Genomic DNA, 56088 nt, shown 5'->3' with positions numbered 1-56088 from the left:
TCTTGGAACTAATAAACAATTATAGAAAAGTTGAAGGATTCAAGATTAATGTACAAACCTCAATTGTTTTTCTGTGTACCAGCAATGAACAACAGGAATTTGAAATTAAAAACACAATACCATTTTACATTAATATCAGAGAGAGAGAGAAGAAGAAGAAGAAAGAAAAAGGATAGGGAGAAGAAGAGGTAGAAGGAGAAGAAGAAGGGGAGGAAGGATGGAAGAGAAATACTTAAATATAAATCTACTAAAATATATACTATGTCTATATGAGGAAAATTACAAAACTCTGATAAAAATAAATCAAAACAGGTTTAAGCAAACGCAGAGACATTCCATGTTAATGGGTAGGTATAATCAATATTGTTAAGATGCCAATTCTTATCAGTTTGACCTATCAGTTCAACACAATCCCCACCAAAATCCCAGAAAGTTATCTCATGGATATTGACAAACTGATTTCAAAGTTTATAGGGAAAGACAAGAGGCCAGTATTGAAGAAGAAGAAAGTCAGAAGACTCACAATACATGACACTTATTTGGAAGATATAGTAATCAAGACAGGGTGGTATTAATAAAAGAATAGTTGAATAGATTAATGTCTCAGAATAGAGAGCCCAGAAAGAAACCCATGCAAATATAGTCAACTGATCTTTGACAAAGGAGCAAAGGCAATTTGAGGGAGAAAGGATAGGCTTTCCAAAAAAAATGGGACCAAAACAATTGGACACTGTGTTGGGCATCCTCACAACTATCCTCAGGTTCAGTGATTCACTAGGAGATCTCAAAACACTCAGAAAAAGTGTTATAGTCATGGTTATTACATGACTCCAATTTATTACAGAGAAAGGATACGGATTAACATGGGTAAAGGATAAGAACACACAGATCAGAGTCCTGAGGAGACCAAGATTACGCTTCCAGTGGTCCTCTCCCAGTGGAGTTGGTCGGGCAATATTTCTTTCTCCCAGTAATAACATGTGACAAGATGTTGGAGGTATGGTCAACAAGGGAAGCTCACCTGAGCCTTGGTATCAGTCACATAGACACGGAATATCCATGTGACTGACATTAGAGACTCCGTCTCTAGCCCCTCCAGAGGTCAAATTGATACAGCATTGCACAAGACTTTCACATAAATCACATTGTTAGCATAAGCTATCTGGCATGGCCCAAGGCCTCAGGTATGCAAAGACAGGCAGGATATTCCAATGGTTTAGAGGTTAACCGTCAGAAGCAGGTCAGGAGCCGGTGTCTTCTTGGCAATGTGCAGCCTGCTTAGTTAACCTTTTGCTGCACAGACATCTATATGCCAAGAAAAAAAAAAATCTAGACACAGACCTAGCACATTTATAAAATTTAGCTCAATATGAATAATAAATCTAAATGTCAAACACAAAACTATAAAACTTATAGAAGATAAGAGAGGAGAAAATCTAGGTGACCTTGGCTTTGGAGATGAGTTTTTAGATACAACATCAAAAGCACAATACATGGAAGAAAAAGATGGTACGTTGGAATTTACTAAAATTGAAAACTTCTGCTTTGTGAAAGACACTGTTAAGAGAATAAAAAGACAAGCCACAGATTGGGAGAAAATATTTGTAAAACACATATCTAAAAAAGGATTTGTGTTCAAAATATAAAAAAAAAACTCTTAAATGTACAATTAAAAAAACCCATTAAAAATGGGAAAAATATTTAAACAAACACCTCACCAAGGGAGATATACGGATGACAAATAAATATACGAAAATATATTTAACATCCTATTGATACAGCACAGGCAAGCCCCCAAATTGGGGGTTATCTAGGGAGGGTTCTTGGCTTTGCCTAGGAAAGAATTTAAGGGCAAGCCGGTGGTGTTAAACAGCAACTTTTATTGAAGCAGCAGCGTACAGCAGCAGCAGAGGTACTGCTCCTTGTGGACTGGGGCTATCCCATAGACAATGTGCCCAGAATAGCAGCTCAGAGGCAGGGCTGCACTCATATTTATACCCACTTTTAATTACATGCAAATTAAGGAGAGGTTATGCAGAAATTTCTAGAAAAAATGTGGCAACTTCTGGGTTTTCAGGGCCATTGCCATGTCATTAAGGAATTACAGATTAAAACAATAATGCATACCTGTTAGAATGGCTCAAGAAACAAGCAAACTGGACAATACCAAATGCTGACGAGGATGTGGAGCAACAAGAATTCTTATTCATTGCTGGTGAAAATGTAAAATGGTACAGTCACTTTGGAAGAGAGTTGGGCAGTTTTTTACAAAGTTAGTGTTAACGTATGATCTAGTAATCATGCTCCTGGGTATTTGCCCAATGGAGTTAAAAACATGTATACACAGAAACCTGCACACTAATGTTTATAACAGCTTTATTCACAGTTGGCAAAAACTGGAAGCAATCAAGATGTCTCCAATAGGTGAATGGATAAACAAACTGTGGTACATTCATACAATGGAACATTATTCAGCAATAAAAAAGAAACGTGCTGTCAAGCTACAAAAAGACATGAAGGAAGCTTAAGTGCGTATTCCTAAGTGAAAGAAGCCAGTTTGAAAAGGCTAAATACTGTATGAACTCAACTCTATCACAATCTGAAAAAGGCAAAACTGCAGAGACAGTAAAAAGATCAGTGGCCTGGGTGCAGTGCCTCATGCCTGTAATTCCAGCACTTTAGGAGGCCAAGGCCGGCAGATGGCTTTGAACTGAAGAGTTCGAGACCAGCCTGGGCAACATGGCAAAACCCCATATCTACAAAAAATATAAAAATTAGCTGGGCCTGTAGCCCCAGCTAGCTGAGAGGCTGATGTTAGAGAATTGCTTGAGCCCAGGAAGTGGAGGTTGCAGCAAGCCAAGATCGTGCCACTGCACTCCAGCCTGGGCAACAGTGAGACTCTGTCAAAAATAAATAAATAAATAAATAAAAATCAGCAGTTGGCAGGGGGAAGTGGGGAGAGATGAATAGGTGAAGCAGCACAGGGTATTTTTAGGGGGTAAAAACTAAAGAAGGGTACATGACATTAAGCAAAACCCATGGAAGAGTACATCACAGAGTGAGCCCTTAATACAAACCATGAATTTTAGTTAATAGTAATGTATCAGTATTGGTTTGTAAATTATAACAAATGTATCACACAAATGGGAGATGTGAGAAAACTGGAGTTCGCATGGGAGAGAGGGGATTTGGAAACTCTTTTGGACTACTGGCTCGATTTTTAAATCTAAAATTGTTCTAAAAGTAAAGTCAGCCGGGCACGGTGGCTCACATCTGTAATCTCAGCACCTTGGGAGGCCAAGGCAGGTGGATCATCTGACGTCAGGAGTTCGAGACCAGCCTGGTAAACATGGTGAAACCCCATCTCTACTAAAACTACAAAAATTAGCCAGGTGTGGTGGTGCTTGCCTGTAGTCCCAGCTACTAGGGAGGTTAAGGAGGGAGGATCACTTGAACCCAGGAGGCAGAGGTTGCAGTGAGCTGAGCTCAAGCCACTGCACTCCAGTCTATGTGACAGAGCAAGATTCTGTCTCAAAAATAAAAGAATAAAAAGAACAGAATAGAAGTAAATTCTATTAATTGAAAAGAATTATGTCTTCCATAATGACAGTTTTAAATCTTGCTTTCTAATCTTCATACTTGTATAGTTTTCTCTGGACCTCCATTATGGTAGTGAACAGAAGTAGTCATACAAGACATGCTTGCTGTGTTCACAATCCTAAAAGTTTCAAACTTTTACCATTGACAATAGTGTTCTAGGATACTCTTTCATATCAAAAATGTTGCCTTATTTTCCTAGTTTGTTAAATTTTTTTCAAATGATAGGTAATGAATTTTATCAAATATATTTTCCCATCTAATGAGATTATCATACGTTTTGTTTATCCTATACTCTTTGTGTGTGTGTGTGTGTGTGTTTATTTTTTTTTTCCTTACCCAATCATAAGTAAGCAAGCAATCCTATACTCTGCTAATATGGTGATTTCTACTGATTGATTTTCTATTGTTAAGCCAAGGATATATTACAGCAATACACCAACTTGGTCACGATGTGTCCTTTGCATACACATTGTTGGATCTTTTGCTAATATTTTGTTTAGGACATTTGCTTCTCTGTTCTTCAGTGAGATTAATCTATAATTTCTTTCCTTATAATACACTCTGTCACCCAGGTTGGAGTGCAGCAGTGCGATCTTGGCTCACCGCAACCTCTGCCTTCCAGGTTCAAGTGATTCTCGTGCCTTAGCCTCCCGAGTAGCTGGGATTACAGGCACGTGCCACCACGCCAGGCTAATTTTTGTATTTTTAGGAGAGGTGAGGTTTCACCATGTTAGCCAGGCTGGTCTCCAACTCTTGACCTCAGGTGATCCACCCGCCTTGGCCTCCCAAAGTGCTGGGATTACAGGCGTGAGCCACCGCACCCAGCCTGGGGTGAGATTTTTATTCTTCTATTCTTTAGAAGAATTTGAGAAAGTTTGGCATTTGGTAGAATTTGCCAATGAATCCACTTGGACTTTTGTTGAGGAAATTACAGATTCTTTAGTTAACTTTACTTACAGGACTAGTCATCATTTTTATTTCTTCCTGTGTAAGTTGTATTGTATTAAGGAATTTGTCCATTTCATCTAAATTTACAAATATATTTGTATATAATTAATTTATATAATATCCTTCTGTTATCTTTTTGGTGGCTTTATGATCTATAATGATGTGCCTGTTTATATTGCTAACTTAGATTGTTTGTATCTTTCTTTTATCTAATATATGTTAGCAATACCTCTCTAAGCCCTGTTTAGCTCCACCCCACAGGTTTTGATTTCCAACATTTTTCTAATATTTCACTTCAAAATATTTTCTCATTTCCATTATGTTTTCTTCTCCGATCTAAAAGTTTTTTAGAAGTGTATTTCTTAATTTCCAAACATATGAGGATCTTCTAATCATCTTTTCTGTTGTGATTCCTGGCTTAATTGCCTTGTGGTCAGAGAACTTTCTCCACATAATTTCAGCCCTTTATGTTCATACTTGCTTTATGGCTCAATGAATGTATCGTAAATTTTTGTAAGTGTTTCATGGATGTCTGAAAGAATGTGTCAATTAGGTCATTTGTTAATAGTGGTATTTAATATTTTATATCCTTACTAATTTTTTATGCTTGCTTAAATCATTTATTATTGAAAGAAGGGTGTTTAAAATCTCCCATTATGGGCCCTGCTCATGCCTGTAATCCCAGCACTTTAGGATGGCAAGGCAGGTGGATCACCTGAGGTCAGGAGTTCAAGACTAGCCTGGCCAACATGGTGAAACTCCTCTCTAGTAAAATTACAAAAATTAGCCAGACCTCGTGGCACACACCTATAATCCCAGCTACTGGGGAGGCTGAGGCAGGAGAATCTCTTAAACCCAGGGGGTGGATGTTGCAGTGAGCCAAGATTGCCCCACTTCACTTCAGCCTGGGCGAAAGAGTAAAACTCCATCTCAAAAGCAAAACAAAACAAAACAAACAAAAAACTCCCATTATGATTGTAGATGCATCTATATTTCCTTGCAGTTCAATTCATTTTTTAAATTAAATAAACTCCATGCTTTACTTGTATTTCACTGTTTTTTCCCAAATGTTTTTAAATTCAGGGTCCCATCTAGGATACCACATTACATTTAGTTGTCGTGTCTCCTTTAGCCCCCTCTTGTCTGTGACAGTTTCTCAGACTTTCCTTTTTACCTTTTCCAATACTTTGAAAGTTTCGATGAGTATTAGTCAGGTATTTTATAGAATGTCCTTCAATTTTGGCTTGTCTAGTGTTTTCTTCATGGTTAGACAGGGGTTCTATGTTTTGGGGAGGTAAACCACAGAGGTTTACATCTCATCAGAAATGTAGGTATTATCAGCTGGGCGCAATGACTCACACCTGCAATCCTAGCACTTTAAGAGGCCAAGGTTGGGGGATCACTTGAGGTCAGGAGTTCGAGACCAGCCTGACCAAGTGGATTCATAGGCAAATTCTACCAAATGCCAAACTTTCTCAAATTCTTCTAAAGAATAGAAGAATAAAAATTTCACCCCAGGCTGGGTGCGGTGGCTCACGCCTGTAATCCCAGCACTTTGGGAGGCCAAGGCAGGTGGATCACTTGAGGTCAAGAGTTGGAGACCAGCCTGGCCAACACGGTGAAACCCTGTCTCTACTAAAAATACAAAAATTAGCTGGCACGGTGGCTCACACCTGGGATTCCAGCACTTTGGGAGGCCAAGGCGGGTGGATTACGAGGTCTGGAGTTCAAGACCAGCCTGGCCAAGATGGTGAAACCCCATCTCTACTAAAGATACAAAAAAAATTAGCCGGGCGTGGTGGCACGCGCTTGTAATCCCAGCTACTCCGGAGGCTGAGGCAGAGAATTGCTTAAACCTGGAGTGGCGGAGGTTTCAGTGAGCCGTGATCGCGCCACTGCCCTCCAGCCTAGGCGACAGAGCGAGACTCCGTCTAAAAAAAAAAAAAAAAAAATTAGCCAGGCAGGGTGGCATGTGCCTGTAATCCCAGCTACGCAGGAGGCTGAGGCAGGAGAATCATTTGAACCCAGGAGGCAGAGGTTGCAGTGAACGGAGATCTCACCACTGCACTCCAGCCTGGTGACACAGCAAGACCTTGTCTCAAAAAACTAAAACTAAAACTAAAAGGTAGGTATTCGCCACATAACTGATCTTTTTAGCCTTGATCACCAGGCCAGGATACTATTTGCCAGGTTTCTACTTCTCCACCCGGCTTCCATATTCAACTCTTTGGAAGGTAGTCACTAAGTGCAGCCCACACTCCAGGGGTGAGGAGTTAAGCTCCACTTCCTTGGGGAAGAAGCATTTACATACTATTATTATATAATTCTGTACGGGACATTTGTCCCTTCTCTCTCATTTATTTACTATATCATTTATTTATATCCATATAGACTCATAGATAATGATTTATGTTTTGAGTTACAATCAAATACTATTAATACATTATTTGTTTTGCTGCTCAAATTGTTCCAGCTTTGGCCACCAAGAGCTCTTTAATGTTGGCTTGTTTCAGTCAGCATAACGTTTTTGAGACTCATCCATTTTGTGGTTATCAGTAGTTTGTTTCTTTTTACTGCAAGAAGTATTGTATTTTATGAATATATCCCAGTTTGTTTATCTGTTCATCAACATTGGGTTGTTTCCAGTTTTGGCTATCAGAAATGCAAAGCTTCTATGAACATTTATGTATACGTCTCTTTGTGGACATATGTTTTCATTTACTTTGAATAAATACATAGGTGTAAAATTAGAGTCATCAGCTAGCTTTATGTTTAATTTTATAAGAAGCTACCAAGCAAGCAACTTTTCAAAGTAGTTGTGCCATTTCACACATCCAAGAGCAACGTGAGAGTTTTTGTTATGTCAAATACTTGCCAACATGTGGTGTTGACAGTCTTTATAATTTTAGACATTCTAGTAGGCATGTAGTGATTCATTATGGCTTTAATTTGTCTTTGCCTGCTGAGTAATTATGTCGAGCACTTTTTTATATGTCTTTGTCCATTCATATGTCTTTGTTTGCTTCTGAAAATGTTGCTCAAGTCTGTCATCCACATTTTTATTGCGTTAGAAGTTCTTTATTATTCTGGGTAGAAATCCATATTCAGATATATGTACTGTGAATGTTTTCTACCAGCCATTGGTTTTGCCTGTTCGTTTTCTTAGCTGAGTCTCTTTTTTGTATTGTGGTAAAAACCACACAACATTAAACCATCCTAAATGTTTTTAAATGTACATTTCAGTACTGTTAAGTATATTTACTGGTGCAACAAGTCTCTAGAATTTTTTCTTCTTGCAACACTGAAACTCTATACCTACCAAGCATTAATTCCCCATCCTACCTCCTGCAAGCTCTTGGCGACTGCCTTTTTACTTTATGTTTCGAGGATTCTGACTAATTTACATACTTTATATGAGTGAATCATTCAGTATTTGTCCATTTGTGACTGGCTTATTTCTCTTAGCATAATGTCCTTAAGCTTCATTCATGTTGTAACATGTGACAGGATTTCCTTCTTTTTTAAGGGCACATAAAATTCCATTATGTGCATATACCACATTTTCCTTATCCAGTTATCTGTTGTTTCCTCCTGTTGGCTGTTATGAATAATGCTGCAATGAACATGGGTGTGCAAATATCTCTGAGATCTGCTTTGAATCCTTTTGGATATATACCCAAAAGGGAGATTGCCGGATCATATGATAATTCTATTTTTAATGTTTTGAGAAACTCCATCCTGTTTTTCATAACATCTGTATAATTTACTTTCCCACCACTGGTGCACGAGGACTCCAACTTCTCTGCATCCTTGTCAACACTTGTTATTTTCTGTTATTTTTATAATGGCTATCCTGATGGGTGTGAGGTGATATCTCATTGTGAGTTTTATTTACATTTCCCTAGTGATTAATGATGTTGAGCATCTTTTCATGTACTTAATAACCATTCATATATCTTCTTTAGAGAAATGTTTATCTAAATCCTTTGCCCGTTTTTAAACTGGATTATTTCAGGGTTTTTCTTGTTCAGTTGTACAAGTTCCTTATGTATTCTGGATATTGACCCCTTATCAGATACATGATTTGCAACTCTTTTCTCCCATTCTATAGGTTGCCTTTTCTCTCTGTTCACTGTTACTTTGATGTGTAAAAAAATTTAAGTTTTATGTAGTACTATTTGTCTATTTTTTATTTTGCTGCCAGTGCTTTTGGTATCATATCCAAGGAATTATTGCCAAATCGAATTGCTGGCATTTGTTCATAATGGCATTTACATTTTAAGGAATTGCTGATAGTGAAGGACTTAACTATTGCCATTTTGTTCATTGTGCTCTGTTTCACTTGCAGCTTTTTTTGTCCCCCACTTTTTTCTTTTGATGATTTCTTTTGTGTTTCATTAATTTTTTTTGTGGTCACAGATTTTGATTCCCCTCTCATTTCCTTTTCTTTACAGTCTTTGTCCATTTTCTGTTGCTATAACAGAATACCTGAGACCAGGTAATTTATTTTTAGAAAAGAGGTTTGTTTAGCTCACAGTGCTTGATGCCAGGAAGTTCAAGATCAAACAACTGCATCTGGCGAGGGTCTCATACTGCGCCATAACATGGAGGATGGAGTCCCATGGTGGTAATGCATGTGAGAGCACTGAGTGGGTACACGCACAAGAGAGAAAACATGAGGGGTGACCTCACTTTATAACAACCCACTCTTGTGGTAACTAATCCAGTTGCTGAAGAGCAATAATTCACTCCTGTGAAATGGCATTAATCCCTTCATGAGGACAGATGGCTTATGACCCAAATGCCTCTTAAAGGACCCACCAGTTCTCAACACCATTACATGGGGAACAAGCCTCAAGACGAGTTTCAGTGGGGATAAACCATATTCAAATCATAACACTTACATTCTATAGTTATTGTCTTTGTGGTAACCATTGCAATTGCTTGAAATAAAACCTCTTAATATTTTACCAATGTATTTTTAATGAGTACCATGTGGTGGTTTCCTGATTAAAGCCTCTTAATTCAGAAAACCTGCTTGCTGGCTTACTTATTTGCCTGTTCTCTTATATATGTGTGTCTCCATAGATAAATTAGGAGAAAATCTGTCCTTTGTATTTCAAAAAGGGCAAAGAAAGTTGTAATTAGATTTCTCCATAAACACATTCTTTCCTCCCTGGGGGAACCTAATAAAAAGAGGGTATAACACGTTCCCTAGCTGGAATTCCCCATAGACGTTTGCCTTTGGACTGCAAACAAAACTGCTCTTTCATTCTTAATCATCAAATAAGTAATTCAGTACCATTGGGACAATTGTAGATTCAGATCTTTAGGCAGAAGACTGGAAAAATATGGGTAATATCATAACAATCTGAATTAAGCTGATTTAACAACTTAGCTTCAATTGCATCTAAAACTCTGGTTCTTTACATCTCAACCCACCACACCTTTATGTTACTGATGACTCAAATTACCTTTTTTATATTGCATATCCATTACCATAGACTTATAATTACTTTCTATGCTTTTGTTTTTTGAATTCTATATCAGATTTAGAAGAGATTTACACACATTACAATACTACAAGATTCTATATTTACCTATATATTTACCAGAGAATTTAATATTTTCTTTTTTTTTTTGGAATTGCATTTTATCCCTTTACCTCAACGTCAAGGACTCCCTTCAGCATTTCTTGTAGGTCAGGACTAGTGGTGATAGACTCCCTCAAATTTTATTTATCTGGGAAAGTTGTAATTTCATCTTTGTTTTTGAAGGACAGTTTTGTTGGATCTAGCATTCTTGGTTGGCAGGTTTTTTCTTCCAGCACAGGCATATCTCATTTTATTGCACTTTGTTTTATTGTGCTTCACAGATGTTACATTTTATACAAATTGAAGGTGTGTGGCAACCCTGTGTCAAGCAAATCTTTTGGCACCATTTTTCTAACAGCACATGCTTACTTTGTGTCTCTGCGTCACATTTTGATAATTCTTAAAACATTTCAAACTTTATTATTAGTAGTAGCATATCTGTTATTGTGATCTGTGATCAGTGATCTTTGATGTTACTATTGTAATTGTTTTGGGGTGCCATGAAAAGACAGCAAACTTAATTGATCCATCTTGTGTGTGTTCTAATTCCTCCACCAACTGGCTGTTCCCCATCTCTCTTTTCCTCGGGCCTCCTTATTCCCTGAGACATGAAAACATTGAAATTAGGTCAATTGATAATCTTACAATAGTAGCCTCTAAGTGTTCTAGTGAAAGGAAGAGTCATATGTCTCTTGCTTTAAATAAAATGCTAGAAATGATTAAGTTTAGTGAGGAAGACATGTCAAAGGCTGAGATGGGCTAAAAGCTGGTCCTCTTGCACCAAACAGTCAAGTTTTAAATGCAGAGAAAAATTTCTCGAAGAAAATTAAAAGTGCTACTCCAGTGAACACACAAATATGAAAGCAAAACCACTTTATTGCTGATATGGAGAAAGTTTGAGTGGTCTGAACAGATGCTCAAACCACCCATGACATTCCCAAAGCCAAAGCCTAATTCAGAACAAGGCTAACTCTCTTCTGTACTATGGAGGAAGGCTAAGAGAGGTCAGGAAGCTGCAGAAGAAGAGTTTGAAGCTAGCAGAAGTTGGTTCATGAGGTTTAAGGGAAGAAGCCATCTCCATAACATAAAAGTGCAAGGTGCAACAGCAAGTGTTGATGTAGAAGCTGCAGCAAGTTATCCAGAACATCTAGCTAAGATCATTGATGAAGGTGGCTACACTAAACAACAACTTTTCAATGTAGATAAAACAGGCTTCTATTGAAAGGAGATGCCATCTGGGACTTTCATAGTTAGAGAGGAGAAGTCAATGCCTGGCTTCAAAGCTTCAAAAGACAGGGTGACTCTCTTGTTAAGGGCTAATGCAGCTGGTGGCTTTAAGTTGAAGCCAATGCTCATTTACCATTTTGGAAATTCTAGAGTCTTTAAGAATTACGCTAAATCTGCTCCAGATGTGCTCTATAAATAGAACAACAAAGCCTGAACGACAGGACATCTCTTTACAGCACAGTTTACTGAATATTTTAAGCCCACTCTTGATACATGCTACTCAGAAAAAAAGATGCATTTCAAAATATTATTGCTCATTGACAATAAGCCTGGTCACCCAAGAGTTCCGATGGAGATGTAGAAGGAGATGAATGTTCTTTTCATGCCCACTAGCACAACATCCATTCTGCAGCTCATGGATCAAGAAATAATTTCAATTTTCAAGTCTTATTTTTAAGAAATAAATTTTGTTAGGCTACAGCTGCCATAGATAATGATTCTTCTGATGAACCTGGGCAAAGTAAATGCAAATCTTCTGGAAAGGATTCACCATTCTTGATGCCATTAAGAACATTTGTGATTCATGAGAGCTTAGAATATCAACATTAACAGGAGTTTGGAAAACGTTGTTTTCAACCTCATGAATGACTGTGAGGAACTTAAGACTTCATTGGAGGAAGTGACTTCATATGTGGAAATAGCAAGATAACTGGAATTAGAAGTGGATCCTGAAGATCTAACTGAACTACTGCAAACTCATTTTAAAACCTGAATGTGGACATGAGTCCCCTATGGCTCCAGAGCTATCTTTTTGGTTGTGAAGTGAGGGTCAACCACGATTATCACTTTAAGGTGGATAATGATGAAAATGAGCACCAGCTATCTTTAATAAAGGTCAGTTTAGGGGCTGGTGCAAAGGATGAATTGCACATTTTTGAAGCAGAGGCAATGAATTATGAAGGCAGTCCAGTTAAAGTGACACTGTCACTTTGAAAATGTCTACACAGCCAATAGTTTCCTTTGGGGGCTTTGAAATCACACCAACAGTGGTCTTATGGCTGAAGTGTGATTCAGGGCCAGTGCATATTAGTGGACAACACTTAGGAGTAAGATGCGGAGTCAGAAGATGAAGAGGAGGAGGATGTGAAACTCTTAAGCATAGCTGGAAAGCAGTCTGCCCCTGGAGGTGGTAGCAAGTTTCCACAGAAAAAAGTAAAACTTGCTGCTGATGCAAATGATGATGATGATGAAGATGATGATGATTATTTTGATGATAAGGAAACTGAAGAAAAAGTGCCAGTGAAGAAATCTATATGAGATACTCCAACCAAAACTGCACAGAAGTTAAATCAGAATGGAAAGGACTCAAAACCATCATCAACACCAAGATCAAAAGGAAAAGAATCCTTCAAAAAACAGAAAAAAAACTCCTAAAACACAAAAAGGGCCTAGTTCTGTAGAAGACATTAAAGCAAAAATGTGGGTCCCCATTCCAAGATGGCTGAATAGGAATAGCTCTGGTCTGCAGCTCCCAGCGGGATCAACGCAGAAGATGGTGATTTCTGTGTTTTCAACTGAGGTACCTGGTTCATCTCATTGGGACTGGTTGGACAGTGGGTGCAGCCCACGGAGGGTGAACGAAAGCAGGGCGAGGCATTGCCTCACTCAGGAAGTGCAAGGGGTCAGGGGATTTCCCTTTCCTAGCTGAGGGAAGCCGTGACAGACTGTACCTGGAAAATCGGGACACTCCCGCCCAAATACTGTGCTTTTCCAATGGTCTTAGCAAATGGCACACCAGGAGATTATATCCCATGCCTGGCTCAGTGAGTCCCACACCCATGGAGCCTTGCTTACTGCTAGCACAGCATTCTGAGATTGGCCTGTGAGTCAGCAGCCTGGCAGGGGGAGGGGCATCCACCATTGCTGAGGCTTGGGTAGGTAGACAAAGTGGCCAGGGAAGCTGGTACTGGGCAGAGCCCACCACAGCTCTGCAAGGCCTGCTGCCTCTGTAGAGCCCATCCCTGGGGGCAGGGCATAGCTGAACAAAAGGCAGCAGAAACTTCTGCAGACTTAAATGTCCCTATCTGACAGCTCTGAAGAGAGCAGTGGTTCTCCCAGCATGGTGTTTGAGCTCTGAGAATGGACAGACTGCCTCCTGAAGTGGGTCCCTGACCCCTATGTAGCCTAACTGGGAGACACCTCCCTGTAGGGGCCAACTGACACCTCATACAGGCAGGTGCCCCTCTGGGATGACGCTTCCAGGGGAAGGATCAGGCAGCAATAATTGCTGTTCTGCAATATGCTGTTCCACAGCCTCCACTGGTGATACCCAGGCAAACAGAGTCTGGAATGGACCCCCAGCAAACTCCAACAGACCTGCAGCTGAGGGACCTGACTCTTAGAAGGAAAACTAACAAACAGAAAGGAATAGCATCAACATCAACAGAAAAGACTTCCACATCAAAACCCCATCTGTAGGTCACCAGCATCAAAGACCAAAGGTAGATAAAACCACAAAGATGGGGAGAAACCAGAGCAGAAAAGCTGAAAATTCTACAAACCAGAGCACCTCTTCTCCAAAGGATCACAGCTCCTCACCAGCAACAGAAAAAGGCTGGGTGGAGAATGACTTTGATGAGCTGACAGAAGTAGGTTTCAGAAGGTCGGCAATAACAAACTTCTCTGAGCTAAAGGAGGATATTCAGAGCCATTGGAAGGAAGCTAAAAACATTGAAAAAAGATTAGACAAATGGCTAACTAGAATAAACAGTGTAGAGAAGACCTTAAAAGACCTGATGGAGCTGAAAACCATGGCACGAGAACTACATGATGCATGCAAAAGCTTCAATAGCCGGTTTGATCAAGTGGAAGAAAGGGTATCAGTGATTGAAGATCAAATTAATGAAATTAAGTGAGAGGAGAATTTTAGAGAAAAAAGAGTAAAAAGAAATGAACAAAACCTCCAAGAAACGTGGGACTATGTGAAAAGACCAAATCTATGTTTGATTGGTGTTTCTGAAAGTGATGGGGAGAATGGAACCAAGTTGGAAAACACTCTTCAGGGTATTATCCAGGAGAACTTCCCCAACCTAGCAAGGCAAGCCAACATTCAAATTCAGGAAATACAAAGAATACCACAAAGATACTCCTCGAGAAGAGCAACCCCAAGACACAAAATTGTCAGATTCACCAAGGTTGAAATGAAGGAAAAAGTGTTAAGCACAGCCAGAGAGAAAGGTTGGGTTACCCACAAATGGAAGCCCATCAGACTAACAGTAGATCTCTTGGCAGAAACTCTACAAGCCAGAAGAGAGTGGGGGCCAATATTCAACATTCATAAAGAAAAGAATTTTCAACCCAGAATTTCATATCCAGCCAAACTAAGTTTCATAAATGAAGGAGAAATAAAATCCTTTACGGAAAAGCAAATGCTGAGAGATTTTGTCACCACCAGGCCTGCCTTACAAGAGCTCCTGAAAGAAGCACTAAAGATAGAAAGGAACAACCAGGACCAGCGACTGCAAAAACATGCCAAATTGTAAAGACCATCCTTGTTAGCAAGAAACTGCATCAACTAACAGGCAAAATAACCAGCTAACGTCATAATGACAGGATCAAATTCACACATAAGAGTATTAACCTTAAATGTAAATGGGCTAAATGCTCCCATTAAAAGACACAGACTGGCAAACTGGATAAAGAGTCAAGACCTGTTAGTGTGCAGTATTCAGGAGACCCATCTCATGAGCAGAGACACACATAGGCTCAAAATAAAGGGATGGAGGAAGATCTACCAAGCAAATGGAAAGCAAAAAAAAAAAAAAAAAGCAGGGGTTGCAATCCTAGTCTCTGGTAAAACAGACTTTAAACCAACAAAGGTCAAAAGAGACAAAGAAGGCTGTTATGTAATGGTAAAGGGATCAATTCAACAAGAAGAGCTAACTATCCTAAATACATATGCACTCAATACAGGAGCACAGAGATTCATAAAGCAAGTTCTTAGAGACCTACAAAGAGACTTAGACTCCCACACAATAATAATGGGAGACGTTAACACCCCACTGTCAACATTAGACAGATCAATGAGACAGAAGGTTAACAAGGATATGCAGGACTTGAACTCAGCTCTGCACCAAGCATACCTAATAGACATCTACAGAACTCTCCACCCCAAATCAAGAGAATATACATTCTTCTCAACACCACATTGCACTTATTCCAAAATTGACCACATAGTTGGAAGTAAAGCACTTCTCAGCAAATGTAAAAGAATAGAAATCACAAGAAACTGTCTCTCAAACCACAGTGCAATCAAATTAGAACTTAGGATTAAGAAACTCACTCAAAACTGCACAACTAAATGGGAAATGAACAACCTGCTCCTGAATGACTACTGGGTAAATAACAAAATGAAGGCAGAAATCAAGATATTCTTTGAAACCAATGAGAACAAAGACACAACGTACCATAATCTCTGGGACACATTTAAAGCAGTGTGTAGAGGGAAATTTATAGCACTAAATGCCAACAAGAGAAAGCAGGAAAAATCTAAAATCAATACCCTAACATCACAATTAAAAGAACTAGAGAAACAAGAGCAAACAAATTCAAAAGCTAGCAGAAGGCAAGAAATAACTAAGATCAGAGCAGAAATGAAGGAGATAGAGACACAAAAAATCCTTCAAAAAATCAATGAATCCAGGAGCTGATTTACTGAAAAGATCAACAAAATTGATAGACTGCTAGCAAGACTAATAAAGAAGAAAAGAGAGAAGAATCAAATAGATACAATAAAAAATGATAAAGGGGATACCACCACTGATCCCACAGAAATACAAACTACCATCAGAGAATACTATAAACACCTTTATGCAAATAAACTGGAAAATCTAGAAGAAGTGGATAAATTCCTGGACACATACACCCTCCCAAGACTAAACCAGGAAGAAGTTGAATCTCTGAATAGACCAATAACAGGCTCTGAAATTGAGGCAGTAATTAATAGCCTACCAACCAAAAAAAGTCTAGGACTGGACGGATTCACAGCCGAATTCTACCAGAGGAGCTGATACCATTTCTTCTGAAACTATTCCAATCAATAGAAAAAGAGGGAATCCTCCCTAATTCATTTTATGAGTCCAGCGTCATCCTGATACCAAAGCCTGGCAGAGACACAACAAAAAAAAGAGAGCTTTAGACCAATATCCCTGATCAACATTGGTGCAAAAATCCTCAATAAAACACTGGCAAACCGAATCCAGCAGCACATCAAAAAGCTTATCCACCATGATCAAGTCAGCTTCATCCCTGGGATGCAAGGCTGGTTCGACATACTCAAATCCGTAAACATAATCCACCACATAAAGAGAACCAAGGACAAAAACCACATGATTATCTCAATAGACGCAGAAAAGGCCTTTGACAAAATTCAACAGCTCTTCATGCTAAAAATTCTCAATAAACTAGGTATTGATGTAACATATCTCAAAATAATAAGAGCTATTTATGACAAACCCACAGCCAATATCATACTGAATGGGCAAAAACCGGAAGCACTGCCTTTGAAAACTGGCACAAGACAGGGATGCCCTCTCTCACCACTCCTGTTGAAGATGGTGTTGGACGTTCTGGCCAGGGCAATCAGGCAAGAGAAAGAAATAAAGGGTATTCATTTAGGAAAAGAGGAAGTCAAATTGTCCCTGTTTGCAGATGACATGATTGCATATTTAGAAAACCCCATTATCTCAGCCCAAAATCTCCTTAAGCTGATAAGCAACTTCAGCAATATCTCAGGATACAAAATCAATATGCAAAAATCACAAGCATTCCTATACACCAATAAGAGACAGCAAGCCAAGTCATGAGTGAACTCCCATTCACAATTGCTTCAAAGAGAATAAAATACCTAGGAATCCAACTTACAAGGGATGTGAAGGACCTCTTCAAGGAGAAACACAAACCACTGCTCAACGAAATAAAAGAGGACACAAACAAATGGAAGAACATTCCATGGTCATGGATAGGAAGAATCAATATAGTGAAAATGGCCATACTGCCCAAGGTAATTTATAGATTCAATGACATCCCCATCAAGCTACCAATGACTTTCTTCACAGAATTGGAAAAACCTACTTTAAAGTTCATACGGAACCAAAAAGTACCCACATTGCCAAGACAATTCTAAGCAAAAAGAACAAAGCTGGAGGCATCACACTACCTGACTTCAAACTATGCTACAAGGCTACAGTAACAAAAACAGCATGGTATTGGTACCAAAACAGAGAGATAGACCAATGGAACGGAACGGAGCCCTCAGAAATAACACCACACAGCTACAACCATCTTTGACAAACCTGACAAAAACAAGCAATGGGAAAGGATTCCCCCATTTAATAAATGGTGCTGAGAAAACTGGCTAGCCATAGGTACAAAGCTGAAACTGGATCCCTTCCTTGCTCCTTATACAAAAATTAATTCAAGATTGATTAAAGACTGCCAAGACCAGCTAGGCTGGGGAGACCCTAACCCAGTGGCACTAGAGGAATTAAACACACACACACAGAAATATAGAGGTGTGGAGTGGGAAATCAGGGGTCCCACAGCCTTCAGAGCTGAGAGCCTCCAACAGAGATTTACCCATGTATTTATTAACAGTAAACCCATGATAAGCATTGTTTGTATAGATTATAGATTAACTAAAAGTATTCCTTACAGGAAACAAAGGGATAGGCCAAAATAAAGGGATGGGTTTGGCTAGTTATCTGCAGCAGCAGCATGTCCTTAAGGCACAGATTGCTCACGCTATTGTTTGTGGTTTAAGAATGCCTTTAAGCGATTTTCTGCCCTGGATGGGTCAAGTGTTCCTTGCCCTCATTCTGGTAAACCCACAACCTTCCAGCTTGGGTGTCATAACCATCATGAACATGTCAGAGAGCTGCAGAGATTTTGTTTATGGCCAGTTTTGGGGCCAGTTTATGGCCAGATTTTGAGGGGGTCTGTTCCCAACATGTCCCCCTTCTTTGATTTGCAAAGCGATAAAAGAAAAGGCAACTTTGTCACGGTGAGCTACTTCTTGCAGGAGTCAGGATCCGCATCTGCAGACTATACAAAGACAAACAACACAGATTAAAAGCACAATTATTATTGAAACCACAGAGCTTCCAAGTGTTTCTATCCATTTTAATGGATTACTAGCTGCTAATCTGTCTGCAGCTTCCTCAAGCACTCCAGTTCCTGGCATTAATGTCAGGTGTTCCTGGGATGTTTTAAATATTTGTTCTTTAATTTTGCAATATCCAAAAACAAGCTTGTAGAGTGTCCTTCTAGATGCTTTTTTATTCTTTCCCATATTTGGTCTTATTAAGAGTTATTAACAGTTTCCACAAATCCTTACGTTTAGCTCCTATGAAGGGTCATATCATTTGAGGCTGAGGTGCCACTATACTGCCATGGTTCCAGATAATAGGAACTTTTGCCGTACTTATTATTTCTACCATCTGACCATTTTGTTCAGACCAGCTGAACCTAGTGTGGCCATGGCAGGCAGACTAAGAGGTGCAATTCAAGCTAAACATCCCCTTGGGGTCCAATCAATAATGATTCCATAGGAATCGTTGAGCAGCACCTCTGCCTGTTCTGCAATGCAATCTTCCTAAAGAAGTATGTTCATTTTTTCTAACTGGGTCCAATCCTGTTTACAAACAGGTTTTTGAGGGCAGTATACCTCAATTATAGGAGCAGATTTATTATGGTAAATACTGAGATCGGAAAGCATGTGTAACTGTGTCATAGGGTGATTACAGCCCGGGATTGTTGCCAGCCAAGATTGATAAATATGCCCAATAAGTATAATTCTTCTCTGTGTCAGCCCTTGTTGAAGGAATACTCACTGCAGTGGTGATCATCGCTATCATAGCTACCATTAAATTACTCATTGTGACTGGTTGTCCTGCTTTCCCTAGGTTTTCTTCCGCCATCAGTGACAGCATCTTGATCTGTCCCCAGGTGGGTGGCTGTGTTCAACAAGTGTTGCTTGTGACAGTTGGGGTCCTCATCAGCATCAATCTCGACATGGCTGCAACTGAGGGGTCCTCGGAATCCTCCTGGAATCTCTTCCTCAGCATTTGGCTCATGATAAGGTTTCAGGTGTCTTGATGGTATCCAAATCACCTGTTGATTCAGTCCTGGAAAAACACAAGCATAACCTCTACCCCAAGTTATTATTTTACCTATTTCCTAACTTTTTGTCATTGGATCTTTCCACCAAATCAGTTGTTCTGCTTCTGTCTTTGCAGTTGGTTTCTGTAGATACTGTTCAGCTGCTGATAACATCTGGTCTTTGGGCAGGCTTGAAAATTTTAAAGTTAATAATGCTAGATTCCATTGTGTATCTGCTGTCCCATAATCCCTGCTTCTCCCCTTTTTTTGTTTTTGTTACCAGTTATTCATCTGTATGAAATGACAACTGAGCATTTTTAATTAACTGTGTGGAATGAACCACGTATGAAGAATCAGAAATCACATTAATAGGCATATTAAAAGCAGTCAATACTTCAATTACAGCTACAAGCTCCGCTTTTCAACTGAAGTAGAGGGCGTCTGGAAAACTTTATCTTTTGATCCAGAATAAGAAGCTTTACCATTACTAGACCCATCTGTGAAACAATGAAAATGCTTAGCAGGCTGCAGGTTGTTTACTGCAGGAATTGTAAGTGCAAACCATTCTCAGTCTTGATCAGCTAAAGGGATAGTAAAGAAACAGTCTTTTACATCTATGACTAGTAAAGGCCAATTTTTTGGAATTATAGCAGGAGAAGGCAATCCTGGCTGTAATGCTCCCACAGGTTGTATAACTGAATTGATGATTCTTAAGTCAGTTAACATTCTCCATTTACCTGACTTTTTCTTAATTATGAAAACTGGAGGATTCCAAGGGGAAAATGTTGGAGCTACATGCCCATTTTCTAATTGTTCTGTAACTAATTCCTCTAAAGCCTTCAGTTTCTCTTTACTTAGCGGCCGTTGTTCTATCCAAATTGGCTTATCTGTTAACCATTTTAAAGGTATAGATTCTGGAGACTTAACAATGGCCGCCATTAAAAATGATATCCTAAACCTTGGCGTGAACTTTGTCTCTCCCCTTGAAGCAGTTCCTTTAAACCTTGCAAATTTTTCCTAGTCCCATACCAGGGACATACCCCATTTCATGCATCATATGTTGACTTTGAGGGCTATATAATTGTTCTGGAATTAGAACTTGTGCTCCCCATTGTTGTAATAAATCTCTCCCCCATAAATTTATAGTTACAGATGTTATAATTGGTTGAATAGTCCCAGGTTGTCTATCGGACCCTTCACAATGCAAAATATAACTCCTTTGATATACTTCAGGGGCTTTACCAACTCCAACTATGTTAAATTGAGTGGGTTGAATTGGCCATGTGGACAGCCAGTGTAGTAGAGAAATGACTGAAATGTCCACTCCTGTATCTACCAAACCTTTAAATTTCTTTCCCTGAATAGTTATTTCACAGGTAGGATGTTTATCAGTAATTTGATTCACCCAATAAGCTGCTTTACCTTGTTTATTTGTGCTTCCAAATCTTCCTGTTCATTTAATTTCACTTTTCCCCTTTCCCACATATGACACAATCAGTAGTTGTGCTGTGCGCTTTCCTGGCTCTGCTTTCCAGGGAACAGAAATAGACATAACAATGTCAATTTCCCCACTGTAATCTGAATCAATGACTCCTGTATGTATCTGTACCCCTTTTACGTTTAAACTAGACCTTCCTGGAAGTAATACTATCATCCCTGCTGGCAAGGGTCCAGAGATTCCTGTTGGTGTTGGGAACAGGCCCCCTAAAATCTGCTCATAAACTGACCCCAAAACTGGCCATAAACAAAATCTCTGCAGCATTGTGACATGTTCATGATGGCCGTAACGCCCGCTGAAGGGTTGTGGGTTTACCAGAATGAGGGCAAGGAACACCTGCACCGCCCAGGGTGGAAAACCACTTAAAGGCATTCTTAAGCCACAAACAATAGCATGAGCGATCTGTGCCTTAAGGACATGCTCCTGCTGCAGTTAACTAGCCCAACCTATTCCTTTAATTTGGCCCATCCCTTCATTTCCTATAAGGGATACTTCTAGTTGATTTAATATCTAGAGAAACAATGCTAATGACTGGCTTGCTGTTAATAAATACATGGGTAGATCTCTGTTTGGGGCTTTCAGCTCTGAAGGCTGTGAGACCCCTGATTTCCCACTTCACACCTCTATATTTCTGTGTGTGTGTCTTTAATTCCTCTAGCACCACTGGGTTAGGGTCTCCCTGACCAAGCTAGACTCGGCATGTTGGGACCTTTTGCGGGAGTTCCCCAGGCAGAAGGTTCATAGCTTTTGTGCAGCATAAATTTACTGCAGCACTACTGGCTGTGGTGGGCGACAGATATTGTACAGGGGTGAAGGAATCGCCTGAGCCGGAAATGCCCCAGTTTGGAATGGGGCCTGACACAGGCCCCTCATGGCATTTCCCGAAATTGGGATCCCTTCTTTATCAAACTTAGAGTGACACTGGTTAGCCCAATGTTTTCCTTTTTTACATATTGGACATATTTCAGACTCAGCAGTTTTCTTTTCTCCCCTATCTGGCAGCCTGACTCTCTGATTTTTTCCACATTCTTTTTTAGTATGAATAGCTTGTTTAAATTCTTTGAGTAATTTAAAAGGAAAAGGCTCAAATGTAGCTCTAATAGTTCCCTGTTGATCTTGGGGGTGTACCCTAACAGGGAACTGACAAGCCTCTAAATCACCCTCTCGTCTAGCTTGCTGAATTCCTGCCTTCTTCAAAAGAAGACATTTATGCAGCCAATAGACACATGAAACAATGCTCATCATCACTGGTCATCAGAGAAATGTATATCAAAACCACAATGAGATACCATCTCACACCAGTTAGAATGGTAATCATTAAAAAGTCAGGAAACAACAGATGCTGGAGAGGTTGTGGAGAAATAGGAAAGCTTTTACACTGTTAGTGGGAGTGTAAACTAGTTCAACCATTGTGGGAGACAGTGTGGTGATTCCTCAAGGATCTAGAACTAGAAATACCATTTGACCCAGTGATCCCATTACTGGGTATATACCCAAAAGATTAGAAATCATGCTATTATAAAGACACATGCACACGTATGTTTATTGTGGCACTATTCACAATAGCAAAGACTTGGAACTAACCAAATGTCCATCAATGATAGACTGGATTAAGAAAATGTGGCACATATACACTGTGGAATACTATGCAGCCATAAAAAGGATGAGTTCATGTCCTTTGCAGGGACATGGAGGAAGCTGGAAACCATTATTCTGAGCAAACAATCACAAGGACAGAAAACCAAACACTGTATGTTCTCACTCATAGGTGGGAATTGAGCAGTGAGAACACTTGGATAAAGGGTGGGGGAACATCACACATGGGGGCCTGTTGTGGGGTGGGGGGCTGGGGGAGGGATAGCATTAAGAGAAATACCTAATGTAAATGACAAGTTAATGGGTGCAGCAAACCAACATGGCACATGTGTACCTATGTAACAAACCTGCACATTGTGCACATGTACCCTAGAACTTAAAGTATAATAATAATAATAAAAAAAAGCAAAATGCAAGCAAGTATAGGAAAAGGTGGTTCTCTTCCCAAAGTGGAAGCCAAGTTCATCCATTATGTGAAGAATTGCTTCTGGATGACTGACCAGGACGTTATTTAAGATCTCTGGCAGTGGAGGAAGTCTCTTTAAGAAAATAGTTTAAACAATGTGTTAGAAAATTTTCATCTTATTTCATTTCTGTAACAGTTGATATCTGACTATCCTTTTTATAATGTAAAGTGAGAACACTTCCTCCTGTGTTTGATAACTGTTGTCCAGATTCCATTGCCAAGAATGTGTTGTCTAAAATGCCTATTCAGTTTTTAAAGATGGAACTCCACCCTTTGCTTGGTTTTAAGGATACTTCATCCATTCAGGTTTTTTTTTTTTTTTTTTAAATGCTGAGTTTTATTTCACGTGTATATTTTTGTCTCCCCACCATTTCCATATCTGACCAATGCTACTCTATATCCTATCATAACATTCCATATATACTTAAAACCACCACCCTGATCAGTCAGCAGCCATCAACATCAGTGCAAAACTCATCAGCAAAAAGATTACAACTTGCTGAAGACTCAGACAATCATTAGCATTTTTAGCGATAAAGTATTCTAAATTAAGTTAAGGTATATACATTGATGTTTTAGACATACTGCTATGGCACACTCAATAGACTATAGTATAGTGTAAACACAACTTTTATATGCACTGGGAAACCAGAAAATTTGTGTGTCTTACTTTACTGTGATATTTGCTACATTGTGGTGATCTGGAACCAAATCTGCACTATCTTCAAGATATGCTTGTATTTTATTTTGCTTTTTATTATTCAGTTTGATATATTTTAAAATGTCTCCTGTCATTGGTTTTGGACCTATGTATTATTTAGTACTGTGTTGTTTAATTTCCAAATACCTAGAAATTTTTTAGCTACATTGCTATTGGTTTCTATTTAATTATGTCACTGCATGAGAACATACTCTGTATGATTTCAGTCATTTGAAACTTATTCTTATTTTATGAACCAGTACATAGTCTATTTTGATTAATGCTCCATGTGTACTTGAGGAAAAAATGGTATTCTGTAATTGTTCTATAAATGAAAACTAGGTCAGTGGGCTTATAGTATTGCTTAAGTCTTCTGTGTCATACTGATTTTCTGTTAACTTGTTTTGTTAACTACAGACAGCCAGATCCTGAAAATTTCTCCACTTATGATTGTAGCAGTTTCTATATATCTTTTTGCTTTATCTATTTTTTTATTCAGGTATTTTGAAGCTTCATTATGAGGTGTACATACATTTAAGATTGTTAAAAGTTCTCAAAAACTTTGGCCTTTTTATTATTACAGAACATACTGTTATGGACTAAATCTGTCCACCCCAAATTCATATATTGAAACCCTAACCCCCATTATGATGGTATCAGGAGGTGGGGTCTGCAGGATGTAATTAGGTCATGAGGGTGGAGCCTTCATGAATGGAATTAGTGCCCTTATAAAGAAGACCCCAGAACACACACCCACTCCCTTTTTGCCATGTGAGGATACTAGGAGAAGATAGCTGTCTATGAGCCAGGAAGCAGGCCCTCACAAGACACTGAACCATCCTGGACTTCCCAGCCTTCAAAACTGTGACAATGATTGTTATTGAAGCCACCGAGTCTATACTATTTTAGTTGTTGCAGCCTAAGTACACTAAGACATATGCCTCTGTCTCTGATGAAACTCTTTGGCTTAAAGTCTATTTTATCTGGTGTTAATGTAGCTACACTGCCTTTTAACACATTTAGGATGTGCATGGTATTTCTATTTCCACTCTTTTAACCTGTCTGTGTCTTTATGCTTAATGTGTGTTTCTATCAGCAGCATATAGTTAGATCTTGATTTGTCATCCAGTCTTACAATCACTGCTTTTTATTTGGAGCATTAGTTCATTTACATTTAATGTATTTACTAATATGTTTATATCTATGTTTATTTTCTTTCTTTCTCTCTCTCTTTCTTTCTTTCTTTCTTTCTTTCTTTCTTTCTTTTTTTTTTCTTTTCTTTCTTTTTTTTTTTTTGATGGAGTCTTGCTCTGTCACCCAGGCGGGAGTGCAGGGGCACCATCTCAACTCACTGCAACCTCCACCTCCCAGGTTCAAGCGATTCTCCCACCTCAGTCTCTTGAGTAGCTGGAATTGCAGGTGCCCACAACCATGGCCTGGCTAATTTTTGTATTTTTAGTAGGGACAGGGTTTCACTATGTTGGCCAGGCTGTTCTCAAACTCCTGGCCTCAAATGATCCACACACTTCGGCCTCCTCAGGTGCTGTTATTACAAGCGTGAGCCACTGCACCCAGCCTCTATGTTTGTCTTCTATTTGTTGCATCTCTTCTTTTGTTCTTTCTTCTTTCCACTTTCGATTGATGTGGCTATTTCTTCGTATTCCATTTTATCTCATCTATTAACTTTTTTAGTGTCTCTTCATCTTTTAGTAGTTGCTTGAGAGATTATGATATGCATATTAAGTTACAATAGTCCATCATCAAAAAATGTTCCTCTACTTTGTGAATGGCATAAGAACCTTGTGACACTGTGTTTACATTCAACCCCTCCCACCCTTTATGGTCTTGTCATATATTTTACTTCTGGATGTAAATCACAAAATCTAGTGTTACTATTTTTACTTTAAATGGTTGATTGTCTCATAAAGAGATATTTTAGATGGTGGCAGGTACCTGTAAACTCAGCTACTTAGGAGGCTGAGGTGGGAAGATCACTTGAGGCCAGGAGTATCTGAGCCCACAGGGCATTAGTATTGTGCCTGTGAATAGCCACTGCATGCCAGCCTGGGCAACATGGAGAGATCTCTTCTTTAAAAAAATAAATAAATAGACAGATATGCTAGAGATAAGGTAGTCCTTTATATTTACCAATATATTTATCCTTTATTTCTTTTTAAAGATTCATACTTGTATCGGGCATTATATTCCTTCAGTTTGAAGAATTTTTCTTAGCAAATCTTATAGCGTAGATTTGTTTGATATAAATATTCCAATGTTTGTATGTATGAAATATCTTTATGTCATTTTCATTTTGAAGGATATTGTCACTGAATGTCGAATCCTAGGTCGAGAGTTTCTGTTTTCTTTCAGAATTTTAAGATGTCATTCCATTTGTCTCCTGGCTTCCATTGCTTCTAAAGAGAACTCAGTCATTTTTCTTAAAGTGTTTCCCCTTTACGAAATGTGTCTTTTTTCTCTGACTGCTTTAAGTTTTGTTCTTTATATTTTATTTTCAACAGTATAACTATTATGAGCCTATGCTTATGGTAGTTTTCTTTTCTTTTCCTTTTTCTTTTTTGTGAGACACAGTCTTGCTCTGTTGCCCAAGCTGGAGTGTAGTGGCATGATCTTGGCTCACTGCAACCTCTACCTCCCGGGTTCAAATGATTCTTGAACTGTGGTGTGCCCAGCTAATTTTTGTATTTTTAGGAGTGACAGGGTTTTACCATGTTGGCCAGGCCAGTCTCGAACTCCTGGCCTCAAGTGATTCACCCACCTCGGCCTCCTAAAGTGCTGGGATTACAAGCAGGAGCCATGTGCCTGGCCCTGAGCCTATGATAGTTTTCTTTGTATTTATTTTGCTTGGGATTTGCTGAACTTCTTAGATCTATAGGTTGATGGGTTTCATCAATTTAGAAAAATTTTCAGCTATTACCTCTTCAGATATTTCTTCCGCTCATTCTGTCTCTCCTCTCTTTTGTTATGCGATGTATGTATGTAGTATGTAATGTGATACATTTGTTAGATCACTTAATAATATCCCAGACCTTGAGTGCACTTTTCCATTTCTTAACAAAGATAACAAAGGTAAAAGTTTTTTCATCTTTGTAATTTAGTTTGGACTTCCATGGACCTACCTTCAAATTCACATGTTTTCAGTCTGCTGATAAGCCCATCAAATGATTTATCTCTGATACAATATTTATAATTTCTAGCATTCTTCTTTATGCTGTATTTTAAATTTTTATTTAAAAAACTTCTCAACTTTTAATTTTTTAGAGATGGGGTCTTACTCTGTCACCAAGGCTGGAGTGCAGTGATGATCATAGCTTGCTACAGCCTCAAACTCCTGGGTTCAAGCCATCCTCCTGCCTCAGCCTCCCAAGTATTTAAGTCTACAGGTGCATGCTCCCATGCCCCACTAATTTTTTTTTATTTTTTATAGAAATGGGGGGGGGGTCTCACTATGTTGCCCAGGCTGGTTTCGAACTCCTGGCCTCAATAATCCTCCCACATTGGCCTCCCAAAGCATTGGGATTATAGGTGTGAGCCACCAGGGCTGTGCTCTTTTTCACAGTTTTTATGCCTCCGTTGAAATTCCCCATATGTTTGTGCATATTGCCTGCATTTTCTACTAGACCCTTTAACATGCTTATAATAGTTATTTCAATGTTGCCATCTCATAATTCCAACATCTTTGCCATCTTTGGGATTTGTTTCTATTGACTATTTTCTCTCCCAATGACAGGTTAATTTTCTTTCTTCTTTGATTGGCTTATAATTTTTTTTATTAAATGCCAGACATTGTGTGTAAAAGAACAGTAGAGACTGAAGTAAATACGATATATACGTAGAAAAACACACATCCCTTCCTCTGTTAGGCTTTTAGAGTGGTGGACTGAGTCAATTTGATATTGAGCTCGGACTTGTCTTGTTGCAGCTTTAGTTTGATTCTGCTTACCAATGGTTTCAAATGATTTGAGGGCAGGATGAGAACCTTTCCTTCAGCAGGGAGCAGGGAGATTCTTTTCTTTTCTTTTTTTTAGATGGAGTCTCACTCTGTCGTCCAGGCGGAAGTACAGTGGCATGATCTTAGCTCACTGCAACCTCCACCTCCCAAGTTCAAGCAATTCTCCTGCCTTAGCCTCCTGAGTAGCTGGGATTACAGGCATGCACTACCATGCCTGGCTAATTTTGTATTTTTAATAGAGACGGGGTTTCACTATGTTGGTCAGGCTGGTCTCAAACTCCTGACCTTGTGATCCAACCGATTTGGCCTCCCAAAGTGCTGGGATTACAGACACGAGCCACCGTGCCTGGCCTCAGAAATTTCTTTATGCTGTACAGTCCAGCTGCTAGCTTTTTGAACTGTGGGAATATGCCACCTGACTCTAAAGATTGGCTGCTAGCTTTTGGATCTTCGGGAAGATTTTTTTTGCTATGCAATCCAACCCCTGACCTTCTGTGCTTTTGGGAGATCTCTCTCCTCCCTGATTCCTGGCCCTGGTGGTGGAGCACCAAGACAGTATATTCACTGAAAGACCAGTGTCTGTGAGCAGCTTGCTCAGTTCTCCTTTCCTGTTCCCAGCTTGAGCAGACTCTGCGTGCCTTTCCCCAGAAAGGTCTTTCTCAGCTCTCCTGTCCTGTCCTTTCCCATCTCAGGCAGCCTCCGAGAGGGCCCTGTTTTTCAGAGGGTTTCTCTCGGTTAACGACCCTGTCCTCAGCAGGCCTTGTGTGTGTCCTCCTGAGGACAGAGTCTCTTGATCCTCTGCCCTCAGCCTTCACACCCTGGGAAGGTCCGTCGTGCAGCCTGGTGAGCAGGTGCAGACTCTCTTCGTGGCTGGGGCTCGTTGAGACCCTGGCCCATTATGGTAGCCCACACTGGTTTCTTTTCACCCTGATCAAGGGTGGCCTCCTTTCCCTCCTCTGAAAGTGGCTGTGGGACTCTTCTCTCTTGGGAATGGCTTATTACTTTCTGGAATTTTAATTAACTTATTTTTGTTTTGCTTTGTTCTGTTTGCAGCCTCACTTCTGCTCTCTGATGGCTTCTAAAATCTATGCTGCTGTAGGTGTTTCAGCTGTCATGTGATGTTATAATGGGAGCCATGTTCTCGCAGGATTTTTTAAGTGGGAGCAGAACGCCCCCGGTTGTTTTTTTATTATGTTCGGGACATTGTGCTTGCAAAACTGTAGGAATAATTGAGGCCTGGGATGATGTCATTTTCTTCCAGAAATTATTTTTATTTGCTTCTTCCAAGCCTAGCAAGCCTAGGAGTGCTGGCAGTTGGCAGTCTGGAGTAACGTTAATCCAGTTTTAAAAACTGAGGTTTTTCTGGGTCGCCCAGATGACTGGAAGCTGGACTGCAGCATGCAGGGAATAGATGACCTGTTCGTGGGATGCAGCTGTTTTGGATTCCAACCCAAAGTATATGTCAGGGTGGGGTGTGGGGTGTTATCAGGGTCCCCACCTTGATGGGTTCTAGACTCCAATTTTTTTTTTTTTTTTTTTGAGACAGAGTCTTGCTCTGTCACCCAGGCTGGAGTGCAGTGGTGTGATCTTGGCTCACTGCAATCTCCGCCTCCCAGGTTCCAGCTGTTCTCCTGCCTCAGCCTCATGAGTAGCTGGGATTACAGGCATGTGCCACCACACCCGTCTAATTTTTGTATTTTTAGTAGAGACGGGGTTTCACCATGTTGGTCAGGCTGGTCTCCAACTCCTGACCTAGTGATCCACCCGCCTCAGCCTCCTAAAGTGCTGGGATTACAGGCATGAGCCACCACGCAGGTGACACCAACTTTTATCCCCTAACCCCATGAGGCTGTCATGAGTAATGTTCAGCCTCTCAGCTGCCTTTTCTTGATTGGCAAATATCGTTAGGGCAAAAGTGGTACAAACGCAGACTCACCTGTCAGGACACTTGTTTTCTTCCAGATCTTGGCCCATGATTCTACTTTTATTTTTATTTTTATTTTTTTGAGATGGAGTCTCGCTCTGTGGCCCAGGCTGGAGTGCAGTGGTGGGATCTTGGCTAACTGCAAGCTCTGCCTCCCGGGTTCACCCCATTCTCCTGCCTCAGCCTCCCAAGTAGCTGGGACTACAGGCACCCGCCACCACGCCCGGCTACTTTTCTGTAATTTTAGTAGAGACGGCGTTTCACCGTGTTAGCCAGGATGGTCTCGATCTCCTAACCTCGTGATCCACCCGCCTCAGCCTCCCACAGTGCTGGGATTACAGGCATGAGCCACTACGCCCGGCCTGCCCATGATTCTACACTATTTTGTCAGGGCTCCTATGCTTTCAAGCAAGCGTTCAACTCACCTCACTGTTGTTAGCAGGAGGGTTGGTCCAAATTAGCTAATTTGCTACTACCAGAAGCTACCATCTCTGTATCTTATTCTTTCAAAAACTCAATCTTCAACAGCTGAGAGCAGTATTTAAAAATTTCTCGTCTCCTATATCATTTGTGGTTTAGGCAACTTCTGAATTTTTGATATATTTCACATTATATCTTTTGAGGTAGCATTATTTAATGTCTTAAGGTTTATAATGGTTATAAACACATGGTGAATATTTTATGGCCTCTATTTCCCAGCCATTGCTTTTTTGCCTTAAATTTTACATTCTGTTTTTTGTGTAAATTTCATTTACTTTGTATATCTTTGCCTATATCACTATTTTGTAACCATTCAAAAACATTTTGCTTTAAGCCTGTGTTATAAAAACATTCACATTATCATTACTAGCACAATTTATCTACTGTAATTTTATGTTACACATTATATATATTTTATTCCTTTTTATTATTTTCTTGTCTTTTGCTATATTAATCCCTTTTTTCCTTACTCTTTCTCTTTAGGTTCTTGGGAATTTTCCATTCAGCTTTTAATCTACTAGTGGATGGATACCTTTTATTTATTTCTATCTTTTTATTTTTGAAACAGGTTCTTTCCCTGTTGCCCAGGCTGGAGTGCAGTGACTCAATTTTGGCTCACTGCAGCCTTGACTTCCTGGGCTCAAACCTCCGAGGATCTGGGACTACCAGCTTGGCACACACCACCTTGCCCGGCAAGTTATCTTTTTTGTAGAGATGACAGGGGTAGAGGGTGGTTCTCAATATGTTGCCCAGGCTGGTCTTAAACTCCTGGGCTCAAGCAATCCTCCCACTTGGCCTTCCAAAATGCTGGGATTACAGGGCTAAGCCACTGCACCTGGCTGATACCTTTATTTTTAAAAATCGCCAGCTTAAATTTGCTTTTTTTGAGATGGAGTCTCACTCTGTAAGCCAGGCTCCCTCAGCTCACAGCCTTAGCCTCCGAGGGTTCAAGTGATTCTCCTGTCTCAGCCTCCTGAGTAGCTGGGATTACAGGCACACGCTCTCACCCCAAGCTATTTTTTTGTATTTTAGTAGAGACGGGGTTTCACCGTGTGGGGTAGGCTCGTCTCGAACTCCTGAGCTTAGGCAATCCACCGCCTCGGCCTCCCAAAGTGCTGGGATTACAGGTATGAGCCACTGTACCCCGCCTAAATTTCTTAACATCAAGAATAAGACCATATCGACCAATATGTTCTAAGATATATGCATACTATTTTGCCACCTCTCATTTTTATAAATAGTATACTCTTTCTTTGATACCTCCCGGTTTTTGTCAAAGTAAATTGTGATACAATAACCCCAATTTATAATCATGAAATATTTATTATATGTAATTTTGATAATGATTAGTGTTGTTTCATATTATATTAATTATAATTATTTCGTTTATGTAGTTTCATTTGGTTTTATTGATTTTTTGCCTTTTATATTTTTTCTGTTGAAGTATTTATTTTGATTCGTTTCTTAGCTGGCAGGACTATGTCCTCAAATACTATTTTTCAAAAAGGGTTTATGGAAGAGCTCTCCCACCCCCAATGGAGTTGGCTAACATCCTGTCATCCTGTACCAGTTATCAATTTATTACTGTCTGGCTCCAATCCACCCTTCACAGATGCCTGGAACGTTTCTCCCTTGCCTGCGGGCACAATGTTAAACTGTGTCAGTAGAGGGCGCTAGAGGACAGAGAGAAGAAGAGACCTCTTGCGGTTTCTTTAAGCTTTCCTTCCTACTTGCTTTTGAGACTCTGAACCCCCGGGGGTTCTCAGCTCAGTTTCAGGGCACTTCCGCAGGCATCTTCACGGCTAGTTCTGTGGGTGTCCCACGTAGTTGCCCAGTGGTGAGTTCAGCCGCACCGTCCGCGGATTTCTGATGGGGCAGACGTGACCCAGCCAGTTTCCTGCGAAGTCCCGCATGCGCACTCCCCCGGGGTCAGCTTCCCAGCAAGTTCTGCGTGAGTCCTAGGTGCAAGCTCCGCCTGCAAGCTCCGCCTCCCGGGTTCAGGAGTTTAGCGCATCCCCTAAGAGCAACTTCTGGGGGAATTTTGTGGGCACCCCAGCAGGAGGCTTCCAGCCCTCCAGCCGTGGCCTGGGGTTCTCTTCCCCACAATCTGTGGCCCGGTTCTCTCCAGGGACAACCCAGAGAACTTCACTTTCTCCAGTAAGGACTGAACCCCAGTCTCGGAGAGCTAGCCTTTTTCAAGTTCGTTCCTTCTTTTTGGATTCTCCCCCATCCCTGGGAGATCATCTGACATTCCTGTTTATTCCCACTACACCATTAATTTCTATCCTGACTGATTCACAACCCTGAGTTCCGAAGCAAGGGCAAGCTGTGGGGTGCGTCTTGCCGTCCCTACTCAAAACGGAAAAAGCTGGCCAGGCGTGGTGGCTCACGCCTGTAATCCCAGCACTTTGGGAGGCTGAGACAGGAGGATCGCTTGAGCCCAGGAGTTCAAGATCAGTCTGGACAACATAAGGAGACTCTGTCTCTACAAATATATATATATATATAAAATATATCTGTAAAATATATAATATATATAATATAAAATATATATAATATATATGTAAAATATATATTATATATAATATAAAATATATATTATATATGTAAAATATATATTATATATAATATAAAATATATATTATATATGTAAAATATATATTTTATATATAATATAAAAAATATATATATATTTTAAATTAGCCAGGCATGGTGGTGCGTACCTATGGTCTCAGCTACTCAGGAGGCTGAGGCAGGAGGATCGCCTGAACCCTGTGGTGTTGAGGCTGTTGTGAGCCGTAATGGTGCCACTGCACTCCAGCCTGGGGCAGAGACTGAGACCCCGTCTCAAAAAATAAAAATAAAAAGAATGGAAAGAACCAATGAAATCTTGATGCTATTAACACCTCTGAATATTTTGCTGCTTTCTAGAATCCACACAAAACAGGAATCCCGCTTGCGGAGGACATGTTACAATATCAGGGCAGTCAGACCAGTTGTAGAAGTGTGCTCTGTCCTATAAAAACGTGCTTCTTCCTGACTTCTACCCCATGTCGATGGGCCCATGATCTCCTCCTAGACCTCTCAGCTGAAATCAGTCCTGTCCCTGTCTTTGGTGTCCTTCATACCCTCTCTTGGCTGTCTCACTGCCACAGCCCTGGCTCAGGCCCTGGTCACCTTGCCTAGGGCAGTGGCTTCCCTGGGAATGCCATCTCCACTCAATACTCCTTCTGGTGCTTGAGTGCCCTGCTCAAGATCTCACCTCCCAGGAAGCTTCCTGAACAGCTTAACTCACTGTTTCTCCCTGTTCTGCCCTTTCCTATTATCTGTGCAAATCTGAAGGCACTTTCTGCTCTGTCATGTACCTGATCTTTCCTGCCAACCTAGACTGCTTTGATGAAAGCTGCATCAGATAGCAGAGGACAACACTTATTTGTATGGAAGTGGCGTCCTCTGCTGGTAGAAATATGTAATGACTGGAACTTTTCCCTAGCTGTGTACAGGCCCCTTACTGCCCACACCAGAGAGAACCAGTGATACCCAAGGAAACTCAACTGCCCTTCTCTCTGCCCGCCCCAGTCCCTAAGCATGTAAAATTCAATCCGCTGACTCACTCACCAGATTTCCACACCTCACTATTACACTAAGACGTTCCTGATGCTCCAGTCTCATGGATGATGGCAATCTCTGACATTAATTGGATATGCACTATATATGCCAGGCACTGGGCTAATCTCTTTATCTATATTATATTATTTAAGCCTCATAGCAACTTCGTAAAGCAGACAGTTGGGCCAGATTCATTAAAAGCACAGCCTGGGACAGATTTCAGTGCACATATTCTTCTATTGGGGAAGAACCCTCAGAAGAAAGAAAAGGAAGGAGGGTGGGGTGGGGAAGGAGGGAGCCAGGCTGTGGTGTCAGCTGTGGCTGAGCCGAGGCCTGATTTCACGGGGAGCCCTGGAGCATGTGCTACACCAGAGTTCATCTGGTCTTGAGGTCAGGTACTGGACTTTCCTGCCCCTGTGTCAGACAAGCATCAGCTGCAAGCCCCAAGCAAGGCAGCCTCCATTCCCGGGGAAGTCTCTGCAGAGGGAATAACTGTGAACTGTTACCAGCCAAACCTCACAGCAGCCAGCGGGCACGGATGGAGGGTTGTACCAGACCAGTAAAGGGGGTTTTGCTGGGCACTAATAGCAACCATGGTACTGTTATTTCTACTGTACAAATGCAGAATTATAATCTTCCAGGTTTGTAGGTGCTTTATAGATTCTGAGTGGTTTCATATTCATTACCTCATTCAATGTTGCAGTAACCTTGAGAGGTAGTGATCATGATCCTCACTTTATGAACGAGAGTGGGAGGGTGGGAGAATTCCCCAGGATTGTCCAGTCGGTAAATATCTTCTCTGTTTGTAAATAGCATCTTCCCAGATACATAGCCAGCTGTCTTGGGTCCCAGTCCAGCCTCTTCCCTGTGACATTCACACTCTGGTCATTTACCAAGGATCTTATAGCCCTTTTAACTCAGACTGAATCCAACACAGCCGTGAAGCTGGCAACCATGAAGCTGAGACTAGGTACGAGGACACACCTCCTATCAGGTGGGGCCTTGCCTTGCCTGCCTGACACTTTGCTGGGCTCAGAATGCTTCTCCAAATTCCCCCATGGAAAGAGGACACCTGGGGCACTTCTCACCTGCTCCTGCTTCGACAGTTTCCCTTGGCAGTCTCCTTAGAGGTGTCCCAGCAAGCTAGAGTCTGTCAGAGGACATTGAGGGCCAGGCCAGAGAAGTTTAGAAAGAGTCCCAGGACTACCTGAGTGCTGCTTTCACCTGCCACGGGGTAGCTATGCAGCCAGTCTTGTGGCAGAGGCTGGGGTTTCCTGGATCTTAGAAGTGTCACCTCTTCCACCCTCTCAGGACCCTGGGCTTTTGCACTCAAGCTGCCTCTGGATCTAGCAAAGGCCCTGAGCAATCTTTGGAATGGATGAGTTCGAAAAGCTGCATTAGAGTGGCTCCCCTCCTCCAACACCACCTCATCAGAGTTCCAAGGGATGCGTCACACCTAAGAGCTGATGAGGTATAGCAGGAGCACACAGGGGACCCAGAAACCTCGCATTGTGTTGGGAAAGAGCTCACTGACTCAGGTGCGAATCCCCCACTCTATCACAGGGCATCTCAGTTAAGATGAGGTAGAAATAAGAGCAACAGAAAATTCACAACAGCAGCTATTGTGTTGTTATTGAGTGGCCCTTGCCCTCATGGTTCAAGGTAGCACCTGCCTACCAAGCAGCAAAATACAGGGAGGGACAAAGAAGAAGGAGCAGACAGCAGATGCAAAACCTGTGTCTTAAGAAAGGTTCCCAGACACTGCTGCATGACGTGTCCACTTACTTCTCTTTGGCCAGAACTCAGTCATGTGACCACGCCTACCCACACAGGAGACTGGGAAATGCAGTCTTCATTCTGGGCAGCCATGTTTCCTGCCACAACTTTTCTTACCCCGATAAAACAGTAGCAAGTTATTGGAGACTAGCAGCTCCTACCAGACTAGATTGTGGCCTTGGGCAAGTCTCATGGCCTCTCTAGGCTTGGAGATAATGCTATCTTACCACAAACAAGTTGTATTAACTGAAGTCTCCGATGCAAAGGATCTAGCACAGAGCCTGGAATATACTATACACAACCTCCCCTTCCCTGTTCCTGCCTCCAGATATTCTGGAATGTGTGGCAGTAGCTCGCATGCTCTCAAATGTGGCCACAGCTCCTGCAGCCCGTGTCTGAGTGCTTTGTCTATGCAAACTCACAGGATCACACTGAAACTTCTTACCAGAACTTCTGAACCAGACCTCAGGGTAGTAGAGTAACTCTCAGTGACATTTAAAGAAGAAATAATGCCACTATCACACAAACTATTTACCCCTTGGAGTCCATGCATTATCCCATTCCATTCCTGCACAACCCCAGGCCATAGGAACTATTATCCTGACTGACAGATTTGGAAACTGAGGTTCAGAGAGGTTAAGCAGCTTGCCCAAGGTGACACAGATAGTAACTGGCTGAACTAGGATCAGATCCCGTCTATTTGGCTCCAAGTCCTTGTCCTGTAATCATCATGGTACAGTAGTGAAGGATTTCCCTGTTTGAAGTGTCTACTCACTGCCCGTTGATGGAACCTATTGTTAAAAGATCTCAGGGAGGAGTGGGCCCATGAAGGAAGCCTTTTCCCAGGTGAGGAGACTCAGCTGAGCTTTGGGGCCTGTGAGATGCTGATTACAGTTGTTACCAGGCAGGAAACCTAGGAAGACGCCTGGAGCCTGGAGACATGATGTGAGTCATAGCCTTGGACTTGCCTGCACACTCCTCATATTGCCCCAGCCTCAAGGGCAGACTGCCAGGACCAGATGGGAGTGGGGACAGCCCTGGACCCTGGCCAACAGCTCTGAAAAGAAAAAGCTTCTTCGTAAGCTGCAGTAAATCCTTAGGGTTAATTGCAGCCTGAGTGTTCATTTCAAAGACCTCACTTCCTGAATCCCAGGAGCATCCAGGAGAATGGGACCAAGGTGGCCCAGCCCAAAAAAAGCAAGACACGAACACTGTCTCAACCTGTACGTTCTCAAGGATAAAGAGGGCCCCTACTAGCAAGACAAATGGGTGGCGCCTATGATCCTGGAGGGGCTGAGTACAGGGGAAGGATGGCATAGGAGACTCCCACCAAGAAGACAGTGATCCTGGGCTTGGGCGCCCACTCCCTGCCGGAGAACCCACCCTGGCCTGGCTTCAGGAGCCCTCCAACCTTCACCCTCAAGCCACTTGACCTCCACCTACATCCAGCACTGCTCCCTGGGGGAAGGCAGGGGTGTGACTTCTTGGTAGTCTCATCTGGCCTGTCTCCCCCAGGAGTGAGAGCTCCCCGAGGGGAGGGCTGTTGCAGGCCCCTTCTGGACCTCAGTTCCTGCAGTGGTCCCCCAGTTACGCTTCCCCACTAAGTGGCTGACAGAGCATTTGCCCAGCATCGCGATCCTTTAGCCCAGAACCCTCCCTGAGCAGGCCCAGGATATAGAAACGGTCCAGCGTTGGCCTTTGACCGGGGAGAACAGGGTGAGGGGGAGACCCAGGCGCGGACTCCTGCGGGGGTCTGGGTGGGCCCAGTGACGTCAGTTCTGGTTCTCCAGTGAAGTAGACCAATTCCAGGGCGGCCCCCAACCTGCTGTGTGATCCTGGGACATTTGCTTAAACTCTCTGAGCCTCATCTTTCCTTCCACATGATAGGGAGACGATCTTACCTTTGGGAGAATGACTTGAAGTAAATCACTCTGACCCCCTAGACGGAAGAGGAGGGAGCGAGAGAATTTCTGCCATCCCACAGGACCCAGCACAGAGGAGTTAATAAGCTGGCTCCCCCAGCTTATTAACCACAGACCGGGTGTGCGCGCCCAAGCTTACCGGCAGAGGGCGCCAGGCCTCCGCTTGGTGCTTGAGCCTCGAGGCCCAGAAAAGGTACCTGGTCCCCAGAGGTCTGAAATCGCCGATTGTGTTTATTCAAAGCCAGTCACCATTGCTCACCCGTCTGACTTCCTCTGGGTGTGTGTGGACGGGCGTGCGTGTGACCGCGTCTGTGCACCGGGGAAGGTGCTGTGGGTTTTGTGCTGAGCCAGGGGTGGGGCTTCTCCTGTCCGCCAGGTCTTGGGCTCCCGGCAGCGGCCGGCAGGGGCGGTGCCGATGCTGCAGGAGGGTCAGGAGCCACTGCCTCGTGCTCAGCCCTACGGAAGCCACTCTGTGTGCCCTGCAGCGGGAAGGACCCACCAGGTAGACCACCTCCTTGGCCGATGACCCCTGCAACAGAGCCGTCTCTCCGGTGCTCCTGCTAGCCAAGTCAGTGTGAGGTCCGGACGGAGGAAGCCCTGCTTGTTTCTCTGTTCAGAGGAAAGGAGTCAGGGGATTGTAAAATAGGCCTTGGGTTCTTGGACAAGAAGACAAAACCAAACCAAACTTAGGTTCTTGGACAAGAAGACAAAACCAAACCAAACCAAAAGCCTGGTGAGATCACTGTCTTACCCAGACGCAGGTGATTGCTCAGGTGGGATCAGCCAGCCTGGGCTCTGATACCTGCCGGGCCAGGTGAGGCACATGCACAGGGGAAGGGGGTTAGCATGGCCTCTGCCTGGGACTCCCAGCCTGAGGGGGCAATGCATCCTCACCCCAAGAGACAACTGTTTGCAGGATGATACTCCCCAGGATAGTCAGGCTGTTCTGGGAGGCAGCCTGTGGCCACACAGGGTGGAGAAAGCGAACTCAAACTGTGAAGTAGACAGGGCTAGCGGAGGCCCCTCCCATCTGCCCTGTCAGCATCCCCTTTTTGCTTCGCCACTTCCCAGAATCACCCTTTTCATAGACACTTACACATAGATGACCACCATGTGATCATCTTTCCCAGGCTGAGGGTAGAGACAGGAGCTGGCAGAGCAGGGAGGGTGCTGGGCAACTACTACAGGATCATGAACCCTGGGGAAGGCTCCTGATGGTGGTAGGTGGCCGAGGGGGCGGGGCACCAACAAAGGCTTCCAAGACCCTGAAGGAGGCGAGGCACGCTGAGTCTTAAGGAGCCAGAGGTGTCATCTTATCAGGTGACAGGAGTGAGGCCCCACGGTAATGCCTGCTGTGGAGGGGCCAGTGGGCTAGGCAGGCACCCACAGCAGCTGTGGTAACTTCGGGCAGACTATAAGGCTGAGTTATTTTACAAACGCTTATTCTGTGAGGTTGGTAGAAAAATGAAGCTCAGAGAGGTTACGTAACTTGTCCCAGGACACACAGCCAGGACTTTTGCCTGTATATCCCAAGCTGTAGCCTGAACTGGCTCCTTAGGTAGCCTCTGCCCCTCCCACCACCTCAACTCCCTGAAGCAGAACCTCGGTTACAGTGGCAGGGCCCGTCTTGTTTTGACAGTTCTAGAACTTGTCTTTGTTTTATTTTTCAGGTGACCAGAATTGGTTAACACCTACAGGCCTGGCTCACCCAACCAAACATACAGTAGGTGGGTGAATGGATAAACAGAACGCCACTGTGACCGCTTACAATGAGCTCCAGTCCATTTAGAAGGCTGGTGTCAGGAATTGGCTCAAGTCATCCATTCCCTCCTGGTGATGCTGGGCAAATGCAGAACCAGAGCAAATGGAGCCAGCCTTTCTCGAAGGATTCCTCAATCTGTCAGACTGGGCTACAGAAATGTGTGACGTGCCGGGAAGTGTCAGGGAAAGTGTGGCTCAGGAGTGACCTGGATTGTAATCTTAGCTCTACCAGTTCTTAACAACATGTCCTTGGCAGGTCACTTAAGCCCTGGCCTGTTCATCTGATACATGGAGATGATCATAGAACAATCCAGAGAGTTGCTGGGAGGAGCATACAGATGATGTGCTGTGCAATGACTAGGTCTGGGCAGATGCAACATAAACAGTAGCTCTTGCTATTACTGGGCAGCTGGGTGACTTCCCTGTCTACAGAAGGCATATTTACAATGGCCACTGTCTGCATGCTCTTCTTCTTCACCCCGGTCAGCCCTGGGTCCTCTCACAAGCCCTTGCTATTCCTCAAGCCCTTCCCTTATCACAGTGTCTCTCCAGTCAGGCAGGTGCCAAATAATCCATTGGGCTACAATTTGATTTAGTGACATTCTTTTTTCTTTTCTTTTCTTTTTTTCTGAGATAGAGTCTAGCTCTGTCGCCCAAGCTGGAGTGCAGTGGCATGATCTTGACTCACTGCAACCTCCACCTCCTGGGACTACAGGCACACACCATCATTCGTGGCTAATTTTTGTATTTTTTGTAGAGACGAGGTCTCACTGTGTTGCCCAGGCTGGTTTCTCAAACTCCTGGGCTCAAGCGATCTACCCGCCTTGGCCTCTCAAAGTGCTGGGATTACAAGCGTGAACACCATGCCCCGCCAACTGAGTGCCATTCTTACCCTAAGGGTGCAGAGCGCTCAACTCGAGGGAGATGTTTTCTGGTTCTTAGAGTGGATTTGAAGATACTATATCTCACTTCCCTCAGCCACATGCCTTCCCTGAGTGACACGTTTCCCAGGTGACAGGTTTCCAAGTCTGGGGGACCTGGGACAACAGCCTGATACTGCCACTTGCCACAGTGTGTGACCTTGGGCATGTTTTTTGCCCTTATGGAATCCCAGATTCCTTATGTGTCAATCGGGGCACATTCAGCCACAGAACTGGGAGAGGATACCAGCGTTAAAGTGTCTAACGCCTGGCCCAGTGTGAGGAGGGACTTGGTAAGTGATCATTGTCTCATAGTCATGACACTGATGCTGGGTTTTATAAGTTTCAAATTTAGAGATTTTACTGAGCCCATGGGAGAGAAAGATCAACTTCACAAACAGGGCTATGGGGCAGGTTCCCCGCAGGCGTCTGAACCAGGTTGGCTGAGTCCCTCCGCTCCTTGGCCTCAGCTCTGTCTCTGATCCTGCTAGTATGAACTGCCGGTGGAGAAGGGGGAGATAGGGGAGGATGCTCCCAGAGTGATCTGCTTCCCCCATTGCCCGCAGACTGGTTTCTTACCTGGAGACCTGAGGGACCAAGGAACTGAGGCTGGAGCTGCCCAGAGGAATCTGAAGATTTGGGGTTGGTGGGTGGAGAAGAGGGTGTGGGGTGCTGCTTGGGCCAGGAGGATGCAAACCTTTTGGAAGAGCCTTTCTTCCCCCCAGATGGCCCCTTCCCAACCTCTACCCCGTCCACACTCTCTACACAAACCTCTGAAGGAGAGAGACAGCCCCCAAACTGGTCTTCTTGAAGATACCCCAATTCAGGTTCACCCTCCAAGAAAGCACACTCCTAAGAAAGCCAACTCTATCCGTGCTCTGGTTGGAAGCCTGCTGTGGATGACATGAACACGAACCAGCCTTAGAACATCAGGATCCCCCAAACTGTGCTTCACACACAGCTCACGGATGTCCTTCACAGCTGCCATTTCTATCCCTGCTCATCACCATCCTGTGGGTTAGCAGAGCAAATGTTTCTATTCCCATTTTACAGACCAGGGAACTGGGTCCCAGGAAGGAAGGGGCCTGCTGAGGTCACACGGCCTATCCTTCACACTAGAGTACATGGAGAACAGGACTTGTGTCTCCCAGGGTGGCCCCTGACGAGCCGAGGGCCCAGGAGGGTGTTTGGCTGACTCGAGTGCTCAGTTCAGCTGCCTGGTGAGATGTACCAAGTCCTAGTACTTTAGAAGGGTGGGAGACAGCCAGTGCCTCGAAACAGCACCCTGTCCGCCCCCAGCCAGGCCCTGACCTGCTGGATGGGGCTCAGACTCAGGAAGAGCTGCTGGAAACCCAAGTTCCCCCTTGGCTAGGAACGGAAGGGTTTGGAAGCACTTGGGGAGGAACCTGCCCTCAGTACTTACCTGTGGGAGTCTGGGGTTTCCCTCTGTTTCCTTGTCCCTCTGGGTTTTTGCGTTACTTTGTTTTTGGTTTTCTTTTTCTTTTTCTCCAGGGCTGACAATAAAAGGGGAGGCAGTGGTATGAATTTCTGAGCTGGAAATCTGGAAGGGGAACTGAGCTAGACTCTGATGTGTATCACATTAATCCTGTGTAACATTTCTCACAGATCTGCCCGTGCTGTGTCTTTGAAAATTGTCATGGCTAGCCAAGGTGGGTGGATCACCTGACGTCAGGAGTTCAAGACCAGCCTGGCCAACATGGTGAAACCAAACCCCATCTCTACTAAAAATACAAAAATCAGCCAGGCATGGTGGCGTGTGCCTGTAATCCCAGCTACTCGGGAGGCTGAGGCAGGAGAATCGCTTGAACCTGGGAGGTGGAGTTTGCAGTGAGCCAAAATCGCATCACTGCACTCTAGCCTGGGCGACAGAGTGAGACTCTGTCTCGAAAAATAGAAAAAAAAAATTGTCATGGTTTGAACCCATACTTGGGGGCTCCATCTCTGTCTCTGACTGTCTATCTGCCTCTGCCTCCCTCTGTCTCTGCCCATTTCCTGTGCCTGTCTTTGTCTCTACGTGTGTGTGTGTACAAATACATATATGTGTATGTGTGTGTGTGTGTATATATACACACATATATATATATTCTGTCTTTCTCTGTTGCTATCTCTCCCCTGACCAATCTGATCTGAAGGATCACAGAGCTGGATGGGACAAGGGTCACCATCTCATCCATTCACAGCCTTTTATCAAGATGGTCTGTGAACCATTGGATGTAGGTTAGGTTTTGAAACAAACTTCCCCTTTCTGCCCCACTGGGGCATCAGTTCATGCTCAGCTTGGGTTTAACAGTCTCCAAATTTCCTCCTTGAGCCAAATTCTCACCCTTCCTGCTGCCGTTTGGACACTTGCTTTGGTGTCCTGTGGGGAGTAATGATAAGGCAGAGGTCACAGTCCTGGCCCCCACCCAGCCTTGCCTGCGGCCAGTGAAACTGGTGTTTGCCGGGGCGGTCCTGGCCAGGAGAGAGGAGGAGGGGCAGAGGCAGCTGGGCAGTGTGAGCAAGATGCCACGGGGGCCCGGGGGAGACTGCAGCCAAGTGCTGTGTCTGAGGATATTTATAGACGGACACACAGAGAGACACGCACGCAGGGACAGAGTACGGTTTGTTTCCTGGAAACGTGGACTGTTCTCTCAGTCCTACCAGATTTCCGAGGGAGCGTCATGCTGAAATAGGGAAAACTGTGTCCGCTGTCTGGTGTCCACCCTCCACAGAAGGAGAGATCTGATTGGCTCCACTCCCCCTTGGTAACTGCAACGACTGCCCCTGGCCTGGGGAAGCCCTTTCCAGGCATTCCTGACTGCCCTGCTCATTTCTCTGTCTCATCTCACCTCCCAGGCCTCCTCGAGCTGCTCCCGCAACAAGACACTGCACCAGTGCTTGCCCTTCTCGGGGCCTTGCCTCTGCCCCTCCTGGCCTTTGCACACACAGCTCTGTCTGCCAGGAATGCTTTTCCATCCATTCCTACCCTTCTGGCAAAGCCCTGCTCATCATCTGCCCACACGTCACCTCCTCTGAGGGGTCTTTTCTCACCTCTCCTCTGAGAGCTTAGGACTTTGCACGGTTATATCGCTGTTGTTATTTCTATTTACCTCTGTCTCCGCCTCCAAACCGTAAATTCCTCAAAGTCAAGGACTTCTCTTACTCATCTTTGCATCCTCAACATGTAGACCAGTTCCTGAAGCAGAGCTGATGAGCAATGGAGAATTGTTGAATGAATAGATGAGATTTTTACAGCGTAGCTGCTAAGAGTTCAAGGTCCGTGTTCAGTGGAAGATTTGGTTTAAATACCAGCTCTATGTGAACTTAACCTGGAATTAGAAAACAAAACAAAACAAAAACCAAAAATAAATAAATAAATGCCAGAGCTCTGTCTCTTGCTAGCTGTGTGATTTTTCCAGTCACTTGGCCTCTCTAAGTGATTCCACGTCTATAAAGTGGGCTATAACAATAGAACCTTGCAAAGGCCCGGTGCAGTGACTCACGACAAATCCCAGCACTTTGGGAGGCAGAGGCGGGCGAATCACAAGATCAGGAGATTGAGACCGTCCTGGCTAACACGGTGAAACCCTGTCTCTACTAAAAATATAAAAAATTAGTCAGGCATGGTGGCAGACGCCTGTAGTCCCAGCTACTTGGAGGCTGAGGCAGGAGAATGGCGTGAACCCAGGAGGCGGAGGTTGCAGTGAGCCCAGATCGCGCCACTGCACTCCAGCCTGGGCGACAGAGTGAGACTCCATGTCAAAAAAAAAAAAAAAAAAAGAAAAAGAAAAAAGAAAAATGCAGTAGAACCTTGCTTATGTGATTAACGTAAAATTTTAACGACATTACATATTCACATAGTTATTCACATAGTGCCTGGCACACATAGGTTTTTCTCACAACCCACATTTTGTCAGCCAACCCTGTAGATTCCTCCTTTAAAATGTCCAGTCTCTTCTTACCTTCCAACTGCCAACAACCCAAACCAAACCACCACCATTTCCCACTGACACCCAGCTCTCACTTATTTCCAGCACAGCTGTCAGAAACAGTCTCTTAAAAATATGTCACATCATCTGACTCCTCTGCCAAAATTCTCCTCGGCCGCTCCTTCTCGCTAAGAGGAAAAGCCCAGGTCCTCATCATTCTCATCATGGCCTATGATGCCCTTTAAGATGGTGTCCCCCACCACCTCTGACTCCACCTCTTTGCTTTCTCCCCTGCTCTCCTGTCTCCAGCCGCATGCCACTCTGCCCCAGTGCCTTTCTATGTGCCATTCCTCAGCTTGGAATTCTATTCCTTCAGAATCCTCATGCCTCCCTCAAAGGCTACTTTCTCCATGAGGCCCTCCCTGGCTGTCCAATCTAAACTTTCAATCATATGCTCGCTGTTGACACCTTCTTTTTTTTTTTTTTTTTTTTTGAGATGGAGTCTCGCTCTTGTTGCCCAGGCTGGAGTGCAGTGGTGGGATCTCAGCTCACTGCAGCCTCCGCCTCCCAGGTTCAAGCGATTCTTCTGCCTCAGCCTCCCGAGTAGCTTGGACTATAGGCATGTGCCACCATGCCCAGATACTTTTTTGCATTTTTAGTAGAGATGGGGTTTCATGATGTTGGTTAGGCTTGTCTTGAACTCCTGACCTCAAGCAATCCACCTGCTTTGGCCTTCCAAAGTGTTTCTTACAGGCGTAAGCCATCACACCTGGCCTCACTATTGGCTCCTTCTATCCCACTTTGCTGCTGGATTATTTCACATTAGCCTTTATCACTAATAGTATTTATCATTAATAAATACCATTAATATCTATCAATAGTAAATATCATTAATGTTTTAGGTATTTCCTTATTTGCCGTCTGTCTTCCCTAGTAGCATATAAACTTCAAGGGAGCAGGGGTTTTTGCCTGTCCATGTTCGTTGCCGTATCCCTAGCATGTAGAACAGTCCGGCATGAATGAGTACTCAGTAAATACTTTGTTGAATAAGTAGATCAGATCTGGGAAGTTTTGCTAGAGTATATTTCCCTCTGTTTACAAGAACTTGGTGCCCTGAGACTGTGAAGAGGAGAGCTTATACTGATGTAAAATACGAAAACGTAGCATCCCAGAGATCTGGGTGGGGCTCGGTCACTCCTCCTTGCCCCTGGGCAGCCAGAACTGACTCAGGAGGCAGAACCCCAAAGCGTGCTTCTGCCTCAGACTGGATTTTCCCCTCCTTCCAGCCCAGCCCAGCTGCCTCCAGTAGAGGGCTTGGCTGGGAACTTCAAGCTTGTCCTTTTCTCTGGAAAGGATGAGCACTGGGCCTCCACCCTTGGAAGAGGGAGTGGCAGGTGAAGATGACCCACAGCTAAACGGCTGCTAGCTGCCTTTCATTCAGTTTTCTTGGGATTCCCACAGGGCCTTCGTAGGGAAAAAAAATCAATGCCATCCTCCTTGGACTTGGTTTTCCAAGAAAGCAATGCTCTTCGCTGGGCATGGTAGCTCACGCCTGTAATCCCGGCACTTTGGGAGGCCAAGGCAGGAGAGAATCACCTGAGCCCAGGAGTTCGAGACTAGACAGGGAATCATAGGGAGATCCCGTCTCCACACATAATTAAAATAAAATAAAATAAAATAAAATAAAATAAAAAACTAGTGGGGCATGGGGTAGCGTGCACCTGTAGTCCTCACTACTCAGGAAGCATCCGTCTTGTCTCTCCAGATACACTGAGCATTTGCTGACAGCACAGACCCTGTTTTATTCACCTTCGTTTGCCAGTACTTTAGAGCATGGTAGTTGCTCAGTAAGTCTTTATGGCTTTAAGGAAAAGCACATGGGACACAATTATGCTCAGGGCTTGGTGTGTGCTAGAAGCTGGAGAGGGGCTAACCAGTGAGTTTTCCTTAAAGTGAAGATCTATGATACGGGGATTAGCCATGGATGGGAGGACTACACAGCAACATGCCTTGAGGTTGGAGCCGAGCCGCCTGCCTGCGGACCGTCACTGCTGCCTCTGTAACACGAGCTGACTTACTAAGTTAACTGTGTGCTAAGTGTTGGTCTAGGCATTCCACACAGAGTATCTCACTTAATTCTCATAGCATGTTGAGGTAGGGACTGTTGTTACACATATCACGGGCATATCAGGGGCTGTGCTGTTTGCGGGGGTAAAGGCTATGAAGCAGTTGGCGCAGACGCCACGCATGTATGTTGAAGGTAAAGGGAGGAGTCAGGAAGAGGGACTTCATCGACATGGAAACCTCAGCAAGTGACACATGAGGTAGCATGTGCTTTTCAGAGCAGACAAGCCCGGTGCCTTCAATCCTAACACCATTGGTATCAAGCTGCACAGGGTCTCAGAAACATCCTTCAGGATTCCCCAGTCCCTGGAAGTTCGAACTTCAAAAGCCCACCCTAGGAGTCAAGGGTCCCAGCCCTGTGAACATTTGTCTGATGTGCTGCCTATTATTGGTCCAGTCAGCCAGCTTTCTTCCCATTTGAACTAGCAGTGAAATAATTATGAAACCACCCTTACTGCCCCCCACCCCCAACCTGCCGAAGTCTTCCTAGAAAAGCATCCTGCTGTTTTTCACTGTAACTCCCATCAGGCAGAAAGCCCCGGAACGCCGGGCAGGGAAATGTTCACCCGACCCCATGAGGCCTCCCTGGGCCCTCCTTGCCCCTCTCCCACTCCCAGTTCCCCAGCCCCATGTCTAGGAACCTCTCTGGGTCCTCTGGCACTGGTGGTGGGGCCTCTGTTCTGCTCCCAGTCCCCTCCATCTGTCCTAAGAACACTCTCTCCAGGCTCCCAACTGTGAGTGACACATCAGATCCGGCAGCACAGGGTGCTCGTGGATGGAGGCAAGGTAGGAGGGTGACGGATGGTGACAGGATATAAGAAATTCAGAGAGCAGGAGAAATTGGAGAAGGCAGCAAGCCCACTGCCCTCCCTTCCAGCTTGGAGGCTAGATCATTAGACAAGGTCTGTAAATAACATCAGAGTGGCCTCTGGTTCTGTGTTTGAACTGTGACGTTCTACTCCCCAAATAGAACTTGACTATCTGATCCAGGCATTCCCTGGGCCTGGGGGAGCAGCAAGAACCTATCCCTCCCCTTCAGGGTACTCTAGAGCCAGGACCCAGGACGCCTCCCCAGCCCCGGCCCCCACCACCCAGCTCACACATCTACGAATCTGTGAGGTTGTACTGAAGGTATGGTTTGTGTGACCTTTGCAACACACCCATGTCCCTGGAGCACCTGAGGTCAGAGTTTTCAACAGTTCGTAAGAGAGACAAGTAGTGCTGTGTTTTCTCCCTGAAAATAAGCAGAGATTCTGATGCCCAGGGAACATCAGAGTGGGCTCAGAGGTCACTTTCTGTGGTCAAGCTCCACAGAAATTCAACCACTCGCTCCCCTGTGTTTTGGGTCTCCCAGGAGGCCCTTAAGAGTGTGTGCAGTGGGCAGTCCCTATGGGAGGGACCGAGAATAGGCAGGGTGGAGAACACAGCCAGGGCCATGCAAATGTGCAGCGAGGCGTTCTGTCCTGTTACAGTGTGTCTCCCTGCCACCCTCGGTTTTTCCCACCCTCTCAACCTTTCTGCTCCAATAATCCCTTCTCCCTCCGCAGAGCAGAGAGGTGACTGACGGGTCTGCCATCTGCTGCCTTCCCTCATGCTCCAGGTACCCTGTGCAGGAGTAATCTAAACGACTTGGGTAACCGAGATAAGATCCTTGCTGCCATTAAACATTGACAGGCCCCAGTGTGGTGAGTGCTCAGTTGCAGAGAAACTCCTGGACTAGTCCATGGGGAGGCAGAGAGACCACGGCAGCTGGGCCATTAAAAATGAATGGAAACCAACCCTTCTAAGGGGCTATGCCTCTTAAAGTGGCAGTTCTCCTGTTGGCTGGGGAAGATGCCAGGAGGATTCAGAAAAGGCCAGCAGGCCCAGGCCCTGCCCAGTATTCAAAGTCTCAGCTATTTGTGCCCTTCACACTCTGTTAGTTGGGCGGAAAGAGAGTGGGTTCTAGAATCAGGCAGATTTGAATTTGAGTCTCAGCTTGACCCTATAGTATGGGTTTAGGCACTCTGAACCTTAGTTTGTTCATCTGTAAAATGGGCTTAATACTTACTCAAAAGGTTATAAGAATGAAGTGAAATAATACATGTAAGTTGTCTAGTATGGTGTTTGGTCTATTAGAAATAATTACTTAAGGCTAGGCACGGTGGCTCATGCCTGTAATCCCAAGACTCTCGGAGGCGAGGCTTGAGCTCAGGAGTTTGCAACCAGCTTGGGCAACACGGTGAAACCCCACCTCTACAAAAAATACAAAAATTAGCCAAGTGTAGTGGTGCGTGCATGTAGTTTCAGCTACTCGGGAGGCTGAGGTGAGAGGATCACTTGAGCCTGGGAGATGGAGGCTGCAGTGAGCTGAGATCACGCCACTGCACTCCAGCCTGGGCGATATAGCCAGACGTTGTATCAAAAATAAATGAATAAATTAATAATAATAATAATAACTTACAAGTTAGTCCCCCCAGCCAGTTGCAGTGGCTTACACCTATAGTCTCAGCTATTCAGGAGGCTGAGATGAGAGGATCCCTTGAGCCCAAAGTTCGAGGCTACAGTGCATTATTATTGCAGCTGTGAATAGTCATTCACCCCAGCTTGGGCAACATAGTGAAACCCCATCTTAAAACAAAACAAACAAAAAATATTAGTCCCCTTCTCCCTTGCCCTTACTTCTCCTGGAAAGGGTGAGTTTCTTCTCAGACCCAAGTCTCCTCAGGAAGACCCTTTCTGGCCTGGTGGGATCTTTTCCCTGTTCTTCTCCTTCCCACAGCTTCCAGAGACCCTGGTCTCATTGTCTGTTCCCTTGCCTGCCTTCCTCTGCTAGACTGGAAGCACCCTGAAAACAGATATCTTAGCACCATTGATTTTCCAGTACCGGGTCAATGTCGGGTGTATACCAGCTGCTTGGGGAACGTTGAATTGAACTAAACTGATAAAAGCCTGATAAAACTGATTTAAAAAAGATATATTTGAGACCGATAAGTGGCAGGCAAATGACACAAGATGGAAGGAATGAGGGTAATTTGGCACAGAGAAGGTCATCCAGGCTGTCCAAGCTCACGGCTATCTTAGGTATGGTTAGTCCGATATCCTCACTTTGTAATGAAGGGGTCTGAGATCCAGAGAGGCGGTGGCTGAGCGAGAGAGTTCACCAGGCTCCTGACTTCTGGCATCATGCCGGAGAGCTGGGGCTGTCCCTCTCCCCTGTAAGCAGGGCAGGATGATCCTCCCAGGCCAGGTGCATGGTGGCTTACTCCCAGCTCCCCAGAGTCAGTGCAGGGTGAGTCTAAACCCAGAAAGCTCTTGTGACTTTGAGGCCAGCACCACTGTCCTCGGGGCACCTGGAATTTCTTGTTAGCAGGCTGGATGTGCACTTGACTTTGCAAATTTTGGCTCTAGCAATAGTGTCACATACTTCCTTGACTCTGGGAGGTCAAGCATTAAGTGGGAGTGTTTCTGAAGAAGGAAGAGGATGAGCCACGTCTGACATGGCCAGCCCTTTCCCTGCAGTGCCTGCTCCAAATAACAAACTGATTCAACCTGTCATTAAGTCATCCTGTTATTATGGACTCTGAATTGGTCCTCCATGGAACCACTTTGCAGCTTCCTCAGTGGAATGGCCTGCAGCAAAGATGGATGGGATACTTCTCAGTAGGACAGGAGGTGGGACAGCCATCCCAGGGTCCCAGTCAGCTTCTCTGATAAGATCTTTATAGCCTATTCTGTGGGATCATCATGAAGATTAAATAATACAATAAATGTGAAAGTTCTGGGATATAATATAGTTATAATAAATATATGGCAGGACAGGCACTGAATGAGTCAAGCCAGGCACACTTTGCCCAGGTGGATTTCTTAGTTTGAAAAGGTTCTCAGACCTTCCACTTCCTAATACTCCCAAATGGCTCTCATCACCCCATTGCTGTTGATGAATGGCTCCTCTGGCTTTCATAGTCCACAGGAAGGAACTGAGCATTCTCCTCTCACTGAACCTGGAGTTCAGAGGCCAGGAGCAACATAATATATTATATATAATGTCATATATATTATATATTGATCATGCTTATTACCCCAGCACTTTGGGAGGCTGAGGTGAGTGGATGGCTTGAGCCCAGGAGTTTGAGACTAGCATGGGCAACATGGTGATACCCCTTCTCTTAAAAAAAAAAGAAAAGAAAAGAAAGAAACAAAGGTGTGAGAATCAGGGAGAGAATTTCTTTTTCATAATGGTAGAGAAATTAAACTAGGAGGCCTCTTAAGTAAAGTCCTTTCTTATAATAACAATACTGAGCCCTAAGTGTTTTGCACATAGTAACTCATTAATCAAAAACAATCCTATGTGATAGATATTGTTGTAATTTCCACGTTATGGATGAGGAAACTGAAGCACAGCGAATATTAGGTAACTTGTTGAAGATAAGATTTGAACCCAAGCGGTCTAGCACAGCGGCTGGAACCTCCGACCACCCATCCCACAGTTCTGCATCTATTAGAAGACCACTCTGGAGAGTTTCCTGGGGGAGGAGGAACTCTTGTTACAATAATCAATAATCAATCAAATTTCCAAGGAGATTTCTCTGGACCTTTGGAGGGAGATTCAAAGCCCTTCTCCATCCCACTTCTAGGTCTGCTTGCTAAGTCAGGGATAAAGCTACCCTGGATCTTCTGGAACTTTCTGCTCCTTGAGGCAGGAGGGCATTTGTTTGCCCAGGACATCCCAGCTCAGAGGCTCATTGGCCCCAGAAACGTGGCTGGCATGGAGGTGGGCTATGCCAGTCAGCTTTCAGACTGGAAGCTTCTAGGTATGCTTGTCCTCCACCACACCTCTGCAAGGTGAGCCTGGGACTGGGAGGGACAGCCTGCTGAGGACTGAGAGCATGGGACCTTTATGACTGTCCCACTCCTTCTCTGCAAATCATTCTCTAAAAGGCTTCCCAGGGCTTGATTCTGCAGGGTTCTCTGAGCTCCTCTTGCAGGCAGCTGTCTTTCGGTTCACTATTGTATCCCAGTGAATCCAAAATTAGCTTGATTCACAAGAGAAAATGAGCACAAAACTCCTCTATAGCCAGAGAGCAATGTCTATAAAGTCCTATGTGGTAGAAATAAGGCTTTGCCCCAAGGAGCCATCTGGCTGTGTGCCCTCTCCCCCCCACACACTTCCATTTGGCACACTTATTGTTATCCTGTGCTGTGACGGAACAGAGGTACTGGCCACAGATGCATTGCAGAGGAGCCAGCTTATACTCCCATGGTGCTAGGAAGGAGGCAGAACAGGTAAGACAAGCACACAAACCATGGAAAAAACTGGAGGAAACTTTCCACACTTCTTAAGCAATGGATGCATTTCCCTGTGGTGTAGATTGAGTAAGTAAGCCAAAGGAGACAGGATGGGGTGGATTCAGATGCCCAGGGAGGCAAATCTTGGTTTGGGGTTTTCAGGAAGGCAGGGCCACTAGTAGAGATGGCAGCTGGTGGTGACCTGGGGTCTGTGGAGGTGGCAGGCAGAAATAGCAACTCGTGTGTCCATGGTGGCACCATTTTCAATGCACCTTCATAACCACATCTCTTTTGATCCTGACAGTCACTCTATAAGCAGTTTGCCACTGTCGTTTTTCAAATGAAAACACTGAGGCTTAGAGGGGTTTCTGAGTAGCTGTGAACTCAGGACTTCACACTCCCGATTCTTCCCTTGGCCTGCAGTTTGCCTGGCGAAGTCATAGGAGATATCTCCATGGCACCGCATCAGCCCTTACAAAGCAGGAAACCTTGATTTCTACAGAGGCTGTTTCCTCCCAGCCTTGCGCAAGGCCCACTGCAGAGACAAAATCATGGTGGCAAAAGTGTGAATGCCAAAGCCACACTGGTAAGAGCCAGTGGCCGGGCAGCTGCAGTCACCCAACCGAGGGTGGACAGGTGTGTCTCAGTGGCAGGCAGAGGCTGGTCACCACAGGGAGGAGGGAGCCTGTGGGCGGCCCAGGGGCTGCCCCTCTATGCCCAGGGGAGTGGGTGGAGGCCTGAGGGGAGCCAGCCTGTGCTGAGATTTTGGTCATCAGAGGTTGGGGTGAGGGGTTGGGGAGGTAAAGCAAGAGTCTCTTATGTTTAAACCAATCAATGAGAGGACAGCTGTTCTTTGTTTCCATGAGCTCAGCAGAAGAGGAAACGGTTTGCCTGTGTGGTGGGGGAGGAAGGGAGGGCGGGGTTGTAGGTTAGTGCTCTGGCTGTGAGGAAGTGGAACTTGTTACCCAAGGACTTCCCTTTTAGAATGTTTGCTTTCCTACCAGGAAGAGTGGCTTGGCTCTCTGCTGAGGCTCTCAGAGGTTCTCCCAGCCTTGGGAACGCTGAGTAAAACCAGTCAGCACAACGTCCCCCTGTGGAGACTGGTATTACCTTGCGTCTATGTGTGGCGACAGTGGGCATCCTTTGGCCTGCGCAGCGCAGGGCCGCTCCCCTCCTTTCCTCCTGTCCTCCCTTCTTCCCTACCCCCCCCCCCCTCTCTCGGAGGACAGAGTCTGCTCCCTTAAATTCTACTGGGGCCTTTTTCAGGCCTCCATCCCTGGGATTTGCCGGTAGAAGAAAGGGAACCAGCGTTGACTGAGCTCCTACTATGTGCACTTCCTGGGCCTGGCACTGGGATCACAGGATGAATGAATAAGGCATATTTCCTGCCCTGAGGAGGTGTCCATAGGGGAAGTCGGAATTAAGCCACCTCCAGAATTCTGAGGTCAAGGGAACGTCAACAGAACTGTGAACAAAATGCCCAAAGCCATGAAAATTGACAGAGACTTGAAGGGGAGGAATGGGGTAGGAGCTTGTGCCGAGGATGAGAAGGGAGAATTCGCCTGGTGGAAAACTGATAGCTAGGGGCTGTTTTCAAAGTATTTTCACAAACGTTTATTCTCTTGACTCTCACAATAAATGAAGCCAGCCAGAAAGTATTCCGCCTATTTCAGTGATAAGGAAATTGAGGCTCAGAAGGGTGGAGTGGCCCAGGGCAGGGCGAAGCTGGGGTGGAAGCATTGGTCTTGTGCTTCCACACTCATTGCACTTTCTTCCAGGCCAGGCTGAGGTCAGGATGGTAGACGAGGTGGTGGAGGTGATGAGGTACCAGAGCAACCTCGAAGAAAGGTGAGAAGCAGGGGACCACCAAAGGCAAACCTGGAACACCTGGTGACTCCGGCTAACTCTCCATGTGGTGTCCAAGAGGACTTTTCTGATACTGCTACCACTGCTAATAGTAATAAAAGTTACTATTTAATGTGTTTACTATGTGTTGGGCGCGCAAATATTGTGGAAAGAGTGAACATATGTGCAGAATGCTTAATAAACGTGATCTCTTTTTATCTTCAAAAGAACAATGCAGGCCAGGTGCGGTGGCTCATGCCTATAATTCCAGCACTTTGGGAGGCCAAGGCAGATGGATTGCTTGAGCTCAAGGAGTTGGAGACCAGCCTGGGCAACATGGCAAAACCCCGTCTCTACAAAAAATACCCAAAAAATTAGCCAGGCATGGTGTTACATGCCTGTGGTCCCAGCTACTCCAGAGGTTAAGGTGGGAGAATCGTTTGAGCCCAGGAGGTCAAGGCTGCAGTGAGCTGTGATCCTGCCACTGCACTCCAGCTTGGGTGACAGAGTGAGACCCTGCCACAAAAAAAAAAAAATCAATACGATTAATACTTTTACTTCTATTTTGCAAACAAGGAAATTGAGGCTCAAAGAGGTTGGGAACTTGCCAGAAGACCTACCAGCAAGTGGCACAGCTAAGCTCCCATCTGACCCCAAAGCCCACACCCATAACCACTATGCAGTACTGTCCAGGCAGACACACAAACACTACCCCATTGTTTTTATTCTTCAGCAACTTTGGTATCATCGAGTCCCAGGACACTGGCTCCTGAGGAAGGAAGGCACCTCCAGCAGGCTTTAAAATTCCCAGGCATGAGAAACCATGTTCACCAGCCACCCTGAGGATAAGCCTCAGAGACAGGGACTGTGGCCAAGCCTCAGAGACAGGGACAATGGCCAAGGCAAACTTGCCACATCCTTGGCCAATGCCCTGCCAAGGAGGGCCACTAGCTGTTTTTCATGCCTCAAACTCCCACTCTATCGCAGCACCCAGAGCTTGGGGATGGGGTGAGTTTTCCACCCAGACAACTCTCCACCAGGGAGAGACTGGGCCAGGGGAAGCAGAGAGAGGAAGTAGGTCTTAGATAGAGGAGCGAATGTGGGTGGCTAAGCACTGTGGGTGTGAAGGGATGGTTGGGAGGCCCTGGGGACTTTCCCCGGAGGCTGAGATAGCCAATTTACTCCCCAACCCACCACAGGCAGGCACGCACACCCACAATTTCAGGCGAGATGGGGCAGGCCTCTGAGAACAGCACTCCAACAGGATTTATCTGAGTGCACAGCTGGACTCAGAAATCAGAGTGCCCCCCACAATGAAGTGCCCCCGGAAAATGAAGGCTCCATGAATGAGCCCTGAGTTCTCATTGCAGTTTCTCTTCCTTTTCTGTTTTTTTTCTTGGCCTCTGCCTGACAAGAGGCCTCCGGAAACCCTCATTTTTTAGGCTGCTTCTCCATCAGCCCCTAGGCCAGACCTTTTTATTTGACTGGTCTGAGGAAGAGATGGGGAGGCTGCTTGGCTGATGAGAAGCCAGTCCCCTTACAGCAGCACCTCTTCTGAGACTTTCTGGGGGTCTCTGGAAACACAGATGCCAGTTGTTCTTTTTGTTTGCTTGTTTCAGGACAGAAGAGATTGAGTTTCAATAGGAGACGTGATTGTATTTAAACACCCATGGGAAAATCCCTAGGCTCTGCAGTATGTCATATGCGTCTTTGACACCACCAGGCAAAATGTGCAGGCTGTGAAACACATTTGGACGTCCAAAGAGCAGATCCTCCAGAGCACAAATACCTGCGCCCACCCCAGGACAGAAGTGCTCAGGCAGGTGTCACCAGCGCAATCCCTGGCCTCCGACTTCCCCGGCTCCACGCCCCCCATTCACACAGAAGCTCAAAGACAGTCCACGACCTTGGCTGGCCACACTCAGTCCTCGGCTCTGGCCGCCTGGGCAGGGGTTAACCCAGCTAGGTGTGGCCGCTCCCTCCCGCCACCCGCCTCCTCCCTTCTGCGCCGCGTCACTTGTTTTTCTGCCGGGCTTTCCCGCCTCCCGCCGGCCGCTGACGTGGACCGGGGGCGTCACAGCCTCTACCTCGGCCGCGGGGAAGTGCTTCCCTTATATGGGCACAGACTCCGGAGGGGCCGGCAGGGCAGGGGCGCTCGTGGGGAGGGCAACAGCTGCCAGCCATCAAGGGCCAGGCTCTCCTCTCCCAAACAATGCCCAGGCCGGGGCAAAGGTGACCCGCATTTGGAAAAGGGACGCTGGCTTCCCCGTCTCCTCCCGAGAGCCAGAGCCCAGGCGGGCAGCCTTCCCAGACGCTGCTGCTCTGCATCCTCCCTCTGTGGGTTTCTCATGAAATGTGCAGAGCTAGATTGAAATGCAGATGACCAGGTGGCCTTTCTTTTTTATTTTATTTTATTTTATTTATTTATTTTTTAAATAAATTTATTTATTATTATTATACTGTAAGTTGTAGGGTACATGTGCATAACGTGCAGGTTTCTTACATATGTATACTTGTTCCTTGTTGGTGTGCTGCACCCATCAACTCGTCATTTACATCAGGTATAACTCCCAATGCAATCCCTCCCCCCTCCCCCCTCCCCATGATAGGCCCCGGTGTGTGATGTTCCCCTTCCTGAGTCCAAGTGATCTCGTTGTTCAGTTCCCACCTATGAGTGAGAACATGCGGTGTTTGGTTTTCTGTTCTTGTGATAGTTTGCTAAGAATGATGGATTCCAGCTGCATCCATGTCCCTACAAAGGACACAAACTCATC

The 56088-nt window shown here is 44.4% G+C and overlaps 2 long non-coding RNA genes and 1 pseudogene across 2 annotated transcripts; 2 read left to right on the top strand and 1 right to left on the bottom strand.

Moving 5' to 3' along the window:
* The first annotated feature begins 12134 nt into the window (after nucleotides 1-12134).
* LOC116275282 lies at nucleotides 12135-23165 on the top strand (annotated as a pseudogene).
* A 17773-nt stretch (nucleotides 23166-40938) lies between these two features.
* On the bottom strand, nucleotides 40939-43730 carry LOC103878620. The gene is made up of 3 exons (XR_004179120.1): nucleotides 43259-43730; nucleotides 41572-41662; nucleotides 40939-41041 (listed from the first exon to the last, which is right to left on the bottom strand). It is a non-coding gene; the product is annotated as an uncharacterized LOC103878620 (long non-coding RNA).
* Nucleotides 43731-52401: 8671 nt separating this feature from the next.
* Nucleotides 52402-53541, top strand: LOC100999265. Its single transcript, XR_001896264.3, has 2 exons — nucleotides 52402-52993; nucleotides 53248-53541. It is a non-coding gene; the product is annotated as an uncharacterized LOC100999265 (long non-coding RNA).
* The last annotated feature ends 2547 nt before the right edge of the window (nucleotides 53542-56088 follow it).

The sequence above is a fragment of the Papio anubis genome, chromosome 1 (assembly GCF_008728515.1).
Source record: "Papio anubis isolate 15944 chromosome 1, Panubis1.0, whole genome shotgun sequence".
NCBI classification, from domain to species: Eukaryota; Metazoa; Chordata; class Mammalia; order Primates; family Cercopithecidae; genus Papio; species Papio anubis.
This window is presented reverse-complemented; position numbering and strand designations above follow the sequence as displayed.